Below are 72,089 nucleotides of genomic sequence, written 5' to 3'. Positions count from 1 at the left end.
TAACAAGCAACTCAGAAGACAATTGGTACCTAATAAAAAATTGCAATCATTTGCAAATCAATATTCAAATTAGCTATTAATATTTATACTGCTAAATTTTAACCAAAATTTTTTCTTTATCTCAGTTCATAACAATGTCTTGTGTTCAACATACACATCTTATCTATTTAAGTATATTCTGTTTCAGATTTCAATAAGATGGTCGAAACTCCATTTTTCTTGAGTCTTATTCTGGCTTTTTTCCTTTGCCAAATTGTCTTCCATGTCCTTGTTTTGGGGTCATCAAACCAATCTCCTTGTAATATCAAGTATATTAATTGATATTGGCAAAACCATCCAATCACCATTTTTTGAGAGGACTTATAGGTCTAGTGGGTTGTCTCTTTATTCTTCCATATTGACGTAGTTGCTCTGAATTGTTTGTCTTCTCATCCAACTGTTATTTTTCTAGCTCCTCTAGTTCCTTCTGAGTTGTATAAGAAACCTTTTCCTTTTCCCAAGTTGTCAATGTCTTTCCTGGATTTTCAAATATCAATATTTGTTTAGTAGTAGAATCTTCTGTCATTGTACTTAAATGTTTCATTTTTTCTATTGTATTTTGTATAGATGATTCTTTAGTTGTGGTCAAAGTTTGGGCTTTCATATCTGGGCTGTCTTCTTGTTCCTTCACATAGCCTCTTAGTATTTCATTGATTGTGGTAAGAATTTGGATTAGTGTTTTCGACATAGCAAGAATTTGTTGATCTTCATCTATAAATAAATTTTGTTCCTGGTCTTCTTCCATATTGGTATTTTAAGCTAAAGGCTTTACACTTAGAAAATCCAAAAGAGAGAGTTTTTTTCTAGGTAGGGATCACAAATCCTTTCATAGTTGTTGTTTCAAAGTTCTCAAGTTTATGTATCTTATCTATTTCCCTGGGCAGTTAGCCAAGCCCCTTTCAAAGTTTCCCTTTGAGTCCCAAAGTTGTCTTAATCTTTTCAGTTTTTCTTTTTCTTTTTCATAAGAAAGAATCCAGATTTCCAACAGAAGTAGACAATACAAAATAGGAAATAAAAAATCTTTCAATCCACATGTTTTGAGAAATAAAGTTCCAATTGGGATTCAGTTACTTTTTCAATGTTTAAAACACCCCTGAGTATTTAGTTGCCACTCTTTCTGGAGGAACGGCAAAAGTCCCCCTTCCCTCACCGCAGGGGGGAGAATGCTTAGCAGCTTAAGGAGGTACAGAAAGTAATTAGGGTGTAAAAGAGGTAGATCTCACCCAGTCTCTTCTGTGCTGCTTTAAGAGTTGCCTGGTGGAAAATGTGACTTTGGCTGTTCACAGCCTAGGGACAAGCCATAATGGCCGGTCCTTTCGTCCGCCGGTTTGGAAGGATCACCAGGTCTAAGAGGAGAGTTGCAGCTCTTCCGCGATCCAGCGAGCACCCCTCCTTGCTGGTCACCTCTTCAGGGTGACTTTTGGCCCTTTTCAGGGCCCCCCAGCAATGCAAAACTGGACAGAGAAGAGAGAGCAAGTCTCCCAGCCGTCCATAGTGGCTGCGTGACAAACCGGAAGTCCTTCTAAAGGCAATTCTATTCACTCGTTGCTGCTGCTTTTCCCAGCTAATATTTCATTGTCTTCCTGCAGTTTTCTTGGCAACATTTCAGAAGTGACTTGCCACTGCTTTCTTCCTAGGGCTAATAAAGAGCGACTGACTCAAGATAACCGAGGTGGCTTTGGGCTAGGACTAGAACTAAAAGATCTTCATTACTAGCCTACTGCCTTAATTACTACACAAAACTGTCTATATTCCATTATGTCTGTTGTTTTCATTTATAGTTTTATTTGTGAGAACAAGCACTATTCACACATTTGCTCATTATCAGTGCTCCAATGATGTCTGCTCACATGCTGGAAACTCCAAGACTACAAGTCAAACTCAACTTGAGGGAGTTTTTACCTTTCAAAAAAGTTACTATGCAAATTATTAGACATAATTTTTCAACAAATACTTCCAGCCTGTTTCACCTCAGCAGTCCTTTTTCATAATTTCTAATACATTTTTCTCACTTCATATCCAATTCTTTTTCAAAGATGTACATGTTCAACTCCCATCTAAATTGTGTACAGATCAAGCAACTTTATTGTCTCATAAACTTATCTTTTCAATTACATCTGCAATGCAAATAACATTTATAGAATATTTTAAAAAGTCAAGGGTTCAAAAAAATCCAAATTTACTACCAATTATAGAAAAAAATGCCTAGATAGAACAACTGAAAAGGAAGATTAAATATTAAAAAGGGAGATTAAAAATAGCAACAGAAACACACTGGTACTAATAAAATCTCTAAATGTTAGAAGTAGATTCACAGAACACCTAATATATTTCTGAAAATTTAAATGGCAAGCCACTAGTTAAAAATGTTTAATTTATGAAATTTGTTCTTATATGTCTGTCAAAGGAACATCACAACAAATGCAACATTTCAAAACTAACACTGATTCTGTGGGTGCAAAGTTTAAACCAAGAGCATTATCTCCAACAACTTAAGTACAAAAGGAGGGGCTAAGTAGGGAAAAAGACCCAGAAATACTTGTTTTTGTCATTCTCAATTTTTTTCACTGCCAGCAGATAATTCAGTTGAAAATATGAATCAGAATATTCTTAATAATTTAGTACTGATATTATATTGGCATATTGATACAAGTGTTGTATAAATGTGATGTTTTATGATCACAGGTTTCAACCTGTTTCTTGATATCTAGTAAATAACACAAATATCCCTTTCCGCTGATCCAAATGAGAACAAACAATACAATGAGGAACATCCCTGAAGACACTGCAAGGAATTACAAACCACTGGATAAGAAGATCTAGATAGGAGCACAAGTGGTATTGAGGGACAGGCCTAAGAAGAGAGAGAAAAATCCTGGCATAAATTACTAGCAGTGCTAATAGTGTCAATATGATCAGGCTCAAGTCTTACATTCTACTTGAGATGGAAAACTCCAGAGAAAGATTTGATTGATTGATTGATTTTACATAATTCAATTCCCCTCCCAAAAGCAAAAGGACTTTTCACTGTGGCTTACATATAGTAGTAGTAGCAGTAGTAGTAGTAATAATAATAATAATATTAATAATAATAATATCAATATCAAACCCTTCATGGATTACTGCCTTGTCGTGGCGAAGGGGCTTGCGTAATTCAATGAAGCCATGAGCTATGCCGTGCAGGGCCACCCAAGATGGACAGGTCATAGCAGAGAGTTCTGACAAAACATGATACACTGGTGAAGGAAATGGCAAACCACTCCAGTATCTTTGCCATGAAAACCCTATGGACAGTACCAAAAGGCAAAACAATATGATGCTGGAAGATGAGCCCCTCAGGTCGGAAGGCGTCCAATATGCTACTGGGGAAGAGCAGAGGGCTGCTACTAGTAGCGCCAGAAAGAATGAAGCGACTGGGCCAAAGCCAAAAGGACGCTCAGCTGTGGATGTGTCTGGTGGTGAAAGGAAAGTCCGATGCTGTAAAGATTTTTTCTCCATAGGAACCTGGAATGTAAGATCCATGAATCAAGGAAAGCTGGACGTGGTCAAACAAGAGATGACAAGACTGAACATCGACATCTTAGGAATCAGCGAACTAAAATGGACAGGAATGGGTGAATTTAATTCAGATGACCATCAGGTATACTACTGCGGGCAAGAATCCCTCAGAAGAAATGGAGTAGCCTTCATAGTCAATAAAAGAGTAGGAAAAGCAATACTGGAATACAATCCTCAAAATGACAGAATGATCTCAGTTTGAATCCAAGGCAAACTATTCAATATCACAGTAGTCCAAGTTTATGCCCCAACCACCGGTGCTGAAGAGGATGAAATTGACCAGTTCTATGAAGCCCTACAGCACCTTACAGAACTAACACCAAAAAATGATGTCCTTATCATCACGGGGGATTGGAATGCTAAAGTAGGAAGCCAAAAAGATAACCGGAATAACAGGCAAGTTTGGTCTTGGAGTACAAAATGAAGCAGGGCACAGGCTGATAGAATTTTGTCAAGAGAATACGATGGTCATAGCAAACACTCTTTTCCAACAACCCAAGAGACGGCTCTACACATGGACATCACCAGATGGTCAACACAGAAATCAGATTGACTATATGCTCTGCAGCCAAAGATGGAGACGCTCTATACAGTCTCTAAAAACAAGACCAGGGGCTGACTGTGGCTCAGACCATGAGCTTCTCCTTGCAAAGTTTAGGCTTAAACTGAAGAAAGTAGGGAAAAGCACTAGGCCACTCAGGTATGAATTAAATCATATCCCTGTTGAATATACAGTAGAGGTGACAAATAGATTTAAGGAATTAGATCTGATAGACAGAGTGCCTGAAGAACTATGGACAGAGGTTCGCAACATTGTACAACAGGTAGCAACCAAAACCATCCCAAAGAAAAAGAAATGCAAGAAAACAAAATGGCTGTCTGAGGAAGCTTTGCAAATAGCTGAGGAAAGGAGGGAAGCGAAAGGCAAGGGAGAAAAAGAAAGATATGCCCAATTAAATGCAGAATTCCAGAGAATAGCTAGAAGAGATAAGAATGCCTTCTTAAATGAACAGTGCAAAGAAATAGAAGAAAACAATAGAATAGGGAGGACCAGAGATCTTTTCAAGAAAATTGGAGAGATGAAGGGAACGTTTCATGCAAAAATAGGCATGATAAAGGACCAAAATGGCAGGGACCTAACAGAGGCTGCAGATTAAGAAGAGGTGGCAAAATTACACAGAAGAACTATACAAGAATGAGCTTAATGTCCCTGATAACCACGATGAGATGGTCACTGACCTAGAGCCAGACATCCTAGAATGTGAAGTGAAGTGGGCCTTAGAAAAGCTGAGCAACAACAAAGCTAGTGGAGGTGACAGTATTCCAGCTGAGCTATTTAAAATCTTAAAAGACGATGCAGTAAAAGTGCTACACTCAAATTGCCAGCAAATTTGGAAAACTCAACAGTGGCCACAGGATTGGAAAAGATCAGTTTACATTCCAATTCTAAAGAAAGGCAGTGCCAAAGAATGTTCAAACTATCGCACCATTGCACTCATTTCACACGCTAGTAAAGTTATGCTTAAAACCCTACAAGCCAGACTCCAGCAGTATGTGGATCGAGAACTACCAGAAGTACAGGCAGGATTTCGAAGAGGCAGAGGAACTAGAGATCAAATTGCCAACATACGCTGGATCATGGAGAAAGCTAGAGAGTTCCAGAAAAACATCTACTTCTGCTTCATTGACTATACTACAGCCTTTGATTGTGTGGATCATAACAAACTGTGGCAAGTCCTTAAAGAGATGGGCATACCAGACCATCTTATTTGTCTCTTGAGAAACCTATATGCGGGCCAAGAAGCAACAGTGAGAACTGGACACGGAACCACTGATTGGTTCAAAATTGGGAAAGGAGTCCGGCAAGGCTGTATACTGTCGCCTTGCCTATTTAACTTATATGCAGAGCACATCATGAGAAAGGCAAGGCTACATGAATCAAAAGTTGGAATTAAGATTGCCAGAAGAAATATCAACAACCTAAGATATGCAGGTGATACCACTCTAATGGCAGAAAGTGAAGAGGAACTAAAGAGCCTCTTGTTGCGAGTGAAGAAGGAGAGTGCAAAACCTGGGTTGAAACTAAACATTAAGAAAACCAAGATAATGGCATCCGGCCCTCTCAATTCCTGGCAAATAGATGGGGAAGAAATGGAGGTAGTGACAGATTTTATTTTCCTGAGCTCCAAGATCACTGCAGATGGGGACTGTAGCCAAGAAATTAAAAGACACTTGCTCCTGGGGAGGAAAGCCATGGCAAATCTAGACAGCACACTAAAAAGCAGAGACATCACCCTGTCAACAAAAGTGCATATAGTCAAGGCTATGGTCTTCCCAGTTGCAATGTATGGCTATGAAATTTGGACCATAAGAAAGGCTGAGCGCCAAAGAATTGAGGCCTTTGAACTCTGGTGCTGGAGAAGACTCCTGCGAGTCCCTTGGACTGCAAGGCGATCAAACCAGTTAGTCCTAGAGGAGATCAACCCTGACTGCTCTTTAGAAGGCCAGATCCTGAAGCTAAAACTCAAATACTTTGGCTACCTAATGAGAAGGAGGGACTCACTGGAGAAGAGCCTAATGCTGGGAAAGGTTGAGGGCAATAGAAGAAGGGGACGACAGAGAATGAGGTGGCTGGATGGAGTCACTGAAGCAGTAGGCGTGAGCTTAAATGGACTCCAGAAGATGGTAGAGGACAGGAAGGCCTGGAGGAACGTTGTCCATAGGGTCGCGATGGGTCGGACATGACTTCGAAACTAACAACAACAAAATCAATATCAAACTGAATGCTGGAAACATAATTAAAGCCCTTAATACATGGGGAGTCCCAGTGATACGCTACCCAGCTAGAATTATCAACTGGACTTCAGCTGAACTGGAAAACCTAGATTGGAAAATGCGTAAACTTTTGAATATGCACCACGCTCTACATCCACGAAGTGACATCGACAGGTTGTACCTGCCAAGAAAAATAGGAGGCAGAGGGCTATTGCAAATCCACCAAACTGTAGAAAAAGAAAAATGAAGTTTAAATGACTATGTGAATCAAAGTACAGAAAATTGCTGCAGGCTGTGAAAACAGAGAGTGTTATAAAAATAACAGAAACAAAGGCAGAACATAAGGAAAAACGGCTGGATGACAGATTAAATAGATGGAAAACCAAAGCTCTGCATGGACAGCATTTGAAAAACACTGAAGGAAAATGTGATAACTTGACGTGGGCACGGCTTAAGATGGGAACCATCAAGAAAGAAACGGAAGGCTTAATACTGGCTGCTCAAGAACAAGCACTACAAACTAAAGCCATGAAAGCGAAGATACAAAAATCCACTGACAATCCAAATTGCCGACTTTGCAATGACAAAGTTGAAACAGTTTCACATCTAATATGTGAGTGCAGCAAAATCGCGCAAACTGATTACAAAGCTAGACATGACCGAGTTGCTAAATTAATCCACTGGGCATTGTGTCAAAAATATGACTTGCCTGTGTCTGAAAAGTTATGGGAACATAGGGTGGAAAAAGTTGTTGAGAATGAGAGGGTGAAGATCTAGTGGGACTTTCGAATACAGACATTGCCATTTGGAACACAACACGCCAGATATCACAGTTGTAGAGAACCGAAGCATATAGCTGATTGATATCGCTGTACCAGGAGATGCCAGAGTCAAAGAAAAAGAACTGGAAAAAATTACGAAATATCATGACCTGGCCATCGAAACTATGCAAGTATGGATGAAATGTGCAACAGTGATACCCATTGTCATAGGGACACTGGGAACTATATTCAAAAACTTTGCAAAATACATCAAGAAACTGCAGCTTCCTGCAACAACTCCAGCAATCATACAAAAACTGCGCTACTCAAAACATCTTACATTTTAAGGAGGTACCTGCTTGATACCTAGTCCTAGGATATTGGCAGCAACCCATGTCAACCATCAGTGCCAGTCAATTTGAATGTTCAGTTGACTGAGGTTCATGTTTAATGAATAAAAGATAATAACAACGATAACAACAACAACAACAACAACTCTTCTATTCCCTATGAGTACTATCTTTTCCTCAATTTCAGGTCCTCATCAGAGACCTGGAAGTTTGAGAGTTCTGTGCAGTACCTTAGCACTGCACTCTTCCAAACAGAGAGCTCTAATATTGTTCCTGTAGGAGTCACAGCCCTGAGGGCTCCTATAACCATTGGGCTCACTTTGGCCTTTAATTTCCACAAGTCCTCTGATTCCTTTTCAGGTCCCTGTACTTCTACAGCTTCTCATACTCCTTCTTCCTGATGTTGCTGTCACCTGGCAATGCTACATCTATCACCACTGCTGTTTTTTTATCTTTGTTTACTCCCACGATGTATGGTTCACTGCCCAGTACCTCCCTGTCAGTCTGGATCTGGCAGTCCCACAAGATCTGTTATTCTCCGTGATTATCTATGGTATCTCCCATATGGACTTGGAAAGGTCTACATGGGAAATTCCACAGACGGTCTAGCCCAGGGGTAGGCAACCTTGGCTCTTTTATGACTTGTGGACTTCAACTCCCAGAATTCCTGAGCCAGCCATGGCAGTCCCATCCAGCACAAAGGAGGCAAAGCAGCTGGCTAGCAAGCTCAAGTAGAGGTGGTAGAGCACACCCACACCCAGCAAACCAAAGACCACCCAGGCCCAGCAGAGAGGGGGGGAGGCACGGAAACCTAGCTGGGACCAGGGGGCCATGGTGCTGATGGGTATCTGGCTTTCCCCGCTCAGGATGGCCTTTGGCTTGCTGGGCGGGGCTGTGCTCTGGGCGGCGGTGGCGGCCTAATGGACCTGCGCAAGCTTCTGGCAGCGGCGGTGGCCCGAGGCGGGGGCAAAGTGCATTGGGTGTGTGAAGAGAACAGGCTCCACGTGCAGGCCAAGGGCAAGATCTGTGAGAGGGCCAAGATGACCAGCAGCGACCTGCTCTCCAACCGACATCAAAAACAGATGGAACGGAGTACGCACGCCTGGCGGTCTGCATCATGTGCCTCCCCCCTCCCCTACTCCGCCTGCTGCTGGAGGGCTGGCCCGGTATTGCCAGCAGGCTGCAGAGCCCCAGAGTGCGCCGATTGAGGGGCCGGCAGGCTGTGGCTGCTGATGGACACCATCGGCCCCCATGCGCTCGCTGGCCTCTGTGTGGGGGGGCGATGGTGTCAGGCAGCAGCTGCCCCAGCCCCTGCCTCACCTTGCCTTGCCCCACAGCAATGGTAACTCCACCCTGCCCCCTGCCTCACCTCATAGGATGAGACTCCTGCCCACCGCCCAACCCGCCAGAGACCCCCTGGATCTCCCCCAACCCTGCCCGGCCCCCACAGGCGTCCCCCCACGAGCAACATTACCACCACAGCCATGCCCACCCCAGCCATGCCCACCCAGTGGACCACGCCCCCCCCCTGCGGGCACCACTACGATAAATAAGTGGGTTTTGGGTTGCGGTTTGGGCACTCGGTCTCTAAAAGGTTCGCCATCACTGGTCTAGTACAGTGCAAAAATTACTGGAGGTCACAACCACAGCCTGTTGGCAACTGTGATATCTAACCTTAATAAAGATTTCATTCATCCACAATACACTAGTTGAGGAATGCATGGATCCTGTTGCATTGCAGAGACCTAACTTGGCAAGCACAAAGATATAGCCCTGTCTAGGTTTTGCCCATCATGTTTCTGTCCTTGATATTTTGATTAGATAACAAGTGTAGCAATGGTACTATATATCATTGCAAGGGACCAGAAGCACTGCTTTGGTAGAGGTTAGGTATGAGTGCGTGTGTGTTACAGTAGTAACAAGTTAGGACTGCTGCTGGTCTAGCAATCACCCCAGCTACCCATCAGTGTCCCTCCTTGAATGCCTGGATCAAGACTCCAAACTCCATTACCTGGGGCAGATTTTAAATAGATTCAAGAATTGATGGCCTCCATGAAATTATGGGTTTGCCCCAGGAAAGGTTGAGCCTGATTCACGCAGCTGATCATATGCTAGACCTCTTTTCTTTTCCACAAAGGAGCAAGGGACCAGAAGCACTGCTTTGGTAGAGGTTAGGTATGAGTGCCTGTGTGTTACAGTAGTAACAAGTTAGGACTGCTGCTGGTCTAGCAATCACTCCAGCTACCCATCAGTGTCCCTCCTTGAATGCCTGGATCAAGACTCCAATCTCCATTCCCTGGGGCAGATTTTAAATAGATTCAAGAATTGATGGCCTCCATGCAATTATGGGTTTGCCCCAGGAAAGGTTGAGCCTGATTCACGCAGCTGATCATATGCTAGATCTCTTTTCTTTTCCACAAAGGAGCTGCAACATGTTTTGAATATGGAGAATATTACAATCAGTTTTTTACTGTGGTCAGAAAACTTTCTAGTTTTATGTTCTTCATTGTTCTTCATTCACCAAAACCTCTGCAAGGGCACTGAACCAGTTAAGATTTACTTCAAATACTAAATTGATCTTTCTGGTTTTTGGAGACTTTCCAAGCATCCTGTAGGAAGCTACTACTGAGCAGCTTTTCCTTCCACACAGATCCCAGCAAGCTCCTTGGTTTATTGAGAAGCTGCAAGAAATGAAGAGACAGTAATAGTAAAGAATAACCAAGAATGAACCTAAGCAATCATGACTGCATTCCTACATTCAGCAGCATATCTGGTGATGAAGACAACCAAGCACTTTTCCACCCAAGCTTACAGTATCAATATATTTTGACAGAGCTATTCAAGGTTATATTCCTTTCAGGGAAAGAGGAGAGTAAAGATTATCCAGTAGGCCACTATGACATGTCTGTGGCTTTCTTGCTTACATTCCTCCTAGACTTGACTACATTTGGATAGGGTCTGACAAGATGACCAGAGCAACATCCTTTGGAATGATGTCACATCAGTTTGAGCTTGTTTAGACCTATGAGGAAAGTCACTGTGATATAAGCTCTTCCTCCTATTAGCTCAATCTATGACCTATCTAGGACATCTGTGCAGGGTGGTATTAATCCTTCATCGAGGAAAGAAGTAGTGCCAAACATCTTGAAGAAGGTAATGAAGCCATCCCTTTTAAAAATCATCTTTTGACTCAGCCACATTGGATAATTATCAACCAATTTCCAATCTTCTCTTCTTAGGGAAGATTCTTATAGTAGTGTGGAATTCAGCTACAGAGATTTTTAAACATTTTCTGAACCCTCTGGATTCAGGCTTGAGCATAAGACAGAAACAGCACTGTTTGCCTTGATGCAGGGCTTTTCTTGGGACCTGGAGGGAATGCACCTCTCCTGATCCTTTAATACCTCTTGGGAGTCTTCAATACCATGGATTATGCTATCCTTATTATTTACCAGCGTAGCTCATTAAGTAGATGTGTTACATGGGCTTGCTAAGATATGCTCATCATTACCCATGTTGTTATATTCTGGACCAGCTGAAGCTTCCAAGTGGCCCTCAAGGGCAGCACCATGTAAAGCATATTGCAGTGGTCATGAGGTGATGAATGGCTGTCTGAAGGACTCCCCTAGTCTAAGAAAGGATGCAACTAGTACACCAGATGAAGCTATATGCAAAGGCCTTCCTAGCCAAAACTATCACCTGTTCATCAAGCAAGAGCTTGACTTCAGGTAAAGCCCTAGACTGTGTTCTATTGTTGAACAGGAAAGTGCAATGTCATCCAAGGTCAGAGATGGACTGGCTACATTCATCTATGTTTCACAATACTTCTGCTTTATCCTAAGTAGACAGTTCCAGCTAGTATGCATGAGGAACAGAGAAGGCATTAGTGGCTAATCCAATGTAAGTTTCTACAGGGTTTGTTCCTGTCATCCATGCAATTTAATTTCTATGTATAGCTGCTAAGCAGCTTATCCGGCCATATAGAATGCAGTATCCTTGATATATATCACTAGTGATACTATATATACTTGTGATGCCCTTGACGTTCTGGCCTGGTGCCTGGATGCAGTGAGGGCTTTGATAAATCAAAGCTAGGTTAAATCTCTGCAACATGGAGGTAGTTTGCTGATAATAAAACTTGCTTAATTCTAGGTCCAATCTTGGCTCTGAATTGTGTCACATTTCCCCTTAAGCAGCAGGTTTCCAATTCAGGTACCCTCCCGAGTTATTGATTTATGCTGGAGTGACAGGTGAAAACTGTGGTCATGGGGACTTTTACCCAACTCTAGTTAGTGTGTCCATTGTGGCCCTTTTGGGACTGAGATGCCTTGGCAAAAGCACCCGCATGACCCTGCAGTTAAAATTACTGTAATAGGTTTCACATGGGGCTGCATTTACAGACATTTGATGCTTCTGCTAGTCTAAAATTCCTATCAATAATGTTCCTGAAAAACTGCTCAGAAGTATGGGAAGGGAAGTTCATGGAGGGACAGGAAAGATATATGTGCATCTGCAATGAAGTTGGAGCCTTCATTCCAGCCTTCTGGAATTCTGTAAATGGGTTTTGGCCTAACAGCAAAACCATTCACAAAGCTATTCAGGAGGGAAAATAAAGCTACTGAAGTTAGAAAGATAGCCTATAAATAATGAATGGCATTAATCAACATAGGCTATATAATATCCATCCCTACTAGGCATTAAGGGACGTGGTGGCTCAGTGGGTTAGGACGCTGAGCTTGTCGATCAGAAGGTCGGCAGTTTGGCGGGTCGAATCCCAAGTGCCGCATAACAGAGTGCCTGTTACTCGTCCCAGCTTCTGCCAACCTAGCAGTTCGAAAGCACGTAAAAATGCAAGTAGAAAAATAGGGACCACTACGGTAGGAAGGTAACAACGTTCCATGCGCCTTTGGCATCTAGTCATGCCGACCACGTGACCATGGAGACGTCCTCGGACAAGCACTGGCTCTTTGGCTTTGAAACGGAGATGAGCACCGGCCCCTAGAGTCAGAAACGACTAGCACACATGTGCGGGGGAACCTTTACCTTTACCTTACTAGGCATTAAACAGTCTTTTCCAACTGAGTATTCACCAAAAATATTTTACCATCTGAAGTTATGCTTGAATTTTTTTTCTCCTTACCTCACTTTCCCTTCCCTATCTTTTCCGCTATTTACTTTTGTATTTTCATTGTATCGTATATTATAAACTAATAAAACTTTTGAAATTGAATCAAGTTTTGCTTGAATGTTTATGGTACACATAATTTCACTATGTATTTGAGAAGTATACATTCCTATCCTAGACTCTTTAACACTCAGTTAACTATTACTATTTTTTTATCTTTTAACTCTTAAGAAATACCTTTTATTTTGATATTTTTCTATTTCTGTGACAAGGCTGTTCTACTCCCTCCTCCAATATTTTTTTTGGTTAAACCTTGCATTTAAAGTTATTTATGTTGCCCATCTCAGAGCAATCACTTGAACAATCACTAGAAAAGCCTAAGATACGGTAATCCTATCTCTCCATGCATTTTGCACCAGTATGCAAAAGAGATCATACAAATACCTGACACTGTCATCCTTAAACTTTGTAAAAATTATGAATACAGCTTCGATTTGCAGGCAGATATTTTTGTTGGGATCCAAAATTTGAATATATTTAATGATACTTTTATAGTTTGTCCTTAACAGTAAAAATGTCCAAGATTATGGTATTTTATACAAAAATGATAATCTGCAGCATTTCTGGACTGCCAACCATATGTAATACCATTATAAATAAAACATGAGAAGGATGCATTTAAGAGAGATTATATTCCTATTTGAATGGATAGCAAGTGTTTCTGTCTAACAAATAAGAATGTTCAAGCATATCTCATTACTACAGCAAACCAATAAAATGTAGAACTAAAATATTTAGTACTAAGTGTGAAATAACAACTTGCCTTCCCTGACTTTGACAGAAGGAAAATACAGGTAAATCAATTACTGTACAGCCTTAATTAAATATGTCTGAAGTATTTCTTAAGCAAACCAATTAATGTTACAACAATGGCAAAAATGAGTGAAGACCTTGCCAAAAATGGGTGTTCTGAAATATCTTAGATGAACCAATATTATAGCAGAGCAGTGTTACTCAATCTCAGCAACTTTAAGATATGTGGACTTCAACACCTATGCTGGCTGAGGAATTCAGGGAGCTGGATATCCACACACCTTAAAATTGCTGAGGTTGAGAAAAACTTCCTTAGAGCAAACTGACATTTATAGCGTACAATAAAAATACTTTTCTCTACATTATGAGTACAGTAATTTCTCAACTGCCATTGCCTTAGACTGGATGATGTCACAGAAATGAATGTGTTAGGAATAGATAATATACGGTACATTGTGGACTTCGGTGCTATTTTTGCACATATAAAAGACTACATTTAAAAAAACTCAAATACAAAACAACTGCTTTAATAAAAAGCTGAAGCTTTTTCTCTAAGCTGAATTAGTAAAACCTTCATACCATTCTACATCTCTTCAGAAGGTAAAAACTCCCACCAAATGCATCTAAACTGGATGACCTTGGCAACAGACAGGCTGAAGTAGCCAGCTGATCTGGGGTCATTAGCCATGTGCTGGTAGTTGCAGTTCACTAGTTTAGTATTTACGCTACTGTTTGTAGCTGGCAGGCTGCAAATTAGGACCTTGTCAAATCACTGTGTGAGTGCCAGGTCACGCACAGTAGACATGGCATGGTTCATAGCACTGCATTCTCCAGTGTCAATGGCTAGTTTTATGAGCTCAATTATTGGAACTAGAGAAGCCTAAAAATAAAAAATAAAATATCAAGATGTGAGCCAGGAATCAAAACATTAGCTAACAATACCCCTGTAGTATTGTTATTAACTTAAACGTTAATGAACCAAACATTTCAAAGTCTCAATTTAAGCTTACATTACACAATCCCTTCAATAATTCTAGTCTAATAGAAGAACCTCATTCCAGATAAGAAACTGCAATTTAATTCCATGTGATTACACTATGATGCTAATATTCTTTATTAAATATTTAGCCTGCAATCTTTTGTATATACTCAGCTTTACCATATATTTAAAGTTCTGACAATGCAAGCCATTCTTCATTCCTGTCCTTAGTCATTCTGTGACTGTGTAGGGTTATATGTTTATATTAGAAGAGAAATTGATGTTTGAATATTAAAAAAACCTTTATGTTCAGAACTCACCATTATATTCAGCAGATATAGCTAGCCAAATTCTTATTTCCTTTTATCCTCATAATAGACTAGAGATAACTTAAGACTGAAACATAGTAATTTAATCAAAACCAGCCAAGAGGAAAAAGAACGAATCTGAGCATGTGAACTTATAAAACTCAAAATGTTGCTGAACTGTAATTTAGAATACAATTCATGATTTCATACCACAGCTAGAATATTAGTTCAGCCAAATCTAGAAAAGTACAAACATCTCCACCACCATCAACCCAACTCCATGTCTGCAGATAGTGCGCATTAGTTCAGTAGGAGAAAAAGTGTTGACCTTTTCTTTAATCTACACTTAGCTTATTCTTAAAATATCCTCTACATAATATTAGACTTCAAATGTCGTTCAAAATGTTATCCTATTGTCTCTTCTGACTGTTTAAAACTGCTTCTCTGGCTATCAATACATTCATTAAAGACCTCAGGTAGCCCTCGACTTACAACAGTTCGTTTAATGACTGTTTGAAGTTGTAACTGCACTGACTTATGACTGTTTTTCACACTTATGATCATTGTAACTCCATGGTCAAATGATCAAAATTCAGATGCTTGGCAACTGATTCATATTTATGACAGTTGCAGTGTCCCAGTGTCATGTGTTCCAGTGTCATGTGATTAGATTTTGCAACCTTCTGACAAGCAAAGCCAATAGGAAAGCTAGATTCACTTAACAACCGTGTTACTCACTTAACAACTGTAGTAATTCACATAACCATTGTGGCAAGAAGTCATAAAATGACTTTTAAAATTCATTTAACTTAGCAACACTTAAGTGTCTCACTTAGCAACAGAAATTTTGGGGTCAATTGTAGTCATAAGTCAAGGATTCCCTGTATTTTCTCAGTTCAAAAAAAGCTAAAATCTGATTCTAAGGCCTAGTATTATTTAACTATAATGATATAAAAATAAGCACTCCCTTGAATCAAGCTCAACTTGTGATGATTTATCCATATTATATCCATATTATATGCATATTATTTTCTTACCAAAGATACAGAATTAGTTTGCTACCACTGTCTTCTTACTTTTTTATTTTAGCTTTCCAGTTTAGCCTACATTTCCAAAATTTTGGTGTGGTCACTCATCCAACTATTAATTAGGTCTACGTTTGCTTGCTTTTTCTGGGATCAGTCAATCAGCTTAGGTGCTACCATCTGACACTGTCATGCTTTACCAGCAAAACTGCATTTGTCAGATATTCAGTTCAAGAATGGTTTGACTTATGCTTGTTCTCAGCTGAAAGTTTCACATATGGAACTTGCCCTAGTTAGATAAGCACATTTGTATACTAGGAAGAAGCCACTAACAGTTAATTGCTGTCTGTCAAGTTAACCTGTTTTCTTATACTCACTATGGTTTAAGTCCAGTGTTTCCTTTTCAAATCCTTCCCCTTGAAAGAACATTTGTGCCCGATCCTTCTCAGCCTTGAAGCTAGTGGCTGTTAGCTTTTGACATAAGTGACATCTCTACCCTGAAAAATTCTGGCTTTCAACTTAATTTCCCCAATCACCATGCATTATATTATATTCACTGAATTCATGTTGATACTAAATTCCTGTTCAGCATTCATTACCAAATGAAACAGCATGGGTATTATTAAGCAATAATAGGTTTGTTGATAAATCTTTGTTAAGTCAAACATAAACAATATGATGGTTTACTATTAACTATAAACCAGGCCAGATTTTTCATTGTTATACAGCTAATTTTATCTAGTATCTTCATATGTTCATAGAAGAATTGAGAGTCAGTTTGGTGTAATGGTTAAAGCATCAGGCTAGAGACTGGGAGACCATGATTTCAAGTCCCACCTTACGCAGCTGGGTGAACTTGAGGAAGGAGGCAATGGCAAATTGCTACTGAAAAACCTTGCCAAGAAAACTGTAGGAACTTGTCCAGGTAGTCACTAAGAATAGGACACAAATGGAAGAAAAAAAGAAAGAAAAATTATTCTGGCTCTTAATCGTCTTTATCTGTAGGACAGATGGGCAACATGGCCAAATAGCATATGATTAAAAGCTATACAATTTCAAGAACTGGTTAACATACATTCTTGTCAATGAAACAGATATAGAATTAGCACTAGTACTTAGACTTATATACTGCTGTATAGTGCTTTACAACATTCTCTGAGCAATTTACAGTGTCAGACATATTGCCCGAACAATCTGGGTCCTCATTTTACCGATCTCAGAATACAGACAGACAGATATAAAAGCTTGTTCAGTCATTAGCTGATTTATTGAGCTGGGAAGAGAAAAGGATAGAGGAAGAGCTTGTGCAGGTGTGTCATATGAATGCAGGTTTTGCTGCAATGAGGCAAACGCCAAATGATATTTGGTACATTTTATGAGAAAAAGCATACCTCATTTTGTCAGTAGTAGTAGTATTAGGGTTAATTTCAGCCAATCATACATCCCTTCCAGGATACTATAAGGTCAAGCAGAGCATTCCATTGTTCACTGCACCAGGGCTTTTCAACCAGTGGTACGGGTACCACCTGTGGTACATTGGCACCTGGCAGGTGGCACACGACCATCCTAGAAAAGTGGTAGTGGGGGAGGGGAATGAGCTGAACCGGTGGCAGCACAAGCCTGAGCGAGAGATGGCTGGAGCTGCAGGGCTGTCAGGACTCAGTGGAACTGCCAGGATCAGCGCTTCTTCGGGGCTGTCAGCGCTTAGTGGAAGTGCCAGGATCAGCACCAGGCTCCAGCTGGAGTTCGGCGCTGATCCTGGTGCTTCTGAACCCAGAAGAAGTGCCAATCAGCTGGAATGTTGCAGCATCTCCAGGGACTTGTGATTTACATTCAGATGCTTGGCAACTGATTCATATTTAGGACAGTCACAGTGCCCCAGGGTCATATGAAGTGACCAAAACTTGCTGCAACCAGCCAGCAGACAAGGGAAATAAAAACCAAACACCCCCCCACCCCCATTGCCAATCCTCAACAGAAATGCTCACAATGAAAACCTCGGACAGGAGGAAGAGCACCGCCAGGCGGACAGGCAGGTATCTTGCTCGGCTGTGGTTTGGGAGGCACTTTTTCCAGTGCCACTGTAACTTCAAACAGTCACTAAGTGAACTGTTGTAAATCGAGGACTACCTGTACTTCATCACTTTTTTCCTTTTTATGGTTATCAAGTTTTTGACACCTTGCTAGGCAACCGGTGGTACTCAGATGTTGCCATATCCTAAAAGTGGTACAATGGGTGAAAAGGTTGAAAAGCCCTGTACACTGAACACTGAAGCAATATAATATACTTTTTTGCAAAAGAAGTTATTAATCCAAACTCAGCAAACCTGTAGTGTAATATAGTAGCAAACAAAAAGATAAAAAAAGAACAAGAAGCAAATCTCAGTCTCTAGGTCTACAATTACAACAGATAACGAAGAACTCAGTGTTGTAAAAGGCTCTGGGAAAGTTTCTATACAGAGTGGTCTGCACTATGTGTACCCGCTTTACAGTTTTAAATACAAGGCTTTTCAAGCAAAATTTCTGTGGTAAGCTAAGAAATAGAAGGCTTGGGATTTAGAATCATACATGCTGAGAACAGCCAGTTAAAAAAAAAGACAAGAAAAAATGCCAATGGTTTTAGTGAAAACTCAAGCAAAAACAGGATCATTAAAATCACTTGTCCACTGAAAGGAAGGCAAATGAAAAATTACCCACAAGTTTATTTTCAAGTCAGGTTTTTAAACTCACTTGCCACTGATTTTAGGGCAAATTACACACTCGAGTTTGTGTGTGTGTGTGTGTGTGTGTGTGTGTGTGTGTGTGTGAGAGAGAGAGAGAGAGAGAGAGAGAGAGAGAGAGAGAGAGAGATTATATTTTTACACTATAATTGGAGTGGAGTTATCCTGTGGCAGCATCCTATATAGTATAACTCGGGGTTTTCCAGTCTGTGATCCACAGAACCATATGCATGAGGACCTGATGGGCTTCTGTGAGACTAAAGACAAAAAAAAAGTTAATTTGAATGCAGTGAATGTTGCATTGCTTAGAGTTTTCAGTTTTAATCAAGGGTATCAAAGTTCCAAGTTACACAATTGGAATATCCCAGTACAGATGCTGACAACTGAACAATACAATACCATAGTTACTTCAAAGGACTATTTTCCCATCCATTAAAATGAAGCTGCCTTATATTCATTAAAAATATGGATAACATTTTCCTTTAATGTCCCATTTTCCTTTAATGAGAGGGGCTGCCTAAAATCTGGGGCAGTTCTTTACAATACTAATAGTTCTTGCTCTTTCAGCAAAAAGTCACAAAGTAAAAAATCAAAACTGGCTTAGTTGTATTTTCATCAGAATAAAGACTATATTTTGCATCTGTACTATAATACCATAGAAATTGGTAGCTTTTTCACCTTCTGATACTCCAAACCTTACACAGAAAAATCCCCCAAATTTCAGAGCCCTGGATGCAAATTGAAGCAAACATATTAACACTCCCTTTACATTATTTCATTTTTCATAAAAAAATGTAGAGTGAGGAGAGAAACAGAAAGTACTTGTTTACATTCACCATAATATGATACTTAATGAAACATTTTATCAATGCAGGAAGTACTTATTGGAACTAGTAATGGTCGCCTAATAACTCAGGATAAGTATACACAAAAGAATCCAGTAGTATATTTATTATAGAAATCACATTCATATCCTAATTCATATTAAACTTTAATCACATTCATATCAGATATTTCTACTTTAACCTACATCATGTCTCTCAACAACACACATCCACTCCTACCATTAGATGACAACTAGAACGGGACTGACCCAAATTCTGTTCATAAAACCAAATATTAGGATTCAAAAAAAAGCACTGCATTTACTTCTTAGCATATTATATAGATTCACTTATTGTGATTTAATAAAACATGTTTAAACAGTGACACAGCATAATGGGAGAATCCAGAGTGTATTTCTATTATTGGAAATAATAAGAAAATGCCTGGCATTATTATTATTTTTTTATTTTAATTCCATATATATCCCGCCCTTCTCCGAAGACTCAGGGCGGCTTACAAGCTTAGCAGTAGCCTTCATTCTATGTATATGCCTGCTTATTAGGGCTTTCACACACCCCCAAGCGGCATTATTACAAAGTCAGCTTAATTGCCCCCAACAATTATGCGCAATGCAGGACTCTGTTGATTAATTTATAAGCTGCTGGTGTCTTACCTTCAGATATCTTGCAACTTACAAAAAGGGACTTCAGGCCACACATTCAAAACCACTGATATTGGGGGGTAAAGGTAAAGGTAAAGGTTCCCCCGCACATGCATGCTAGTCATTTCCGACTCTAGGGGCTGGTGCTCATCTCTGTTTCAAAGCCGAAGAGCCAGCGTTTATCCGAGGACTTCTCCGTGGTCATGTGGCCGGCATGACTAGATGCCAAAGGCGCACGGAACGCTGTTACCTTCCCACCGTAGTGGTCCCTATTTTTCTACTTGCATTTTTTACGTGCTTTCGAACTGCTAGGTTGGCAGAAGCTGGGACGAGTAACAGGCGCTCACTCTGTTATGCGGCACTCGGGATTCGACCCGCCAAACTGCCGACCATCTGATCGACAAGCTCAGTGTCCTAACCCACTGAGCCACCGCGTCCCTTACGATATTGGGGGGAGGAAGTGTCAAAGCATTGAACTAATTATATTAAGATTAATTAGTAGGACTGCTCTGGTGTCCTGCTTCTCTATGGGGGTGGGGGTAAGTGAGGAAAATATAGAGGTCAACTTGTTTTTTCTACAAGTGTTAATACAGTATTTTGGTAAATGGGAACTTGCAAAGATTTGCTAGAACAAAAGGCGCAAGAAATTGTTATAAAATAAAGACAGCAAGAGATATGTTAATGCACAACACAATTTGAATATTAATCTAGAAGCAATTTTTCCATTTAAGGAAAGTAACTTTTCTATTTCAAAATAATATTATTTTAATTCATCCCACACAATACAATAGTTTACTAAATTTAGGGATCTCTCATTTTGAAAATAAATCCATCTCTACCAGCAGCTTTTTAGAATATATTAGTATCTGAAAAAAGAATATTATATATTATGTGTTAATATAGAAGGGCAATATATTTTTTAAAAAATACAAATAATGAATTTGACATATCCAAGCAGAATCGTATAAATTAATTTTTAGATAAACTTGTTATTGCCCAGAAGGGAAATTCTGTAGCCAGAGTATCTTCATTTTAATCACAATGTATTTCACTAATACCACTGAGCAACCTAGGTATATTGACTGAGAAATAATCTTTCTACGCTTAATAATAATCTTAACCCCCCAACAAATGGATTACATACAGCTTAAGGGAATGAGTAGGACTGAAAAACAAGTGTTATTTTACATGTATTTGTTACCTTTGTAAGTAAATCTACCCTGCCCTCTCATTCTAGCTTCTATAATGTGTGTGTGTGTATTTTACATACATAAACTAATCTATTTAATTAATATAAATTAAAACTGTCCAAAGTCACTTCTTTTGTGAGATGGGTGCCTATATAAATTTGACAATTAAATAAATAAAACCAAAATATTAAACTGTAAATATGGTTACATATTCAACAGGACTGGTTTAGTAGTATTCTAGAAAGTTAAATTATTACTAAAATGGGAAAATAATGCTATATATAGTTTCATGATTAGATTACAATACAATCTCATTAATTCACTTTTCATAAATTATAAAGGCCAATAAACAATCCTGGTTCTTATACTAGAAAATACCTATTGGCTGTAGGAGATCTATAATAGATTACCAAAACATTTCATTTGAAAAATGAAAAGAAAAGAAAAACAAAACCAGAGGGTATAGAAAACTGAAAGATGGGTTAACTTGTAAATGGAAAAAGCTAAAGATAAGTGTTTCAGACTGGCACAATTTGAAACCTAACTAGCAGTTTACTGCCTACAAATCACCAACTGAGTGCAAAAGTTCAGCTACAGAGTAAGTACCACTTTGAGAAAAGGTGAGCTCCAGCAGTAACCTGTTTATCCAAGTATTGAACAAATGCTAATCTCAAATTGACGTTGAATCCAACTATCTTCAAATATATTTTTCCTGCAAGAATTTGCTCATAATTATTAGATTGATAGCCTACTCTAAACATTCAGAGTGCTTGACACACATAAACACCCAGAAACTAAACAACAGTATACCTTTCACTATGGCTTCCCAACTTAATTGATCACAAAGTCCAGCCAAACAAGCAGATTTTAGAACGATTCTAAATGATTGTCAGTACCGGCAGTTTGCAGCTGAAAAGAAATTCGTAACAGGAGAACCACTACAATGTGTTCTTGCTCACCAAGATGGAGAAAAAGATAGTATCATTCAGAAGATACCATCCATGATTTCTAGTTAACATAACGAGATACAAGAAAATATGTGATAAAATTCATATAAAACACACAGACGAAACTAATTTTTAACAATGTTCATGATTGCAGAGCAGACCAGCTTCCTCTCCCAAAAATCTACTGCACTGTGACAACCAGATTCAGATACCTAAGCAACCATCTCTCTCTCTACAGCTAGTTAGAGACAATCAGGTCAGTACAGTGGTGATGCGCTAGGCTAGCAGTGGAAAATACTAACCATGTTTTAAACAGAACTTTGGGATGTTAAAAACAAACTCAGTGACATTTTTAGACATTTAAAAACAAACTCACAAAATTTTTAGAAAAAATCTACCTAAAATATTAACATAGTATAAAACTTATTGTATTGGATGAGTTTAGTTTTAACTTTCATGTACAGTATAGATACATTGAGGATCCATAACAATTCCCAATCATGTATATGTGCACAATGAGAAAAAAGCCAACATTAACCAACATTATTGACCTAAAATAATAAACTCAATCTGTATATAAGCATTTACCATGTAAGATCTCTGCATCACAAATCTACCAAAGTTTTTACTATATAAAACAGAGGCTGTTTGAAAATAGCGAATAGTTAACAAATAGTTGTTAAAGGAAACAAATGTTGTTATTCAAGGAAAGATAACCTGAGATGTAAAACTAGTTGCCAATAATAATACATTCAAGTCTAAGATAAACATCAGATAAGTAAAAGTTCGTACATGGCATGATACACATACCAGGCATACATTTCTATTGAAAAAGAATACCTATTTATTATTTTAACCTATACATTTGGATACAATCTGGGCTATAAATTCCTCATTTCTTGACATATTAGCAGTCATAGGTGCACGTATATTTAGCACATAAGACAGATGATGAGTCCAAGTTGGAGTCACAATTCAAGATAATATCTGAATACATACTGGACAGCGAAAAACCTAAACTGATCGTTAAAGTACATTCAGCAACATACATATAAACAGAAATTATGGGAGCTATAGATTAAGGTTTATGAATACAAAGAAAATATGTGAAGGCAAAAGAATCAGTTTACTATTCTGAACTATGTCATATAAACACCAAATGTTAAGCTCAGAATTTAATATCCCCAGAACTTCATCTTTCATTGTAATAATCAAGTACCTTCCATACTTCTGAAGCTCTTTTTCACATTTTCCTTCCCCACTCCCTTCACCATCCACCATCATCCCACCTTTTTTGAATTCCTCAAGCATGGCATCAAGCTTGGTGTCATTGAAGACAAAGTGCAGTGGGTGGTTATAGAAACGTGTGATCGTCTTGAGTGGAGTGCAATCATCAGGATCCACAAAAGCTAAGTCTTTGACAAAAAGAAGGTCCACAATATTAGAGCGGTCTCCTTCAAAAACCGGGATACGTGTATATCCACTCTCCATGATTTCAGACATAGTGTTGAAATCAAGTACAGCTTCAGCAGTAATCATGAAGCAATCCCGGAGAGGAGTCATTACATCCTCCACAGTTTTGGTGCGCAATTCCAGCGCTCCTTGAATTATATTCAATTCTTCTTTGACCAAATCATTGTAAGGATCAGTGACTCTTAACATTTCAAGTAGCTTCTCACGGTTATAGACAGTACCAATCTCTTGCCCTAAAACACAGTCCAGCAGTTTGCTGACTGGATAAGAGGCTGGAAACGTCATCATCATAAAGAACTTTGTAAGGAAGATGGTGTTGGCACCCACAGCCAGACCATGCCGGGAACAAATAGCCTGTGGCACAATCTCACCAAAAATGACAATACCAATGGTGGATACTACCACTGCCACCAGTCCAGAACCTGCAATGTCATCGAGCAGTATGGTAAGGGTAGTATTGACCAATACATTACCCAAGAGCAAAGAACAGAGCAAGTAGTTGCCCTGGCGGCGCACAGGCTCAATGCGCTTAGCATAGTTTTTTTCTTTTTCTGTCCCACAATTCTGCACAATACGCAACTCCATAGGATCAAGAGCCATGAGTCCCAGGTTGAGTCCACTGAACATGCCAGAAAGACCCAACAGGAGGGAGATGAAGATCACCTGAAGCCAGAAGGGTAACAAGAATTTCTTCTCCTCACCTACAATCATCTTGGTGTCCTCACCATCATGATAGATCCAGGTTGTCTCAGTCCAGGGCCCTCCATCAGGACCAATAATGCCACCTCCACCACCAGGGCTCCCAGCCACACTCCCCGCCCCTCCTAGGATAGCAGCAGGGGAAGACACAGAGGTACACAAGTAGTAGGACTTGCTTTTTTCGGTTTTGCGCAAGGGCTTGATATCGATCTCGATAATCCCCGAGGTACGGCGGTTGAGGGTGATATGCGGTTGGATGATGATATCCGATGTCCGGATGCCGCAACGCTGCGGGGCCGACGACATGGAACCCAGGGGGACCGGGCCATCTTCTTGCTCAGCTGGCGGCCGCCTGCCTTCCCCTTCCCTCCGTTCATGCTCAGTGAATGCGATGCGGGACCAGGTCTCGTTATTGATATTCTGCCCGTAGACCCGCAGTTTGACACTAGTTCTCTCGCTCACCCGGAGCACTCCCTTTTCCATAAAGGACACATCGTCCGTGTCCTCCAGCCGTAACCCGATTATCACCGTTTCCTCAGAATCAGACGCCCCGGGCAACAAGGAGGAAGAGGAAGAGGAGGAGGAGGAAGAGGCGGCGGCGGCGGCGGCGCGAGCGGGCTGCTCTCCCAGGCACCGGCTGAGGAGAATCCCTAGCAGCAGCGGCAGCAGCAGCGGCGACCGCGGTAGCATCCGCGTCTCCCTTTCGCCGCCTCCCCCCGGCCCTGCCATGAGCCTGGGAGCAACCGCGGGGAGCGGCGCGGCCATATTCCAGGAGAAAAAGGGTCAGTGGTAACCCGGCCACATGAAACTGAGCCACCTCATTGTGCCAGCGCTTAACGAAGACAGAAAGCAGCGAAGTCCTCGACGGGTGACAAGCGACTGCCAGGCCTGGGCCAGGAGCTGCTCCAACCCCTACCCCGAAGGGGACGGGGAGGGAGGGGGGAAAAGAGACCCGCGCGTGCGCATCAACCAATGAGGTGAATACAAGCGAGGCAGCGGAGGGTGCAGATAAAGAGCAATCGTCCAATCAGGTCGCTCATGAATACAGGGGTGGGGACGAGGGCTAGCCGGCCGGTAGGTCGGCCTTCCACTTTTTTTCGTGGTTGGGGGCGGGTGAGGTGAGAAGTGCCTGAGCTACACATCGAAGCCGGGGGAGATTTATTTATTTATTTATTTATTTATTTATTTTGGTCCAGCGAGACCGGCAAGGAGAGTCGGTTTATCCTGGGCTTCTTCCCAGAATCCACGAGTTTTCTCGAACCGAGGTTATCTCTGCCTGTGTTGTTGATCATTACCCCGCAATATAGCTCGAAGGGGAGGGGCATCTCTCTCGGCCTTCTTTCCTGTTAAGAGAGCGCGTGATACATGTGTGTATATCTCAGCTTTAACAGGAGTCAACAAAACGCCAATCGGAAGGGAGGACGACGGAGATTGGTGAGAAGATCAGCCAATGGGACGGAGAGTTTTCTTCCGGAACCGGGCCTCCTGGCGCTCTTAAACCGCGAAGCGAACTCCGCTTGAAGATGAACCGCGCTTTGGGCGCTTGGTTTCTCGCCGCGAGGCGACGTTTGTGCGTGAAACCTTCCCCTCTCCTTCGTTTTCCATCCGAATTTTCCTGGCGGCGTTTTACTCGCGAGAAATACTTTCTTACGGCTCTCCTTTTTTTTTCAGTAGAAAAGTTGTGCTGCCCGACAACCAAAAACCTAATACGCCTGAGTTGGGAAGGTTTGCTAATTGACCTGTCTTTTACCTTTAATTGTAAAGGTAAAGGTAAAGGTTCCCCCGCACATGCGTGCTAGTCATTTCCGACTCTAGGGGCCGGTGCTCATCTCCGTTTCAAAGCCGAAGAGCCAGCGCTTGTCCGAGGACGTCTCCGTGGTCATGTGGCCACCATGACTAGACGCCAAAGGCGCACGGAACGCTGTTACCTTCCCACCGTAGTGGTCCCTATTTTTCTACTTGCATTTTTACGTGCTTTCGAACTGCTAGGTTGGCAGAAGCTGGGACGAGTAACAGGCGCTCAATCTGTTATGCGGCACTCAGGATTCAACCCGCCAAAGTGCCGACCTTCTGATCGACAAGCTCAGCGTCCTAACCCACTGAGCCACCACGTCCCTTACCTTTAATTGTAAGGCAGTTCAAAGGCAGCGACTGATAAGATTCCTGGGGTTTCACTTCGTTTACTGTCCAGCTGCAAGCTCCACGCCAGGAGACTAGAGCTATTTTTGTCCCCAAAGAGCCAAATCCATCGGGCAGAGGACGAGTGGAAGGAAGAAGCGTGTTTGGCCCATTGAGTGTCCCTGTCTGGTTATTCGCAGTCCCATCTCCTGCCACGCTACCCTGTCAAGCAAGGCGTTGTTGGATAGAGTTTACTAGAATTCAGGGCCTTGGTAGACCCATGTTAGCAATGGCTATTCAAATGACTTGAGTTCTAGTGACACTTCTTGGGCAAGGTGGAGGGATTATGAGGAGCACTGGAGGGTGGGGGGAGCTTTCTCGAGCCTTATTCTGCACTCCTGGACTGAGCTGTGATCTTATCACCTAGGCTAGATGGAAAAACTGGCAGAACTCAAGTCAATTTTACCCCATCTTCCCAATTTTGAAAATAATTGCTACAAAAGAATGGAAATTGGTGTCTGGTTCTTCTGCAATATCCAGATACATTTCATTGAATACACAAAATGACACTGTTCTAACTGCCCCAAAGTAATAAAACCAGAAAGTATTCCCATGTGCAGAAGCATTAAAAACATACAATGCCCTTATTTTGGACATAACCAGAAAAGTACAGCTGATAAAACATGACTGTTATTGCTAGTTTAAACCAGGATTTATGCAAACAGCACTAATTAAAAAAAACTGTTTCAAAATGCATTGAAAAGGATGTGTCCACTGCAGCTGAAAGTGGCCAATGATATAAGAGCAGATGCTAGCCCTTACTCTGTTATTGCCAACATAGTGAAACACTGTAGAACATATGTTCTGCAAAAAAAATGCATTGGAAGAGGAAAGATACTATTTTAAACCTAGAACTCTCTCCAAATGAGAAGGCCTTTTTCATGAAGATATGTCCTTCAAAACAATTTGTCTTTACGTCTCAGGACAGCAGGATGAGCTCTTTGACTGAGTTTACATTAAGCTGAATATGGTATAAACTAAAGCACAAATTATAGTTTATAAATCAAATAGCATTCATAAAACACCCTAAGAGAAAACCAAACTACACATCATTACTTGTTACTGCATGATAAATTTGTATTTTGAAATATGGACTTCAATGGATTTCATTGGGAGCCGCAGATTACAACAAGGTCAGCTGTGTAGTCCTGCTGAGACCCAAGTCACTGTCTGGAATAGGAGGATAACAGGTTTTATGCCCAAGCCACCTCTCCTGACCTATGGATCTTGTTATGCCTCATCATATATTGAGGAACTGAGAGAGATTAAATATATCTACGGTAGAGCAATGGCCCCCAACATTTTGGACACCAGGGACCAGTTCCGTGAAGAGATGTTTTTCCATGGACTGGAGGGGGCATGGTTACGCATGTTGCCTGCATCCCATGGATGAGGTTTCACTTGTTTGCATGGCCCAGTTTCTGGCATGCTGCTGCCAGATGCCGGTCTACAGACTGGGGTCTGGGGACCCCTTATCTAGAGCTCTACTGGCAGGAGATGGAGAACAAACCTGACTGAATGTGGGTAAGAGCTACTATCAAGGCCCACCTCATAATTATTCATGTGGAAAATTGGAATTACTTTGCAGAAATTTCATCTGTGAATTACTTAGCAACCCTCTGTAAGATGACCTGGTTCCTTCTGAGTAAGGAGGACTCAAATGTCTATCTGCAGTGGCACACTGAGGAACTGCTGATTTTCTAGAAAATAAAGCCACTCAGATTCATTTCCTGTTGGACACTAGTGTGGACACTGGTCCAGGGAGATGCCCAAGTCCTTGTCCAGGTATCTGGCAATGGTTTCACCTGTTGCTCCTAAGGAAGGGGGCAGGATTTTAGGGAATGTGAGCTCAGCCATCTGTTTTAGACCCACATCTCCCAGGCTGGTAAAAATCTCCTGGCAGGTGATGTTTGGGTAGTCAATGCATCTTTAGATGAGTGGATGTGTGATGCCCCAGTCCTTTAAGGAAGCTGTGCTTCAGCCCTTCTTAATAAGGCATTGCTAGATCCCATCCTAATGGACAATTTTTGTCCTGTCTCCAATCTTTCCTTTTTGGGAAAGGTTGTTGAGAAGGTGGTCATGCTGAAGCTCCAGAGGATCCTGGGTGAAATAGATTATCTGGATTCTTTTCAGACAGAGTTTAGGCCTGGTTATAGGACAAAAATTGTATTGGTTATGCTTTTTGTAGATGTAGATAGTGTGTCCACCCTTGTTCTACTTGACTTCTCCATGGCCTTTGATATCACTGACTGTGGTACCCTGGAATGATCCCAGGATTGGGAGTTGGGGGCACTGTGTTGTCCTGGTTCATTTTCTTCTTCCAAGGCCATTTATTTAGCCAACTCTCAAAATATGCCTTTGCCTCTTCTTTTGCTTCTTTGTGTGCAAGCCCACCACAAACATGCCCAGTAACAAGTTTTTATGGCATTACCATTTTGCATGTCTAATCAGCTTAAAAACCACAACACAATCTCCCTTGTAAATGATTTGACGTGTGGCAAATGTGTGGTTTTAAAAAGATCCCAGTTCAAAACTGCTTTTATTTGCCAAAGCATTTTAAGTGGTGCAGTTTGGGTTGCTCTGTTCTGATATTTCTTTATCTTGGCGCTGTTACATAAGGTTTTTATTTATTACTTTATTGGATTTGTCTTATGTAAGTTTTATTCTGGACATATTTACTTTACACTGCTCTACTATCCACATGGATAAACACTATTAAAACATATTTAAGACTAGGATATATATATTCAGGGATTTTAAAAATATTTCCTTGTGAAATTCATTTGATAAAATTTATGTGTTTTTCGAACACTCAGATTATTTTGTAGTCTGTACAAGCAGCCTGTTCTAATTTATGAAAAGCCATAATGAGTTTTGTTTCTTTTTAGCTTATAATATTATATAAACCTTGCCATGGAATTTTACAAACTGTGGCTCATAGTTTAGTACCAGTGTGAATAGTCATTTGTGGTTTATATAAAAAACTATATTTAAACAATGCATGTTTTTGCATACACGTGAAGTAGATCTGAACATGGAACGCCTTGTTTACAAAAAAATTCTTCAAATAGAATATTCTTACAGTGCACAATTCAAGCATGAATCTCATAATGGCAGCCAACATTCCAGCATGGATAAAATCAAATCAAACATACATTGAAAATGAAATTCTGGAAGTTATCCCATACGTTTTGAGTGAATTTTGTGGGGATTTCCACTAAGAACATTGAACTTGTGTGCTACAGATATTCTTTTAAACTGCACATGTAACCTATTAGACTCATGGTCTCCCAATTTCTGCCTTACCCACTACACCAAACTAGCTTTCAAAAGGTATATAAATATTTTATCATATCTTAATTATTGTTGTATACCATCCAGTGGTGCTTTCTGTGAGGTTGGCAGCTGTACAAATTTGGTTGGATGAATGAATGAATGAATGTCTATTCTGGATGATTTGATAACATTTTTCAGCATTTGCTTCACAAATATGACAGAAATGTACTTTTTTTTAGATCCTAAAGTTCTGTTCTCTTTGCTATTTGGGCTGGTTGTTTCCTTTCTCCAATTTGATTATTATGGCAGCATGTCTCCCTCTGCTGTCAATATTAAAAAACAATAGCACTAACACAGGAAGATTATGCAGAAGTAAATATTTAGTCCAGTAAAGTTTAGGGCCGCAGTTTAAATCATCATTGATTTAAACCTGCAAGCGCCAGGTTTTTCTGCAAGGAAATTTTCAAGATTCTTCTACCTCTCTTGCCTCAGTTTTAAAGTCCTGGAAGTTTTACTTTATAATGGCAGTCAAAACCTCAATACAAAGCAGAAAAAAATTGACCACGCATCATGCCTAGGTATGCTGTGTATAGAAGGAAAGGGGGGGGTATAAATGCCAAATTTTTGCAATCCTATCATTATCATCCACCATATGCAGAGGGAGAATGTGTGCAGTAGAGAACCTCTATGGGATTCAAAATTCTAGAAATCAAGATATGACCATCCTTTTTACCGCACACCCAGTTTTGGGAATAAAACCCACAGCTTGTCATTCAAATACCAAACATGCCTTACCTTTTTAGCCTTCTGGCTGTGACAACCTGGTTCTTCCCCCCCCCCAAGCACTAGGATAGACACAGAATGAGGTAGGAAAGTGGTCCTTGCCTGGAGGGAAGGGTACCTCTGTTTTTTATTTCAACAATGGCCTTGAATTTTAAGGGGCCCAGAAAGCAGAATGTTAGGAGCTAGCATTACAAACATGTTTGAAATCAGTACATCCGTACTGGCATTGTTTCAGAAAGTCGTAACAGCCTTCAACGTGGTGCCCTTTGGACATTCTTTCCTGAAATTGTTTACAGCTTTTCTGGCTTGAATTATAGACAGGACAAATCCAGAAACAGATATAAACACTTAAGAATGTGGTTTTCATGGATAGCAGTTTCTAGAGAACACTCAAAGGACTTTTATTAGCTACTTGCATACAGTTATGTATGAGACTGAGGCCACTCAGGTTCAAGTCCATCCTTATCCATGGAAACTCTTTCTAATCCCATCCTGAGAGTACCAAAGCTGTAATGGGGATAAACGTTTAGAGAGATCCCATGTAAACTGCCTTGAGCTCCTGGAACAAAAGAGAAGAAAAACCTAACAAATAAATATACCAATAAAGTTTGGCAACGGTTCTCAGTCTAGTGAAGGAAATAGGCAGCAGAGAGAGGATTATCTTTGCAAGGAGAAAGTTGTTGGGAACAACCTGTTCTTCCCAAGTTGCTCAAAACAGGTGGAGCAACATTAGCCTTAGCCACCCTTTTCCATTACATTATAAAAAAAACAAAATAGTTGGAATTTTTTGCTTGCTGTAGGACAATGCTCACATATACAAATCTATATGAGGGCATGGCAATTAAGGTCTTCAGCTTTATTCATCCATTTTCCATGAGTGCTTTTAAAACTTTAAATTGTACTCTTTTGGTTAAGCAGATCTCAAACTGAAAAAAAAATTAAAATTAAAACCACAATTTTCTAGTAGGTTAAATGAGTGCTATGAAGATAAAGACTTGTTTGCAATCAGGCTGCTTTTTAAGAAGTGAAAATATGCAGCAGTGTTGTTGCATTCTTATCAGTGATTTTATGAGGTTCTGCAATAAAGTAATTAAAAATTAACCCTAACAGGCTTCAGGCACAATGCTTCCTGCTTTTTATATGACCCCCTGCTTCTCATTTGACATTTCTTTATTGCACTCTCTTCCTGGGGATTAGACATTTAATATTGATAAAGTGACATAATATAAAAATAGCTTCACAGCATATAATTCAGGATTTTCATGAGATCAAAACATTAAATGTCAAATAATACCATAAATGAGATGTTTTGTTTTATTGTCCAATAAAAACCCTTTGAAATGTTAATTTTGTTTTTTAAAGGTAGAAGTAGTGCACTAATTATATTTGCAAGGCATTCATACTTCTGGTCTGGCCACTAAAATACCCATGTAAAATATGAATGGATTTGCCATATGTACATGTCAGAATTGCCATATGTATATTTAATTCAAGAGCAATATTAATTCCAAATTCAAGAGCAATATTAATTCCTTTGAAAAGCAAAGGGGGGGGGGTTTCTGTGCAAGACCCCCTGATGATCCACTTAGAATTGCCAAGGTTGAGCTTATGACTGTCGTTCTCCTTCCAGGACCATGCTGCCTCCAGATGCAGCAAAATATGTTGATAGCATCACTTGGCTGGTGCAGGGTGGAGAGCTTTAACTGATTATTACCAGCATAGTGATTATATCTAACCATGTGCTGATGTCCATCCTCTTTAGTTAGTCTCAGGCAGACATCTTTCTCTGTTTTTCCTTGCTTTTTCACTGCTATTACAAGCTCTGACATGGCATCCTTGTGAATCCTGACTCCATTACATCATCAGCAATTTATCCAGTCAACTGTTTAATTTTAAAGTGTAATTTGAGAATTTTACTCCTAAGATGGGCTTCAATCATGTTGGTTCTTTCTATAAAAGGAGAAAAAAACAGGATTGTTCCCTGTCTCCTTTCTATTTCTATAATTTGACTCCTGAGCATCAAGACGAAATGGTAAGTAAATTCCAACCCAGCTGTTTTCCATGTACCACAAATCCCACATTATTTCTTCATGTGACATATAGTAAGTGAAGCATCCTGAAAATAGCTTCATGCTTATTAGCTTATACTATTACTACAGTAATTTCTATGCAGTTAATTTTTACTGTTGTATCTGCAAGTGGCTGTGTGTCACCTATATTGTATCTCAGTAAATATTCACAAGGCTAGGGAACAGCTCTGCTTGTCTGACCGTTGCCTTGATAGCAGCTCTTCTTCCTGTCCTCCAAGACCATTCCCAATGCCTTCTATACAAACAGACCAATGAGAAATAAGTATCTATGATCCGCTTCTTTTTTTGTTGGAAAATAGAACTTTCCAGTAGTGCAATGCAGGGCTTTTCAACCTTTTCACCCATTGTACCACTTTTAGGATATGGCAACATCTGAGTACCACCAGTTGCCTAGCAAGGTGTCAAAAACTTGATGACCATAAAAAGGAAAAAAGTGATGAAGTACAGGTAGTCCTCGATTTACAACAGTTCACTTAGTGACTGTTCGAAGTTACAGTGGCACTGGAAAAAGTGCCTCCCAAACCACAGCCGAGCAAGATACCTGCCTGTCCGCCTGGCGGTGCTCTTCCTCCTGTCCGAGGTTTTCATTGTTGTGAGCATTTCTGTTGAGGATTGGCAATGGGGGTGGGGGGTGTTTGGTTTTTATTTCCCCTGTCTGCTGGCTGGTTGCAGCAAGTTTTGGTCACTTCATATGACCCTGGGGCACTGTGACTGTCCTAAATATGAATCAGTTGCCAAGCATCTGAATGTAAATCACAAGTCCCTGGAGATGCTGCAACATTCCAGCTGATCGGCACTTCTTCTGGGCTCAAAAGCACCAGGATCAGCGCCGAACTCCAGCTGGAGCCTGGTGCTGATCCTGGCACTTCCACTAAGCGCTGACAGCCCTGAAGAAGCGCTGATCCTGGCAGTTCCACTGAGTCCTGACAGCCCTGCAGCTCCAGCCATCTCTCGCTCAGGCTTGTGCGGTGCTGCCACCGGTTCAGCTCATTCCCCTCCCCCACTACCACTTTTCTAGGATGGTCGTGTGCCACCTGCCAGGTGCCAATGTACCACAGGTGGTACCCGTACCACTGGTTGAAAAGCCCTGGTGCAGTGAACAATGGAATGCTCTGCTTGACCTTATAGTATCCTGGAAGGGATGTATGATTGGCTGAAATTAACCCCAATACTACTACTACTGACAAAATGAGGTATGCTTTTTCTCATAAAATGTACCAAATATCATTTGGCGTTTGCCTCATTGCAGCAAAACATGAATTCATATGACACACCTGCACAAGCTCTTCCTCTATCCTTTTCCCGCTCAATAAATCAGCTAATGACTGAACAAGCTTTTATATCTGTCTGTCTGTCTGTCTGTCTCTGTGTGTGTGTGTGTGTGTGTGTGTGTGTGTGTGTGTGTGTGTGTGTGTAAAGGTTCCCCCGCACATGCGTGCTAGTCATTTCCAACTCTAGGGGGCAGTGCTCATCTCCGTTTCAAAGCCGAAGAGCCAGCGCTTGTCTGAGGACGTCTCCGTGGCCGGCATGACTAGACGCCAAAGGCGCACGGAATGCTGTTACCTTCCCACTGTAGTGGTCCCTATTTTTCTACTTGCATTTTTACGTGCTTTCAAACTGCTAGGTTGGCAGAAGCTGGGACGAGTAACAGGCGCTCACTCTGTTATGCAGCACTCGGGATTCGACCCGCCAAACTGCCAACCTTCTGATCAACAAGCTCAGCGTCCTAACCCACTGAGCCACTGTGTCCCTATATCTATCTATCTATCTATCTATCTATCTATCTATCTATCTATCTATCTATCTATCTATCTCTATCTCTATATCATCTATATCTATATATCTATATCTATATCTATATCTATATCTATATATCTATTCTCTGGAATAGCCCTAAACTGTAAATAAAATTCCTTCTCTCTAAGCATAGTCAAATTACTCAACCTTTTCTCTAGCTCCAAGTCCCTTGTTTCGGACTTTTTCTCTAAACGTCCATCCTATCACTGACTTGTCCAACTTCCCATGAAATTTTAGCCAGTCTTTTGTCCAAACTTTTTTTCCAGAGTTTCAAACTTAGCTTCTAGAGATTGTGACAGTCTTCTACCCAAGTCATCAAGATTATTTTTGTCAGGTTCAATGGGAAAAATGATCATAGATGAGCTTTTATATATTACAGACAAAATGGACAAATTCTCCACTTGAAGTCTGCCAATTCTGGTTCTTTTTTATTATGAAAATTCTATTTTTTTAAATAAGTATAATATACAGCATGCATTTTTAAAATCTATCATAAAATGAATTTTTAATTCTCTATTTAGGAATTAATTTTAAATATCTTAAACTTTGGAACTGAGGAACAAAGTGATGTTATATAACACAAATTGTTGATTATATACCACACTAGGCTTAATTTCTGTGAAAGTCTAAAGAGCAAAATATTGCTCACCTGTTCAGATGCTTGGAGATATGATAATGCTTTAGACTGGGCAGAAGTATAATCTGTTTATTATTCCTTTTTTCCTCTTGCAGTCTTTTGCTGTTTTGTGCTAGTCAGAAAAATGTAATTACTGTTGCAGAGCAGGTATCACAAACCTACGCACAATACAATCCTAACTAAAGTTACAAGATTGATTCTTACTGTCTAGTAATATTGTCTCAATTTACCAAGGCTATCTTAAAATTTTCCAAGAGGTATGCCTAATTCATATGTGCATATATATTGCCAGTTCTTTAAACTGTATGTTATGGCTATCAGATATGAGCTGTAAAATTCTGGACAGCTACAAAGAGATACCTAAAATGTAAGTTTTTTGCTACCATCTGAATCATTGTAGGCCTATCTGGATTATTGTAGGCCTTTCTGGTAGCCCTGCTCTGTATTTGATTCCTATGGGATGATCCATTAATTAACATAGTAAAATGCAAAATCTGCAATTATATCAGTAATATAAACAATATTACATCAGTCACAGAACAGATTTATTAGCCAGTAATTACTAAGTCACATAGTTTGATTTCAGCAATTTATTTAAAAAGCTACACATTTTGAATTTGCTGTGCATCCAGTAAACCATGATTTACAAACCACAAGAGTACACACAATATGGACTGAAAACCAGATAAATTACCTTATGACTTAGCTTGATGGTAACCTAGGCCAACTATGCATAGTTTTGCCTGAAGAGGCTGCACCACATTCCGTATACTGTACTGTGTAAACCACAACTTTAAAACTAGTAAAAAAAAAGTATTTACCCCCTATTACAGTCAAAAATGCAAAAGAAAAGCTGGGGAGAAACACTCTATCCCTTTGAGGATATAAAAGACTACAATGTCTGTTTTCCTGATTTAGGTAACTAAGGTTTAACCACAAAGTCAGGAAAGGTGAAGGAAGTTTTTTTTTTTAAAAAAATAATAAATTCTTGGCTTTCATTGACTTTCTAACACAGTAAATAATCTGGCATTTAGGAATGGCCTTTTTACCAATACAGGCTTAAAGGAAATACGGATAAAACTCTCCAGGAATCTCAACAGGAATTTGAAGACCTGCAGTAAGGTTTTATGTCTTTTTAATGAAGTTGGTTTTTACAGGCATCAGCGCTTTCTTTCTTACTCTAAAGAACATCTTTGATGCCAAAAGTAATTAGATGGAATATTCCAGCTAGAATATTTTCAGAAATATTTTTGAATACTAGTGAATGGAAGAAAGAACAGAAGACAAAGCCTATTTAGAGATTTACTTTATCTTTTTTCTGGTTCCGATATCAAGCAGGTCTGTATTCTGTCCTTTCCTGTATTATTAATTATTTATGCACTTTTGGGGGAGAAAAAAGCCTGAACTTTCAAAAATATACCAGCGTTGATACCATCAGCTTGATTGCTCTTATTTCTCCATTCAGCTGAGACATGGTACAAAACTGAATGAGGACAAGGAATGGAGATATAAATCTGGGTATCATCAGCATATTGATGATAGCTCACCCCAAATCCTTGGATCACCTCACCCAATGGGTCTAGGACCTTGGCCGCACCCACTTTACCCCCAGCCACCTCCTCAACCCATGTACAGCTAGATTTCGTCCTCCATCGGCCCTCCCCAGCGATTCTCAATGGCCAATGGCCATGTTCATAAATTGGCTGGTGGCTTCTTGTCCCATGGAATAAAATGTCTGGGACAAACAATGCCTGGGAGAAAGGACCAGGCCAAAGGGCTGGGGGCAGAGGGCCAGGGGGCCATTAGCCATGGAGAATTGCTGGGGGAGGGCCAGCAGAGGAGGAAAGCTAGTTGCGAATGGGCAGAGGTAGGTGGCTGGGGGCAAAGTGGGCATGGACAATGGTGGGCACCTAAATTTCCCATTCCGCTCCCAGTTGCCTCATCTAAATTTTGAAATAGGAGAGATAACTGAGCCCTGGGGCACATTACAAAGTGGGGGCCACAGGCTGGATCTCTCTCCCCATATTAACCCTAATTGGAATTGACCCCAGAGGAAAGAGTGGCACCCAGGAAATTTGAAATACAAAAAGGAACACCACAAGGATGACTTCTATCCCCATTACTATTTATATTGACGCTAGAGGTCCTAACGGGGATAATTAGAAATGAATCACAAATAAAAGGATTAGAAATTAAAAAAGAAACATTTAAACTTCAAGCATTCGCGGACAATTTGGTTTTTATTATGGAGGAAGCACAACAATCGGGACCGAAACTGTTGGAAGTATTAGATAAATATGGAGAAGCTGCTGGGCTAAAAAATAAATAAGGATAAAACTAAAATGATTGTTAAAAACATGACGAATAAACAGAAAGAAAACTTGGCTAGGATTATGGACATACAAATAGTTAAGAAGATAAAATACCTAGGAATTACTATTACGGCCAGATGCACCTCAATTAAAGAAGACAATTACAACAAAATAGTGAAACAAATAAAAGAAGACCTGGAAAGATGGGGAAACTTGAGCCTTTCATTGTTAGGGAGAATCGCTGTCACAAAAATGAATGTACTACCTAAAATTCTATTCCTGTTCCAAAATATTCCTATATAACTAGATCAAAAAATTTTCGGGAACCTGAACAAACTGACACTAAATTTTATATGGCAAGGGAAAAAAACGAGAATTAAAATGAAACTCTTGCAGGATGCTAAAGAAAATGGGGGGTTTGGACTTCCAGACTGGGAAACATATTACTACGCAGCGGCACTAACCTGGATTAGAGAGTGGATAATTTTAAGGAATAAAAGACTATTAATATTAGAAGGTCATGATTTGCAATTAGGCTGGCACGCATTCCTATGGAATGATAAACAAGGGCCATATCAACCTTTCCAAAGCCATCGAATTACTCAAAATTTGGAATAAAATTAGAAAACAAAATTATATTAAAGTACCAGTCTGGTTGTCCACCCTGGAGGCGATAGTTTACCCAAATTTGTTTAATCTGGAGAATAGCACTACGTATAAGGATATTATGAATGATGTGGGAGAATTGAAATCAAGATAGGAACTAGAGCAACAAGGAATAAAATTGGAATGGTGGGCCTATTTACAGATACAAACACGGTATGGGAAAGATAAGAAAGAGTGGGGGATAAAATTCAAGAAACTTCATTGGATAAAATCTTATTGGGGGCAGACAAGAAGCAAATAAGGAAACTGTGGGGTATAAAGTGATTAAAGAACAAGTCAAAGAAACGATGTTGATATGGGCTAAGAATATAGGACATGGTATTGATCTTGATGTGTGGCAAACATTATGGGATAGAAATAAGCTTACAAAGAAAATCTATACAAAATGTTTTACCGGTGGCATCTCCCTCCAACACGGTTAGCTAAAATGTATAAAACAATATCTCCTAATTGCTGGAAATGCTTCCAAGAATTAGGCACCTATTTTCATACATGGTGGACCTGTAAAAAGACACAAGGGTTTTGGCAAATGATACAGACATGGTTAGAGGAAATATTAGAACAGAGAATAGAATATAAGCCAGAATTTTTCCTGTTAGGTATAACAAAAGAGAAATATAGTAAAGAAGAGATATACTTAATGATACATATTATTACAGCAGCGAGAATGACGTTAGCTCAGAAATGGAAGGATAGCAAAGTACCTGATGAGAGTGAGGTGATAAACAAAATATGGGCATGCACAGAAATGAATAATTTAACTTTGGAATTAAAAAATAAAGAACAGTCAGAATATTATAAAATCTGGAATAGATTTTACCTATGGTGGGAACAGAAAGGAAGATCTTAATAGAGGTATACAGGATTATGTACTTAAGCAATATTAGTATAAGGTGGACGATAAGATTGAAGAAAATTATTGGCATAAATGTATAAATATGTTTAATGTGCACAATTGTATATAAATGATATGTTTATATGTATATAAAATGTATATAACACACAAAAAATGATGTAAGACAAGAAGGTATGTTAGACCGATAACACCATGTCCAAAGTTTCTAAATATTTTAAATAATAAAATTTAAATTTCAAAAAAAAAAGTGGCACCCAGTCCCAACTCCCAAAATCAGTCAAAATCAGTCCAGAAGGATACTATGATCGATGGTATCAAAGGCCACTGAAAGGTCAAAAAGAATGAGGATGGTCACACTGCTGTCATCTCAGTCCTAAAACTGGCCTGAAAAGGTCCAGATAATTTGCTTCATCCAGGATCCTCTACATCTGCCATGAAAATATCATCTCCACAATATTTCCCAAGGCTGGGCAAAAGGTATCTAAGCTGGTTGGATCAAGCAATGGCCCCTTCTGCAGAGGGTGCACCAATGCTTTCTTGAGAGCCAATAGAAGCACACCCTCTCTCAAGGAATGATTAACCAAAACCCAGACCAGAGCAGATGTCTCCTCCCAGGCAGCTTTAACCAGCCAAAAGAGACAGAGATGGCCAAAGTAGTAGCAGCAAGAGCCCTGTCCATTTTCTCAGGTAGTCCCTTATAACACATTTTCATTTGCACCCAATTACAAAATATTCATCAATTAAACAAGACATCTAAAGGCCATGATTTATTATTGTATATTTTATTCTATTTCAAACCATGCTGTTTTTTCTTATGTATTTTTTGTGTGTGAATTACAGGCTGAATATTCTATCTTTATTTCAAAATTACATTGTAAGACTAAGTAGCGTCCACTGCAACTTCAGTTGCCTTTTTTCATTCAATTAGTTTAACTGGATCTTCAGATTCAAAGATGAGATTAATGGCATAATTTCAGTTAGAAAGGCAGGTGTACAGCATGTATAACTATGCCCAAAAAGGCTATTTGCTATTTTAAAAAATAAAATAAAATTTGAAGAAAAGATTTTTGTCCCTTGGGCGCTACATATGTTACCTTCCTCAGAGACAGCTCATGGCTTCAAATTGCTGATCTTTATAAGTCCCCTCTGAAGTAAACTAAGCACTATATCATTAATGAAAAGTCACTTCAAAAGAATCATAACTGAACAGGGATTTTCAATGTGAAGATTTAGTTCCTTTATTCAGTGCAAGGATGTATCTCCCGCTCATTTAGAGCTCCATAAATGATGTTTTTAATTTTCTGCCCATCAAAATCATTCCCAAATTGTAATACTAGAGTGCATTTTTGCTTCCTATTATCCTCTCTCTCTTTACTACTCTTTGTAAATCAATCATTTTTTTAAAAAAATCCTAATTTTTCTTATTACCCAAACAGTAATAAGCAATTTGGGCAGCCATGTCCATCAACTAAAAAAAAGTAATAAAAATGTAAAAACAAGAAGCATCTTTCTGCTTTGCTTAATTTCTACATGAGAAGAGTTATATATTAATTGTATCAATATATTACTATAAAATATAATATAATGTACATTAATATATTAATTAAGCTATTAAAATTAAGCATGTTATCCAAAAAACACCACAAGATAAAATTAAAAAGTTTTATATATCTAAACACTATGTGATAAAACTTCTAATGATAATTGATCTGCTTATCCTTTTTAGAAAGGATTTATTTTTAGAAAATAAATTAGTTTTAGTTCACATGCTTAGTGATTACATTTGAGTCAATTATTAACACCTCCAAAAATCATCAGGAATTAAATAACAAAGCAGCAATAGGCAAAAGTAATGACTGTACAGCAGATGGGGCTGTTGTATATTTTAGAACTTGCATTATGGAACAGAGGTATACATTTGCAATACCAAATCAAACTAAGGGCTCTCACCCATTTATTTTTTTGGCAGAATAGGAAGCATATGTAGAGCAGTACACACAGAAATGTTATATTTAAATTTTCTTTGATGTTAGCTATGTTAGCTGTCATAGACATTTCAAAGGATTGCCGAAATATTTTTAGTTATATCTGATAGAGGAGAGTCAACAATTGTAAAATGGCAATAAATGGCAAAAAAACAGCAAGTACATAAATTGCGGAAATTCATGGAGAAAGTGTGTTGAAATTTTAAAAAGCAGCTAAGTATTAGGCTGTGCTTCTGTTCAGTTTTAATATGAAAGTAAAAAAGTGTTTCATGAGAAACGAAACAGATTGAATGCAAGATGTACTTATTTACAAAATGTAAATGGAAAAACAAGAAAAAATAGGGTTGAATGATTGTGGTTTCAATATAAAAAGAAGTAACCAAAATTTCCTTGGAGCACCTTGGAGTAATATTGGACTGGACTTTCTCCTATAAGATATATCTAGAAAATATGGCAGCAAAAATCAATGCTAGGAACAACTTACTCCAGAAATTATGTGGAACTAAATGGGGAGCTTCAGCTGCCACCTTCAGGTCATCAGCAGTAGGGCTAGTCCATTCCGCAGCGGAATAGTGTGCCCCTGAATGACTTGAAAGCTGCCATACTATAAGCTAGATATCAGAGTCAACAACACCATGAGGATTATATGTGGATTAAAACCACTCTGACTTGCTGGCTTCCTTTCTGAGCCATATAGCACTGCCAGCTTTACGAAGATAAGATGCACTAGTGAGAGAATACAGAACAGTTCAGTCCTAGCAGCATTTATCAGTCATAAGGTTCAAATCCAGGAAGCCCCCACTGGCACTTGCACAACATTTGCTCAACAACTTTAAGTTTGATTCCCAATAGAAAGCCAAGTGTGTTGCTGAATGTCTAAACATAGGAAGACATACAAATGACTACATAAAAAAAGGTGTCAGCAATGGTCAATCCTGAATAGGATTTGCACCTCAGGCACAGTTTTTCTTGATTTTGCTCTTGAATTTCCATTTGTAAAGTTATAAATATATATTTTTTTATTCTTATGAATCTCTTTTAGCTATGCCCTTCTTCAGGTTGCTCCTTTTTCCCCCCCAAAAAATGTCACTGTATTCATGACAGAGGATAAAAAATAATTCTAGCTATTCTGTCTCCTCTATTCAGTTTTACAAAGCAATCTTGTTTCCGTTCTCTCTTTTGTTTCTAAAATTAAGGAACAACATTGCCTATCATAAGTTAAATTTTACTTCTGCAAGACTTAACATGTAGGCCTGGATGGGTGGAAAGTAGAATGTAATAACATCTGTTTTAGCCCTTACTCAACATTTTTAAAATTAATCAACAGCCAATTTTGCATTTTTTTCTGATAGCAAAACCTGAATTAATCTATATATCTAAGGTAGTGTCTATGTCTACAATTGCTCTACCTATATCTGTACCTATACATGCACACAAGCACATGCACACACAGAGTATCAGTTGCCTCAAAGTGCAACCTTTGTGCACCTTCATTCTCCAATGAAGAGAATGTATTTTGCTTAAATACTAACCTCACCTATTTGCTTCATTTCATGCCCTTTCTCTCATATATACAACCCAATTAGAGTTTATTAAATTGTATTTTATGATTCCATAAAGCACTTTCAAACATGGGGAGATACTATACTGTCCTTGGCATTTAATTAAAATCCTGCTGTACTCTCAGTCAATTTGAAAGCTAAATGCAAGGTTAGATGCTATGCTGGAGGTGAAATCACAAGGCTAATGTTACAACCCAAGGAGAGTATATCTGCAAAAGGAGGAAAAATGGCTGAAGCTACAGATAATGTCTGTTGAGACCCTAACTTTAAATGAACAGCTGTGAGAAACTCCCTTGGATTGCTTAACTGAATGGGAGTAAATACTCATCTCCTAGGACACAGATATTGCAAAGGACACTGCAAGAGTTTACTGATATGACCACATCAGAGTTTGGAATAAATCTATACCAGCCCCCCATCTTCCCTTCTGACACCTTCCCTTCTCTCAATTCTTAACATTTTCTTTTCTTTCCTCTTCTGCATTCAGAAAGCTAGAGGGGAGGATGGGTCAATTTCCTTATCTGACATATAAATTGATCACTTGCAAAGATCTAGTTAAGTAATGCAACGGCAGGGCTGCAAGCTGTCCACTCTTTCTCTAGATTTCTACAGTAATTACAAGAGAATTATCCTTAAATTATATTTCTCAAAGTAGACATTAAGTAGACATTGAATGAAAATGCTTGTTTTTTCCTCCACATATATACTGTGCATAGTAGAAACTACAAAAATTAAACTTGGGCACTCCAGGGGATGGGATTTTAACTTGCATCATGTTACAGGGATAAAGTAACTGGTTTGCACTAGGCTTTTTGAGAAAGAGTTAAGTGTTTAGCAAATCTCTAAATAGATTCCATTTCTTATCTAAGAAATGCCTCCGAGGCCTTCAACATCTTCCTTTCCTAACATAAATCAATAGGCACAACGTTATCTTTCTAGGCCACACAGCTGTTTGCCTTTCTTGGGAGAGAACAAAAATCTTATATAGACCATCTGCAAAATCAGGCTGAAGGATAAAGGTCAAGAGCCAGTTCAGTACACTGGATGACCTGAAAAGGTCCTGGGGAATGCAAAAGCATGGGTGCATTTTCAAAATATACTACTATGGATCACACAACATTCTTTTTTTTCAGAGAGTTTCAGCTTCATTTATGCTCATCAATTTCTTCCAAATATAAATTTATACATTCTAAATAGGTTTACATATCAAAATAAGTGATAGATAGCCAGATCTATCCTAATTTCCTCACTATATGTGTTTTCATAGCAAGGGGGAGAAAAAGTCTGTCACTATGAGGAGACCCTATTAGGCCATTCTTCATCAGTTTTAAAAGCAGGTTGACATGAAGGGAATGCACCCTTGAGTTTAGCAGAGATGGAGGACAGAAATGGAAAAAGTTCTTCCCAGTGGGAAATCACCATGAGAATACAGCAATGAAATGCCAGCAATGGATTGACACAAACCAAATGCAGTGAAGATCTAAATAACTTTGGAGAGTATCTGTGGAATTCAGTAGACATATTGCGAGCTGGAAAATATTTTTGTTTTTGTTCTTCAGTTTTCTTGGCCAGGTTCTTCTTCATGCAATTTAATATACTTCTTCAAACTTTGGCCTTTGTCATAATTGTATAAAACAAACACATGGCAAGGTATAACTCCCCTCCGCCCTGTGCGTTCCCACAGAGAGGGCCTCCTCAGGGTGCCTCCGGTCAGAGAATGCCGGCTGGTGGCCCCCAGGGGGAGGGCCTTCTCTGTGGGCGCCCCGGCTCTGTGGAATCAACTGCCGGTTGAGCTCCGGATGGCACCGGATCTCCGCTCCTTCCGGCGCGGGTTAAAGACCCACCTATTCGAACAAGCTGGCCTGGCCTGATGGGGAGTTAATTTAGGGTTTTAAATATTTGTATATTTTATTGTTTTATTTTGGGCATTAATTTAATTCTATTTTAACTTTTGTATTTTTGTATTTTTATTATATGCCCTGTTCACCGCCCTGAGTCCTTCGGGAGAAGGGCGGTATAAAAATTTAATAATAAAAATAATAATAATAAATATAACAGCTGGCAATATGTTCCTGCTGTGTCCCATCTGTTTTAAAAGGTACTATAAGATAATTAGGGAGAATTTTGGTTATGATCAATCTATGGTATTTGCTTCCTGATTCATTTGCTAATATGATTTGAATATCTTATTTTGTGACTTTCCTTGGAATCTTCAATCACAAAACAGCACTCCTTTGCCAAGTAAGGAATAAAGATATATAGAAGATGATGAGACTGAAATTCTTGGGCTGGTAAACTTTGAATCTATATTCCTCTGTGGCAGCGACTGGTGGGGTACATTTCTTTAGAAGGAATTATTTAGTAGCACATGTGTTAAAAAGTGTCTGTGTGGGGGTGTTTCCTGAATCTCCCTGAAGTTAGTTGGATTCTGTTATATGGTAAAAGGAAGAGAAAAATTGCTCTGTTCCTATTTTCTGTATCATGAACTATTTTAGACATCTGTATTATGTCCCTCAGGAGATATAGCACCTTGCTGTCTTGACTGTTTTTGGAAGCTATTCATGGTCAGCCCTAATTAATATTTGAAGAAAGTATGGGTTAGGAATTCCAATGCTGTTGTCTAGTTTGGGAAATGTAAAACTTTTCCAGAATGCAATTGCAAACCCTAAGAATTCTGACATTCTCAGTGAGAATGTCAGAATTTATGTTTATCTTCTCTTGCACTATAATAACCTGAGCAGAGCAGGAGAACACTCAGACACACATTCTTAGTAGCTCTCCCTAATTAGGACAAGTTTAAAAAATTCTGTACATTTTCCAATATGAAAGCCTTTGTCTCATATTATCTCTGCTCCTCTCTAGAATTTCATATACACTATATCTTCCTTTCAGAGGTTCTGTGTCCTTAGTGTACAACAGCAACTGTCCCATGGTTTTACCATTTTTTGTCTGTCTGTCTGTCTGTCTGTCTGTCTGTCTGTCTATCTATCTATCTATCTATCTATCTATCTATCTATCCATCCATCCAATTGCTCTCCTTAACCTAGAAGGAGGCTTCAGGAGGACCTAAATTTTGACAAATGGCTCGATACGAATTGGTCAAAAGTCACTCCTAATTTTTTTTACATTATACATAGGTACTTTGAAAATAAGCCTAGCCAATAACTGACAAGAAGAATGAGGACTCTATAGTGAAACAAAAGATTAGAAAACCCTACCTTTATACCAGAACAGATAAGGACAAGTTAAAACTGCTTAATACATGGCTTGGGGATGAGATGACAGATTGGGAATAAGATAAAGGCAATGAAGATATGGCAGGATCCTGCTGCATGATTGTCCTATGGCTATAGGACATGCACAAGTTAATTCTCTACCAGCACTGTATAGGACAGGATACATCAGTTGAAAATATTTTGCTCATGAGTTGGTAGTAGTATGCCCTGAGTGTTATCCCCTCAACAGAATGACTAAGGACCCACATAGGTTTTAACTAGCTTATTGAATTATCCACAAGGGATAGTTGCCAAAACCATCATGACCAGTATAAATCCAGCCAAGGAATTATAGGAAAAGTACACATATAAAACAGAGACTCCATGGTATCAATGCACCTATTTTTTCTGTTTTGTTTTGTTTGCTTAGTAGACTTATAAAATTTGGGAGGGGAGGGGAAATCTGCTCCATCCAGGAATTACTTTTTGCCACCAGTTGGTATCATTATTTGTACATGGGCTAGATACACAAAACACTAAACCAAAATCAAGCAAAGAAACTGATGGATTTGTGCAATTTTTAAACCAAAAACTGTTATGCAAATAGTTCAAACTTCACCTTTAACCCACTCCGCAAAAGATGCCCCAGCCAAGTCACTTTGGTTTAATAAGACAGACATTAATCACACAGCAGAGGTAACAGGAGATTAATGCTCACTTAGTTTAACAAACGGGTGCAAAAGCAAATTTCATCTTAAACAGAACAAACAGTTTTGGAGTAAGACAATAGTTACATTGGATCCTTTCCCCTCCCCTGAGCAGAATGGGGGTGTGGGTGTCCAGCTAGTTCTCACTCCTTAAGCTCTCTTGCAGTAGACTAGAACTGGACATATGGGTGAAAGGAAACCAAACTAAAAGCAAGATATTGTAAAGTCAGCAAGTTTAAATATGTTTCAAATTGCAGGCAAAGAAGCCTTCCTTTTTCTCCAATGGAAATCAATTGTTAGTCTCCTGCAGACCAGCACTAAAATATATAAGCACGGATGTCATGAATATGCCTGTTCTGAAAGTTATTGCAAGGGATGGAAGAAAAGAAGTCGTTTGCATAAAAATATATCACAAGTGCTTGTATTTACATAATATCTATCTCCTATCTGGAATGTATGCCTATTCCGGTTATATATTTTTCTTCTTCTATCAGCTTACTGATTATATAGCAGTCATCATTCCCACTGTTTAAATCAAACACTCAGCATCTTCTACCTATTCTAATAAAACTCATTAAATCAATATCAAACAATAAAATTGCATATTAATAGCAATATTAAAACTAAACAAACAAGCATCCAATGTGAACTTCCTCCCCCTTACACAAATATTCCTTACTGATTAACTTAGCTTTTTCACAATCAGCCAAAGTTTATTCCACATGCTGTGATAAATAGAGCTTCCTATTCAATCCTACATACATTTTACACATTCTAAATCTTTTCCATTTACTTTAATGAAGTATCATGTAGATGCTTGTATGGATGTGTTTTGTATAATTACACTTTATGTTGAATATTTTATTTGAACTTTAATTTACTACAATATCTACCAAAAATTAAATATGCATAGAATATTAAAAATAGCATGTCAGTTATTCTAGTTATTACTGTTTATGAAAACCAGCATTACCAAGAAGATAATAATCAAATAATTGTAATATTATAATGAAACCATTGGGGCCAGAACTTCTGTCATAAGTGGTTGTGGTCATAAATTCAGTCAGACTCAGTTTTACAACAATTTTTATGGTGGTCATTAAGCAAATCACACAATTGTTAAGCAAATCCAGCTTTCCCAATGGGCAATTTTTGTCAAAAATCAACAAAAAAAGGTTGCAAATCATGATCATGCAGAATTCTGCTAATGATTGTATATACAAGCCAGCTGCCAAATGCCAGCATTGCAACTGTGACCAAGAGGTGGTGTGATGGTTGTAAGTGCAAGTACAGTCCCAAGTAATTTTTCCCAAGGCCATTGTAGTTTTGGATTGTTATTAAACAAACAATTATAAGTTGAGGACTATCTATATGTTTTTTTACGATTAGCGATCTATACTATGAAAAGCATTTGCACTATAAATTTATGAGTTTTCAAAGTCTGAAAGGAGGAAAAATTAATCTCTTGAAGTATTCAAAACCAGAACAAGATGTATTTAATTATTTTGAATGATATGAATTCTTAAAGAAATCAGTGCTGCTAAAGAGAAACTGGCATCAACATACAGAAACTGTAATTTAATACACTGATGCACCTACCCTCTTATAAAGGTAGCATTTGTAATTTAAAAATTGTCCACATTTCCAGATCAGATGTGACATTACATCTGGGAGGTGGCTTCTGACTCAGTCTTACAGTGCATCTGTAGAACAGGGAAAGGTATTCTGTAAACCCCCACTGTGTATTTTCTTCCACTATTTTCCAGCTGTTTGTTACCTCTTACAAACTCTTCTCTTTATTTTAGCAGATGGCTCAGCTGATCACGCAAATTTGAAGACTGTTCAACGCTGTGGGAGAGTTTAACAAGTGGATATGGATATTTAGATATAATTGCTGAAAAAAAGACTTCCACAACGTAAAGAATGCATCTAGCTGCTTCAGAATAAAATAAGGAGGAACGTGCTGTTTTTATCCGTTGAACTCCTGTTCCCAAATTATGTAATAGAATGGTGAATAGAATGGGACATAATTTATTTTTATGTGTAACAAATATTACTGTTTCAATATTTAATATAGAATTGATTTAAGGTAAAAAGCTTACAATTTACTTATAGCAAGAAATGTCACCTTGTGGGCATATGAGCGGCAAACAAATTTAATAAATGTGAATGAATACAAATATTAGCTATAATATCTAAACTATTAGATTTACATACTACATATAGAAACTTTTGAGTACATATAATTTGCAGCTCATATTTTTTCTAATAGAAAGGGAGGGGGGGAAAGGAAACTAAGATGAAGTACAATTAAAAGTCATAAAAAGATGCTTATTGGCAGAATGAATTTGATAGATTAAGCCTAGTCCTTATATGAAGTACCTTTCCAATACAATCGTATGCATATTTACTCAGAGGTAAATGCTATTGTGTCCAATAGAGCTTTGTCACTACTATACCTATTCCAGAATGCAAGCTTCAGTAATAAAGAATCTCTCATAAAAATGAGGACCAAAAAAAATGGCAGAAGATGGGAAAAGGCAGAGCAATTCCAGATCTGATTTACTTTCTTCTCACCATAAAAATCACCTGAGCTTTCACTGATGGTTTTTCCCCCACATTTTAATATGTTTTAAAAAGCAAGGTATTTAATGTAGCATTAAATCATTGCAGTGTTTAATAATATTGTACACTGAATATTAACATTTAGTATTTAATAATACAAAGTGCAAATTGAGTAAGCTCTGTGAAGAGGCAGCATAATCCTAACTCTACTGAATTTGCAATTTAAAAAACATCTACACAAACAAAATGGATGCAAGCAAATTTTGAAAAAGCAGTAATAAAGATTTCTAGAGTAGATAATCCCCCAATCAAATAGAAATGGCATACTTACTTTTTTTGAATAGCTTCTTGCCTAAAGGGGAAACAAACACAATGTGAGTTGAAATGAATTTTGAGTTGATAAAAGGAGTGCTGATTTATTGCTGAGGATCCATGGAAATCAAACAGACTTCTGACTTTACTGATATATCTAGAAATAACTGACATATTTAGGTTTATTTTTAATGATGCAAATAAATCTGTGTTGTGGGAAGAGGACACCTGAAGGCAGTAATATCTGTTTTATATTGCCCATGAGAGCTCCTTACTTATTTTCTATCCTTTGGGTTGGTATCCAAGAATGCTTGTACCTTGGGCAAAGTGATCCAGTGTTAGGGAACTTAATATAGCCCCAAAGCTGCTTTGGATTGCCCTACCCTACAAAACAGGACAAAAGTAAGTAGTGGGGCCTTGGAAAGGGAGACATTCACTGCATTCCAAACCTCTGGCCTTTGAACCAAATGCTGCCCTTTTTTCTGTTGGTAAACAAGCAAAGGCAATTCCTCTTACATACAGAGGAATGCTATGCTTTACATGCAGAAGTGATTTTTTTTCATTACCTGGAAAAAGAGGCGTCCTATGCAAATCAGCTATGAGGGAAAAGACTTGCTTCGGGCTGTCATGTTTCTGATGGATGGGCCTTATTCATTTATTTGAATTTATTTTTCTGAGAAACAATTCATAGAGCCGCCCATCTTACCAAGATTAGAACTGGACGCTGGAGTTTCCAGGCACATCCCAGATAAACATTACTAGGTAAGTCATTGGATACATACGGGCCCCAATATGTGTTTGTAATGAGGGAAGAGTTCCTTGGACTGCAAGGCGATCAAACCAGTCAGTCCTAGAGGAGATCAACCCTGACTGCTCTTTAGAAGGCCAGATCCTGAAGCTAAAACTCAAATACTTTGGCCACCTAATGTGAAGGAAGGACTCACTGGAGAAGAGCCTAATGCTGGGAAAGATTGAGGGCAATAGAAGAAGGGGACGACAGAGAATGAGGTGGCTGGATGGAGTCACTGAAGCAGTAGGTGTGAGCTTAGATGGACTCCAGAAGATGGTAGAGGACAGGAAGGCCTGGAGGAACATTGTCCATAGGGTCGCGATGGGTCGGACACGACTTCGCAACTAACAACAACAACAAATGAGGGAAGATGAAAAATTCATTTTTTTTTCAGTTTGGGAGGGTAAAGGACAAAACAGGAATATCCTTAAAAACACAATTTCCCAAAAATCAGGGCAAAAATTTTCTATTCTGGTAGGTTTTAAGAATCATTCACTTCTGTAATGCTTCACTTCTTCCCTGAAATGATACAATAACACTGACATTAAAAATGTAAAATGCTGATTTCTAACCACCACCACCACCCTGCAAAACCTAGTCTATACCATTCTCAGTTATATTTTTAGCTGTAGGAGGAGAGCTGTTACTCTGCTGTAATCAATAATGAGGAGTCTATTAGAAACTTTTCATACTAACAATGTATCTGAAAGAAATTAGAAAATCTTCATGAAGATTTTCAATAAAATCTTTAAATTTGAAAATATGCTACCAGTTTTTTTATATATTTATTTGCATTTTCAGGGAGACTATCCCATCAAATACAGTACGTGAGGTGTGTATACTTACTGGTACTGTAGGTGGGTAGTTATAATAGCCATTTTTCTTAAACTCTGCAAAGAGACAGATATGAAGTAAATGTCTTTTTCCTCAATGAAGTTAACAATGCAATCATCATTTGGCATTACATGATAATGAGAAATAATCACATACTAAATTCTCCCTAGTTGTCCTAGTATTTGAAGAAAACATGTCCTTTTGATAAATCTCTAATTTTCAAATAACAGCTTTCGTAGCCTTTCACTTTTTTCATATGAGTAGAGATGATGATGATGACAATTAAACTCTTACACAAATTATTTTCTCCCAATAGCCGCATTAGTAAAGTTGACAACAATCCATCTGGGTAACTAACACCATATTTGTACACTACAATTCAACACTAGAAAAATAAATAATATATTCATAGAGATTTTGGTTAACGATAAACACTTTCCTTGGAAAAATAGAGAAAAGCTAAATAAACTGACTGAAAAATGTAAAGTTAGGCATCATTCCAAACTAGTCTTCCAGAGTTTGATGCCCTTCTAGTATGCTAAACTACAACCCCCCATATTCCTAAGGCAAAGGTCACAATAGTAGGGAATTATGAGAGTTAAGAATCCAAACCGATCAGAAGGCCTCAAATTGGGAAAGGCCTCATTAGGCTGAAGCCTGAAAATGTGGTCTGGGACTGCAACATGTTATCCATGAGTACCAGCATGTCCACAAATACTTATTCCAACATTCCCTAATTTTCCAGTCCATGCTGATAATTTTCCAAAACAGATCTTTTAATTTCAAAAGTAAGTCTCAGGCACAATATTTGTAACAATGCCTCTGAGCCTACATAAATCTCGTAAAATGACATGTTGCTGAAATCCAGTACATTTTTTTTATGTACGTCCTGCAGTCCAGAAAAAAACAAGCACAAAGCAAAGTTAGGTGTAGATGGCAGAGAGATTTAATACACTAGGATTCTAATTTTGTGTGTGTCTGTGTGTCTGCCATAGACCCATTTTAGACTCTGGAGAAACCTCCAGACCTTTTCAGAAAAATATATTTAAATTCATACAATTTAATACATGGATATAGACTGTATTACAAAGAAAACTGATTAGTTATCAAAAGTATTTTAAAAAATAAGAAACAATAACAAAAACAGTAATATATATGAAAACAATTTTTTTCCCATCCAAATTCCCAAGGCCTCTGAAATCTACCCATGGACCTCAGGTTAAGAATTTCTGCATAAGACAAAGCAGCAGAAAGTTGCACCACTACTTTACTTTCTGGCAAGTGAGTGTTTATGCCTGGCAATATTCATTTTTACCCTCCAGTTTTGTGATATTTAGACCTCTATTCTGGCTCAGGAATAATTTCATTCAAATTCTTCCTTAGCAAAAGCTACATTCCTCCTGATCTATTTCCATATGTATAGAAATGCATGTTTTGTGTTACAATGATTTCTCCCAACTTTATTAAAATGACTGACTGGTATTATGCACAAAATAAAAATCTTTTCATTTTCAACCCTGAACTTGACATTTCCTTGTCTACAAGTCTTGCAACTCACACAGAGGTATGTATTTAATATTAGCAGGCAAGTATTCTATTCCATACTTACATCTTCAGAATGCAGAATGGCACCCTCTTGCATCACCATATTTCTGGCAGCCTGTCCTAGGAACTAAAAGACATGAAAGCCATAGGAACAGATATGAACTTTATATTCTTCAAGTAGTGGTCTTCCACTGTTATTCAAGGTTGACAATGCGCTAATAGTGAGTTTCAGGAGATAGTAAGATTTGGTAATTATATCCTTATGAACTCGTATTTAATCCAGAAGCAATAACTTATTGGACTAACATTCTAAAACAAAAAGGATTTTCTGAAATTATGTATAAGAAGCTTCATAATATATGATAATTAAGGATAGTTGAAACTTTTTGGTGCAATACAAAATTTATGGTAATTATTAATTATACTAATATATACTGTGATTTATAGAAGCCTGTTTTAAACTGATGGTCTTAAATTTCTTGATCACCAATTGCGCTGGTTCAGCAGATATATCCTGAAGGTAAGCAATTTGTAATTACTTGTTTGTGAATCAAGGATTGAAGTTTAGGACTGGTGGAAAACATACCAAGCCAGTTGGATTTGATATCTTTCAGATGTATTACCATGCAATTCCCACAAATACAGCCACCATTGTCACATAAACAGAATGATGGGAGATGTATACCTCAGGAAAGCATAAGGATATGCTTACAGTCAAATCTTGCCATGATTCCTTGCAACACATATCCAGCACCATTCAATATTAATTTCTACTACAGGATTTCCGTGCGATTTACCACTCTTTCGTCTAGTTTGTTAAAAAAAACAAGTGTGATAATATTTGATACATACTTGGGTCTTTGGGGTAGAAACAAATAGGCTTTTAACCTTAGGAAAGCAACACCAATGATACTCAAGAATAAAAGTCTCCGTTCTTTCTTATTGGCTTGCTTGGCTAAATCAGCAGCAGAACACTTCCACTATAACAAGGGTAAGCAACCTATGACTCATGGACTTCAACTCCCAGAATTCCTGAGTCAGCATAGCTGATTCAGGAATTCTGGGAGTTGAAGTCCATGAGTCATAAAAGAGCCGAGGTCGCCTACCCCTGCACTATACGTACATGAACTTTGTTATTATAGGCAAAAGGTCTGAACTATTTCAGTTTTAAAAATAGAGGTGCTAAGTATAATATCGGATGACTGTGACTGAGCATCTAAACGTGTTAAAATCATCGGTTCCATCCCCTGACATTTAAGAAGAATCAACTGACCATCTTTATCCCATGAAATTAACCGGCTCTAGGTCACCCCTAGGTTTTCTAGCACTATTTCCCTTAGAAACGCCGCCAGCAGAAGCGTTCAAAGAGACTACAAATCCCACCATACATTGCAAACCTCTTGTGCTGACTGAAACCGAGTTCCGGAGTACTATTTGGGGCGACCGCGTAAGCTCACTTACCTCGGCGCTCCGGGAGCCCTTAAGCACCTGTTTAGTGAGAGCGATTATATCCGTACCGCAGTTGGCCACCTTCTCGGTCAGCAGCCCTTTCACCGAATGCCCAAATCGTGCCTGAACATCCACCGCCATCCCTGCAGGAGTTACCGCCATGTTGCTATCAATAATCACAGAGGAAGCGAGAGAACCGCACCTACGGATAGAAAATGGGGTCAGAAAAAAAAACGGGTTTTGGCAAATAAGGAATTGATTCCTCAGCTTGTTCAATCTCAGTGTAGTTCTTATTAGCTTTTCTGATGCAGGAAAGAAAGCCGCTTGCTTTTTATATTACCTGCACAATACAGAAAATACTTTGTATATTTTAAAAAACTTAAAATATTTGTATTAACCGTTAGCCCCAGTATTACTTACTCCAAAGTTAAAGACGAAAGACTGAGTTAATCGGTTCTCTACTCCGCAGAAAAAGGAACTGTTTTGCTAAGTATACATCTCAACAGCAAGTTTGATTCGTTTTGATTCAGCGTTTGGGTCTGCACAATACACTGTATTAAATAGTTGCCTAGTCTATAATTTATAGTGTTTGACTTCAGCTACCGGCGTTAGTTCAGTAGGATGCCTAACCATCATGTTTGATGTATAATTCTAATTCAATAATCATTGTTAAGTAAGTCATTACCCAGGAGAGGTGACTTCCTCAACCCTCTACCCATAGCATTATTGTAATTGTCATTTACTACATAGAAAATGGGAAATTCTGCAGTCAAAGCTGAAAGTAATTCTGTATTTGCAGATGCATCATTGGATTGTATAAATTGGACAAAGGGTACTTTAGTTTTTGGGAGCATTTTAAGCACTTAACTTTCTACAACTGTGTATGTTGAGAGGACTTATATACACAGGGGACCACCACGGATTTTTGAAAAGCATCTGTTTCACAAAAATGTACATATATTTGTTTAACAAACTAAGCGAACACTGGGATGGAATAAGAAAAACTAAAAAAAATCTTTTAACAATAAAAACTGTTTTAGTTATTCCATCCCAGTGTTCGCTTAGTTTGTTAATTTTAATATGCCTGGGATTTGCATTTTTAATCTTACCAAGGAATATATTTGTTTTTACATTCTACAATTTTTTACTTTATGTATTCATTGTCCATTGCAGAAGACAAGCAACTGATTTTCAATGAGGTTTCAGTTTGGACTCTTGTTTGGTCATAACTGGAACACTAAGATTTTAGTGTTTAGGGGGGATAGAAACACTTAAGCAGTTTTTAAATTTAAATTAATATGTTTATTTTATAATAAATATTAAATAATAAAGAGAAAATAATGAGTTTTCAATAAAGATATACCAACAAGTCGATTGGTCATTCTTTCAGTTTACCTATGTAGGTAATGACAATGAAATATTATATAAGATAACGATTTGACTAATTTTGAAAGGGAAATACTATTCTACTTATGAATAGAGCTTAACTGGAGCATATAAGTATGTAACACTGGAAGATATAGAAATAGAAGAGTGATAATTAATCTAATTGGCTTCAATAACTCCTAAAGCTGGTTCACCACACTCCTGCACTCCAGATGGCAAATACCCTCTGGCCTCTCTTAGAAGTATTGTCTATGTATCTCTTAATAATTTCTATCTGGCGAATTGTATATAGGGAGTGCAGCATGCCCACCCCTGAGAGTGTTTTTAATTCACACTTTCTGCACTCACCATAACTTTGAAGGCATGAACGAACCCCATTGACCAGGGTCATAGACCAGCATAAAGAAGGTGGGGAACAATTAGTAATTTTAAAAACCTAAAAAACAAAACTACATAAAAGATACATTGAAATTTTATTTTAAAGAAGCTAAAAGATATAAAAAGTATAAAACAATAGATATAAAAATAAGTCACAGTATAGAACACTCTTGAACAATGAACCAAATGCTCAGTTTATGGCACTGGTCATCATCTGATGGATTTTAAGTGCTGCTGGGCAGAACCTGGTAACATATGTTGTAGCTGGGTTAGTATCTGCAAACTGCAGGGAGGTGCAGAATTGTCCTGTAGATCTTGGGTATCTATGCAGTAATGGTGAAATGAGGCTAATACAAACATTTCTATAATACAGGCAGAATCTAGTAGTTAGATACTTGTAGATTAGTTAAGTATGCCATTGGGATGTCAGAATACCTGTTGGATTCATTGACAATAAAGGTTGAGGGCTTGGCTACATTCAGTTAGCACTTTGTGTCTGCTACAAGCAGTTTAATCTGTATTTTGGCTAAATCTGTGCTATGCTGAGTAGAAGACCTGAAGAGAAGCCCAAAGACAAGATTTTAATTACCACTGCCTTTTCCCATGTAAAATGAAAATAATTCCTCATAGTTAATAGGGCAAGGCCCAAAGTGGGGGGGGAGAGTAATTTGAGCCAATAGTTTAGTATGATCACCCACATTCTGCCCTTCATTTTCATGAGGCCTGTTTCTGGCCACTGTTCTCACAGACATCTTCAATCTCTCGTTGCATCAGGCTGTGGTTCCATCATGTTTTAAGACTGCAATCATTATATCAGTGCCCAAAAAAGCTATAATCACATGCTTTAATGATTACCGTCCAGTAATCATTGGATCCATAACACTTCCATTATGACGAAGTGCTTTGAGAAATTGGTATATATGGGTTCATGACTTCCCCCTACATTTGACTCATTACAGTTTACCTATCAGAAGAACCACTCTGTAGAAGATGCACTTTCCTGTGTGCTTCATCTTAGCTTGGTGCACCTGGAGGGGAAGAATACTTATGTGAGAATGCTGTTTGTTGATTTTAGTTCAGCATTCAATGCAAACATTCCTCAGCATCTGGTGAACAAACTCGGCCTATTAGGTTTTAATACTCCTGTATGTACCTGGATACTTGATTTCCTTATTGATAGGCCCCAGTTTGTGCAAGTTGGAAAGAAAGTTTCCATTTCCATCTCTTTTGAGTACGGGTTATCCACAGGGCTGTGTCCTGAATCCACTACTGATGACCCATGTCTGCTGTGCTCAATCTGCTACTAATCATATTGTGAAGTATGCAGACAACACAGCAGTGGTGGGTCTTATCTGGGATGACAATGAAAATGCTTATAGGGAAGAGGTGAAGGCTCTGGTGGACTGGTGCAATAAAAATAACCTGGTTCTAAATGTTGATAAGGCAAAGGAGATCATTATAGATTTCAGAAAGAGCCGACATAGTCATACTCCACTCAGTATCAAGGATGCAGCTGTAGAGGTGGTCAACAGTATTAAGTATCTTGGGGTGCAGATAACTAAAATCTGAATTGGTCTCTCCACACATCATTCTTAGTGAAGCGTGCAAACCAGCGTCTGCATTTCCTTTATCAGATGAGGAGAGCACATCTTTCTCTCCTGGCCACTTTTTATAGAGGTACAATTGAGAACATTTTAACAAACTGCATCACTGTCTGGTTTGGTGGCAGCAGTGCCTCAGATAAAAAGTCCATAAAGAGAGTGGTAAGGGCAACTGAGAAGATCATTAGGAATCTCACTTCCTGATATTCAGGATGCTACTTATAAGTGCTATGTGCTTTGTTCCTGTGCCATCTATCTATCTGCACATGTATACATAATCCGAACTAGACCGTGCTGTTTCTCTGTGTCATATAATATATGTGGACATAGGAATAATTTTGTATTTATTTATTTTTGTCATATTTATGTAGTGTATATTGGAGGTGATGACCCTTTGAGAGCTTTATGCAACGAAATTTCATTTTAATGTATGTCGATTAGTGTACATTCAAAGTGACAATAAAGTTATTCTAGTCTAGTCTAGTCTAGTCTAGTCTCAGAATGGCATTAGAGACACATTTTGGGACTCGAAGGACCAATCTTAAAACTTTGGATTGAAGAAGTTCTAATGGTGCAAAATTGGAGAAAGGGATCAATTGGGTACGGTAAAAAAAATACTATTGGCTTGGCCTCGATCAGCTTGCTTCAGATCTCCTAGGGCTAAAATCCTATAACTTCCTAGGATGGGTTTTTTGGGTGAAATGATCCCTAATCCCTACAAACCATGACTACCTGGGCCAATTCAAGACAGTTGACAGATATGGGTCTGCATGACCTTGGATGAGGTTGTTGACCATAAATATATTCCTATAAATTGTAGCCTTTATTATCAATGTTTTCTGCTTAGGAATAGATAGTGGTCAGAGGAATCTGGGAGGAGATACATTGACGCAAACAGATTAATGGCAGGAAGAAAAATAAGTTTGTGTTTGGGCTTAGTAATTAAGCATGAAATATAATTGTTGCTGAAACAGAATTGCTCCTGAAGTTGCAGTAAATCTACTGGGAAATCACCAGTTTTGGAAATCACCAGAAAATTACCATACTTCATTTTTTATGGTATACTGATAGGGGGTCACTAGTTAAGAGCCTTAAAGTTTAGTGAAACAATGACAAAATGAAACTGAAAATTTTGTTGACTGTGAGGTATGCATGCATTTCGGTTATATCTTTAAGCATTATGTTTGGATTAGCATTATATCCCATAGTTTACAGTTGAGAAAGCCTTATCTGATTGCAAGAGAAGCCATGTACTAACTACGTAGTAGGCATTGTGAAATATTGGCATGCTTTAGACAAGGAACTATGCATCAAGATCAGAATTTCCACTGAGCAGAAACTCCTGCTATTATATTTCCTGGTATGATTTTTTTTCTTTTTTTTAACTGGCCGTATAGCTTTCCAGTTTGGTTAATGCAGCTATCTGCTTTTCAGGTAGCTGAAGACTCTCTCTGTTTTATTTATTTCATTTATTTATTAGATTTATATACCACTTTTATTACTTTATAATTAAGGCAGCGAACATATATAATACTCCTTCCTTCAACTATTTTTCCCACAACAACAACCCTGTGAGGTGGAGTGGGTTGAGAGAGTCTGACTGGCCCAAAGATTCCCTTCTGGCTTTCATGCCTAAGGCTGGACTAGCACTCAGTCTCCTGGTTTCTAGGCCAGCACCTTAACCGCTAGACCAAACTCCCTCTCTTTTGGCTTTCTGAAGAAAGCAGCATCACAGCATTGCACCACAAATCCCATACTTTTCAATATTTATATTACTGCAACAGAGCTTATATTACCCTTATCTCCACTGCCTCCTGCCTCCCTCCCAGTGGACATTATTGCTGTTTCAGGAATATTTCAGCCAAATTAGAAGAGCCAATTTTATGTCCAGTCAGCTCAATCAATATGTAAACATGATGGGCAGCTTAGAAATTAGATAGATAGATAGATGATAGATAGATAGATAGATAGATAGATAGATAGATAGATAGATAGATAGATAGATAGATGATAGATAGATAGATGATAGATAGATAGATAGATAGATAGATAGATAGATAGATAGATAGATAGATGATAGATAGAATAAAATAAAACGATATAGGTAATCCTCAACATAAGATTACAGCCAAGTAGTGGGAGGAGCACGGCCTAAAAAAGATAGTCCTGTTTAAGCAGTGCTCCAAGAGCTTTGGGATGATATGCATGGCAACTAAATTTTTAACTTGGAACGTTAATGGACTAAATTCACCACAGAAGAGGAAGAAAGTTTTTTAATATTTAAAACAATTCAAGATAGATGTTATATGGTTGCAAGAAACGCATATTAGGGTTGTGGACCAAAAGTATTTATCGAACTCAAGGTTGGGCACGCAATTTTGCTTCTGCAATGAATAAGAAAAATGGAGTGGTTGTTTATCTTAAAAGTGCTTTAACAGCGGACTTAATTGAAGCAGATAAACATGGAAGATATGTTATGATAGAGTTGCTGCTAGTAGGTAAAAAGATGCTTTTAGTTGGATTATATGCTCCTAATTAACAACAAGTTGACTTTTTTAGTTTATTTCATACAAAGCTTACCCAGTTGGATTATAAAATTTTTATTTTTATGGGGGGTTGGAATGGTGTTTTGGATGTTCAGATGGACAAGGCTGGAGCTTTTAAGCGCGTCCCAAGTCATGCTAGACTGCCTAAATCCTTTTTTGAAATGAAGGATGACTTGGAACTGCGAGATATTTGGTGTGAAAGACATTCGTATGAAAAGGATTACCGGTATACCTTTTTTTTTTTTTTCTGACAGACATCAATCTTTTTTTCAGGATCGATTTCATTTTGTGGACTAATGACTTTTTTTTAAGGATTAAGAAGGTGAAGATATGTGCAAGAACTATTTCTGATCATAGCCCAGTTTGGCTAGAGATTTATAAGGAGAATAAGGATAAAAATTTTTTTGTTTTTTTTTATATATTCTATATTAATAGTGTTTGTAGTTATCCTATGTGAGCTAGAGAGTGATAGATTTTAGAGTCTATGGTTGTTAGCATATGGTTGTTTATGATTCTTTTTTTCTTTTTTATACCTTGTACTTAGCTCTGGGAAGTCGGGGTGGGGGGGTGGGGAGGGGGGGAGGGGTAAGGAGGGAGGGATAGGGGAGGGGTAGGGGGGACTGTCAAAGATAAAATGTATGATAAAACTTTTCAATAAAAAAAAAGATTAATTTGGTGACTGTTTGAAATTACAACAGCACAAAAAAAGTGATGTATGACCATTTTTCAGACTTAGGACCATTGCAGCATCCCTATGGTCACATGATCAAAATTCAAAAACTTGGCATCTGGCATGTATTTATGATGGTTACAGTATCCCAGAGTAATCAACCTTCTGACTAGCAAAGTCAATGGGGAGGCCAGATTCACTTAACAGCTGTGTTACTAAATTAACAACTGCAGTGATTCACTTAACAAGAAAGGTTGTAAAATGGGACAAAACTCACTTGACAGCTGTCTTGCTTAGGAACAAAAATTTTGGGCTCAATTATGGTCATAAGTCAGGGACTACTTGTAAATAAAACCCCAGTCTTCCATCCAGTGTAGGCATGTCAAACTACTGGCCCGTGGACCAGATATGTCAAACCGAAACTGTACCCACCCCATTGCCGGCAATGGGGAAAAAGTCACAATACGTCACGCAAAATCATGTGATGTCACAAGTTTGACATGCCTGATCTAATGTCTACCACAACCACACTTCGGCTGACTGGAAATCAAACAGCTTTGAATGTTAAATGAAGTTTGACATTTCTGGCCATCATAGTCGATGTCTTTAACCAAAATCAGCTCTTTATGATTACTGAGGGGGTTTTTGCCCCTACCTTTTGTCCATTTTTCTGAACAGAAACCAGATGTGTGAAGCTGCCTCTTCCTAAAGAAGAGAAGTTGGGCAAAGGAGTTGGAAAAGAGTCTCTTTTACTTCCTTCTACATAAATGAAGATGATGAACAGGAGATGGGCAATGGTCCATCCTGGGAAAGATATAAATGGTGATCACGTGACCCCAGGACTCTACAACCATCGTAAATATATGCCAGTTACCAACACCTGAATTTTTATCATGTAACCATGGGAAGTTACATGAGTTACTTTTTCCAAAGTGCTATAACTTATAACAGTCATTAAAGAAATGATCATAAATTAAGGATACCTGTATTATTATGCAGTTTATATTACTAGTTGCCTGTGTATTATTGTATCTTATCTGCTTCACTCTGTTTTTCTTCTTTTAAATTCTGCTGTTTATTGACCAAATAAATATTGTTATTACTGTTATTGTTGTTATTCTGAGGAGCTCTAGGTATACTGACTCTGAGGGTCTTTTAACAATATAGAGTATAAATGTTAATATTGTATAAGCAAAGTAAAAAAAACCGTTTTGTTTTTTTGCAAGGACACACTTTTTTATGATTTATTTAGTTCAGGTCAGTTCAAATGAGATGCAGCTTGCTCTTGATTTCTTGGCAGGAAGCAAGGCTAATTTCTGTGCTCCAGATTATATTATCTGCTAAAGATTAGCCAGCATCAAGGCAAGGTGATATTGCTAGGACCCCTTATAAAAGTCCACATGTAGGCTAATACAGAGAGACTCCTTCCCTTGGCTTCATTTTTTTTCTGGATAGCAGGCCAATTCTCCAAGCAACTGAGAGACAATGATGATTCTCTTGGTTATCTTGTTCCTGATGCTGGCTGCCCTTTTCTTCTGGAGAGTAGAAAGAGGGAAAGTGGACTCCAAGCTCAAGAGTCCCAGGAGCCTTCCCTCCCTGCCAGTTATTGGTAGCCTCTTGCATTTAGGTGGCTCCAAGCAGCCCCATCTCTTATTCTTCAGTCTGCAGCAAAAGTATGGTAGCATCTTCTCCCTATACATGGGTTCCCATTACACAGTGGTGATCAATGATTACCTTCATGCCAAGGAAGTGCTGCTTAAGAAAGGGAAGATCTTTGCTGGAAGACCTCGAATGGTAAGTAACCTATCCAGGTTAGTATCTAATCTAGGCTTGGAGTTGGTTTCTGGCTCTTGATACAGTTTCAGTCAACGTCAGGGCCTAGAAAACAGGAGACTATGAGTTACAATCCTTCCTTAGGCATGAAAGGTGGCTAAGTGAGTTTGAGCCAATCAGTCTCTTTCAACCCAATCCATTTTTCAGGGTGGTTGTTATGGGGAAAGTACAAGGAGGAAGAAGTATTAGGTATGGTTGCCATCTTGAATTACAGCTACAAAATCAAATAAACAAATTTCAATTGATTTAAATTTCTTAGATAAGGTTGTGTGGATAATTTATTAGGAAACTTTAGAAATGAATGTTCACCTGATGAAAGTCCCAGAATGAACTGGGAACAAAATAATAAATTAATGCAAGTATCATTTTATTATGAGATTATTCTCTGAAAGTATTCTTCAGGTCTCTTTGCCATTGACTTGTATCATCTTAGAATATTTTAAGAAATTGTTTTTATAAAATACATTACATGACTGCATAATTTATTTCAAGAAATTAATTCTGACTGAGAAATTATAACAACAGTAGAATATGGATACAGCTATTAAGACATATTGTTCTTTTGGCTATGTGATTTAGAATTCTTTTTATGAGCCATTCAAACTCCACCAGGGAAGATATTGCTCTTATTACTTCAGTGCTAGCTCCAGTTCTCATAGAGGTAATATATTTGCATCTGAGTTTATAAATTTGGACTGCAGAGGTTATATGGTTTTCCGTAACCCCCATAAAGTTAAGAACATAAGAGGCATCAGACATGTGACTTTTCAATTCATGTTCTATCCTTTGCTCTTATCTTGAAAATACCACATTAATTTTTCTAATTGTCTTTTAAATCCATCTTATTTTATGGTCACCAACAAAGGGGACAAAGTCCTGTAATTACTTACACATTATTTGAAGAAGTGCTTCATTCTGTGTAATCTCACTGAATGCATTATAAGGTGTTTTGACGAAAAATCAGTTATTTCTCCTCTTCATCTGCATCCTCCCAGATTACTACAGACTTGTTGACCCGGAATGGAAAAGACATTGCCTTTGCTACTTATAGCCGAATGTGGAAATTTCAGCGCAAGATGGTACATTCTGCACTTTCCCTGTTTGGAGAAGGATCTCAGGCTCTGGAGAAAATCAGTGAGTTGCCCACAAATAGTAGTGAAGGAGCCCCAAACCAGGGAAACACTAGTAATGTACTTGCAAACAAAGATTAGTTGAACCTACTCTTCTTGGGTGAAGAAACATATTATCTAAATAAAGGACACCTGCAGGTTGGATCAAAATTCAAGACGGTGGCTGGGACCATGCAATTATGGCCACTATCTTGACTTTTTTTAAACCTATCCTTTGGACACCTCTGATTTAAGTGTTATTATACAGGCTCACACATCAGTTTCCTGCCCATTGAGTATTTTGTTTTAAAGCCAATGTTCCCATCCTGGAAATTTTATACATCATTATCATAAGTGCATGTACCTTAAAGACTGTTTATTTATATTGTTTGGTTAAAGACAACCTAAACTACATAAGAAGATGCATCAAGGACAGATATTTAAGTGTAAAAGATAAGTAGACAAAAAAATTGAAAAATTGAAAAACTAAAAAATATAGTATCTAACAAATGTTTAGTCATATAAACTTATAGTCATCTAAAAAAAATCTAATAATTAATAAACTGAAACATGGCCAAGGACAGTAACTACATTTACCTTAAAACTGCCTGCATCCTATAACCTTGGCAGTTAGTTTATTCTGTGATAACAGTTGTTCTTGAACAGAGAGTGGGTATCATAGTTTTAATCCATACTTTTACTTACTTCACGTAAGAATTATGACATTGATATGATCAGTTTGCTGATATGAATTTTCTTGGTTAAAATAAAAAAAGGAAATAATTTACTTTGCTTTCACTGGTCTTTTTATATACTGAGATTACCTGAGAAAATATTTATCTGCAGGTTGATGCTGCAAAAGAGGAGGTAAAACAATAAAACATACATCATATTTTCAAACAATGAGTAGAAAAAACCATGGTTGCTGGAGCAAAGGGCTGTAGAGTTATTCAGATGCATTTGTCTTTCTTAGGTATGCATTAGTGTGATATATTTATGTTGTAGAACTTTAAACACCCTAAATTGTGTTTGTCAAACATCCAATAACCAATCTTTCAGTATAAGCATCACCTTGTACTCATTTGAAATTGGTGGCATCAAAATGGAATAAATAAATAAATAATTTTTTGACAATAGGCCATAGAGTTGCAATTATTAAGTCAGGATGTAGCCAAGATATTGATTATTAAAGCACTTTACAAGTTTTTCTTTGATCCTTCCATCAATCCTGAAAAGTAATTTTATGCAAAGGTTTAGGAATCTTTTAAGTTATTTTCTTATACCCCTGCTATATTGTGTAAGGCAGAATGCAGTTCAATGGAACTTAATACCCATTAGCTGTTCCAGGCTACATTTACATGACACATTTACGTTTTGTAACTTAATAATGGTTTATTTGATTCAATTTGGGGTGTTCATATGACACATAAAGTTAGAGCAGCATGGTGCCCTAGAAGTGAAGATGCTCACCTCTCACTTGGAAAGTTGAGAGTTCAATCCTAGGCAGCGGCATATGTTTCTCTGTCAGGGTGCAAAGAGAACTCCGTGTAGGCATCAGGAAGGGCATAGGGCCAGTAAACAGTCAGCTCCATTCAGTCGCCACGACTCACCATGAAGCAAAGGGATTAAAGGGTCATAAAAAGAAAAACAAATGACACATAAAGCTCATTTGTTGTGTTCAGTATGATATGTAAAAATAGCCTTACTATACTTCGCTTTTATTGCATCTGGGACATTAAGTTCGGAAGTGATTGATTTATCCAAGGTGAAAAATTAATCAGGTGAAAGATATCTCCTGGATAATCGAAGTGTTATCTGGGGAACCTATCTACAGGTATATTTCTATCCTGGGTTAAAATATTTCTGTTTCTCTCTAATTCCTGTGTCCATTCTCCCGGTTCCTAAAATAATTATTTCTTTTTGCATAGATTTGTTCTCTCATGCTTTTCTTCCAGTCTCTCAACAAGCAACTTTTCTGTGTGCAACTTTGAGTGCTACAGAGAATTCAACTTTGGACATGGCTCCTGAACTAACACGTGCTGTTACAAATGTAGTGTGCTCCCTTTGTTTTAATTCATCCTACCAGCGTGGAGATCCTGAGTTTGAGTCCATGCTTCAATATAGCCAAGGCATTGTGGACACTGTGGCTAAGCAGAGCATGTTGGATATCTTTTCATGGCTTCAGGTGAGAGATTTGAAGAATGTGAGAAACAAAATTCATTTTTCCCTAAAGCCAAAGTTTCAAAGATAGCAAAGACAGTTTTGTTACCAGCGTCCAACTTCTGAAGGGTGGAAAGTTCAAGAATGTCAGATTTATCTGACATAAATCAGATAAATAACATAAATTAATTAATTTTCTTCAAATTCTTTTTCTTATGATGGCATTGTTGGCTCCTGTTTTTCTGAGGAGAGATTTATTGATTATGGCTATTTCTCTGCCCACCACAGTATTTCCCAAATAAAGATTTGGCCTTGCTGAAAAAATGTGTTGAAATGAGGGACCAGCTCTTACACCAGAAGTTTGAAAAACATAAAGTAAGTGTCTACAATCAGAAGTTTTATAGATTAATTATACTATCCCTTATAATGATGAATCATCACAACAGATTTTAGTAGTAGTGTTATGTATTAAGCTTTATTGCAACACCTAAAGCTGTGTATAAGAGTCACCACCAGGAGGCGTTGAACTGTAACTGTTTTGGCGGGAAGCATTTCGGCAGGAAACAGAGGTTCAAACCGTTTGGTTGGTTGAGTACCTGGCCAGGTACAGGCCAGGTATCTATAAGAATGCAGGTAGCCCCTATTCCCCAGTACAGTCCCTTCCACCAATAAAGAGCTGCTATGCTGTACTGTCTCAGCGTCCTTCCTGCTCTTCAGAACCCACACAACACAACAAGTAGCATCAAAGTTAACATGTGGTCTTAGCTTTGTTCCCATAAAAATCCCTAGTAATGCCGAAGAGACATGTTAAATAGTTTATTTATTTGAACCATTTATGCTCTACCTTTTTCATTCAATATCAGCTATATGTTCTTCATAGAATTAAAACAGTGGCTGTTTTCTAAATATAAAGAAATTATGCTCACGGTATAAATTTTGCCAATCAGTCTCTTTCTCAGTCTCATCTTTTAAGCAGTTTTAATATACTATGAGCTTTTTAGCTTTATAAAATGGCAGAGATTGTGGAAATTAAATCATTTATAGAAATAGTAGATAGAGTTACGCAAATAAGCAGACCTAATGCTGGGTTGGGTTGAAGTCTCTTTTCTCTCCTCCGAGTAACCACACTGCTCAAGAGTTTCTCTGGGACAAAGAAAGGAAAAAGCCAATGCTGGCTGAGGTGGAGGTGAGGCAAGAGAAGTCACTGCTTTGCCCCACAAATAATGTGCTATGTATGCTGTCTTGAGCTCTTGGAAGAAAAGTGTGATAAAAAATCAACATACAAATACATATTGGAAATGCTCCAATTTCCGTTTGTTGCTCTACTATGGCAGGCAAATCCACTAAGTAATCTTCCTGGTGGTGTCCTTCAATCATCACCACTATCAATTCTCATTTTTTCCTTCCAGGAAGCGTTCAGAAGTGATTCTGTTAATGATCTAATGGATGCACTTCTGAGGGCCAAATTGAACATGGAGAACAACAATAAACATTTATTTTGTGAAGAAGAACTAACAGATGACTACCTACTCATGACAGTGGCTGATATCTTTGGAGCTGGTGTGGAGACTACAACCACTGTGTTGAAATGGATTGTGCTCTATCTCCTACATTACCCAGAGGTAGTGGCTTCTCCTGTCCTGCCTATGATCTCTTGAAGAATTGTATTGACTATGAGTTATGTGAACAAAGGAAACAGATATCTACACTACGAGTTCCTCAACTGAGATCCTTAATTAAGAGAAACTGATTCTTTCCATCATGTTTAGACATTGTCATTGGCAGAGATCATTAATTGCATTCTTTTATTTTTAGCCATATTTTTATAGCAATAGCACTTATATACCACTCTATATTGCTTTACAATACTCTCTGGAATGTTTACAATGTAGAATCATATTGCCCCCAATTATCTGGGTCCTCATTTTACTAACCTCAGAAAGAAGGCTGAGTCAATCTTAACTCCTGTCAGGATTGAACTCCAGGCTGTGGGCAATTTGCCTGCAATATGGCATTCTAACCACTGCACCACCAGAGTTCAGTCATATTTTTATAAAAAATCCAAGCACACATGCATCTAAGCACTTCACAATTTAAACGGAAATCACAATAACTAAAACACTGATACTAAAATATAGTTAATATTAAACACTACCCTAAATTAAAAAAAAAGTCTTGCAATGATCAAATCTCAGAACCTACTTAACCTGCATGATCTCACTGGTGACATAGAAGAGCATCTTCCTCATGCATTTGAGTTTGCAGGGAAAGGAAATGGTTATAAGGTCATAATAAGGTCTGGTGGGTACCCCACCATAAAGGATTTTATGTAGGGTTAGTGAAACCTTGAAACTGATCCTAAAGATCACAGAAAGTCAATGGAATTCCTGCAATGCAGGTTGATAAAACAGCACTTTGGGAGGCCTGAGAACACCCGTTCTGCTACATTTTGCACTGCCTGGATTTGCTTCAGGGGAGACTCCATCTAAAGTGAATTAAATAGCTCAGTGTGGAGATATTGTCTTGAGGCATGCTGAGCAAGATTCTCTTTGGTCCTGACCAAAAACAAGGTTTTGGAATTAAATAGTATTTTCTGTTTCCAGAGTTTTATGATGTTCATTATCATTAAAAATACTCAAACTGATTTCTTCCCATTGTTGAACCACTGTCTAGATCACAAGGCAATTCCTCCACAGCTGTCATGATATTTGCTTGATTCCTTCCTGCTTGATTCCTTCCTCATTTCTCCAGGTACAACAGAAGATCCAGGAGGAACTGGATCACAAAGTTGGTTTTAATAGACATCCTGTACTTGCTGATCGACAGCATTTGAATTACCTGGATGCTACCATTAGTGAAATTCTACGTATCCGGCCAGTTGCCCCACTTCTTATCCCTCACGAGGCACTGACAGATACAAGGTGAGGAGGATCATTTCTAATAGTGGGATTTGATGGGGAAGAGGACTTAAATAAAATGTTATTTTTTCCCCTGTAGCATTGGGGAATATCATATCCCTAAGGGAACTGAAGTTGTAATCAACCTGTGGTCCATTCACCATGATGAGAAAGAGTGGGATGAACCAGGGAAATTTAACCCAGGTGGGTGTACTGCCATTCTTGTGTGTGTGTATAAGGATGAGTAGGACTTTCCATTAAAATTCTTTTATTGTCAAGAAGGGCTGGTTTTTTAACATATAATTTGTATTACTTTTCTACCCACTGCCCTACTCCTCACACCCAATAGCCAACCAAAGAACTTCTCTTCAGATTCCTGCTTATCAGTATTTTTTCCTCCAATATGACCCTTCCTTGCTACAATTACAACTACTACAGTATATATATAAATTTCTTTTCCCTAGACTGCCACCATACGAGTGATAAGGTAATATTTTGGATGGGTAGAGAATCCTTTTTCAATGATAAATTTGGGGATGATCTATACGGATATTCTAGCCAACTTCTTCTGTTCTTCATTATTGAATATGTGATGGTTTCTAGGAAATGCTTGTGCTCTTACCCCACAGATCGTTTCCTAGATGAGGATGGGAACCGGATCTACTCTCCCTCACCCAGTTTCCTCCCCTTTGGGGCTGGTATCCGTGTTTGCCTGGGAGAAACCCTGGCCAAGATGGAGCTGTTTCTCTTTATAGCGTGGATCTTGCAAAAATTCTCACTCAGTGTTCCTGAGGGAGATACACTGCCTGAACCAGAGGGTAAATTTGGAGTTGTGCTTCAGGTACCAACATACAGAGTAAAAGCTACTTTGCGAGAACCTTGGAAAGAAAAAGTAATAGAACAATAATACTTTTTGAGTCTCAAATAATCTAACAGAAGACAAATAATTACTTTAGCTGAATCCGTAAAGATTAGGAGGTACAACAATAGGCTCCACTACTACAGTAGGTTCAAAACAGAAAAGACATTAGAACTCTAAACAATTTTCCCCCAATAAACTGCAATTCCTTTCTATATATTATCCCTATGGAAAATAAAAGAATTGGTACGATGGAATTTTTTGGCACTGGGAATGATATAATACCAACAACTCTAAGTAAATAGAATACCGTACTTATATATTCAGAAGCAATGATATCTAGACTGTTGTACATGATCCTTAGATTTTGAAATAAAAAGTACAAACATGATTTTCAGTGGAAAAAAATGCTGTCTTCAAGACAGAATGTCACCACCTCTTTTTATAAAGGTGCTATGTGAGAAAAGCAACACAGAGTGCCATAAAAATGACAGATACCATTTTTCTATTGTCTGCATTCCCTTAAGAAGATCATGGTAGATATGCCTAGACATACTTGTTTGGATACATTATTTTCTCTACTTCTCTTTTCTGATATGCTGTACAGAACTCTCCACAGATGAAATAACAATTAACAATTTAGAACTTTTCAAATACCGCTATAACTTCCACTTTGCCAAATGATAGTTACATATCTGCCTTCTATTATACGTTCCTTATATTTTACTCACCCATACATATTCCTTGAGGAACATTTGGGTTGGATTGGAAAGAAGACTATTTTCAACTATGTAATAGGCCTGTTTACCAACAGGACATGTATAATATTTTTCTGATTTGAAATAAAATTAAAATGAAAGACAAACATTTTTATTTTCTAAATGTGACTTTACAAACATAGTTTCACAAATCGCCATAAAAATATTTCATCTGAGGTAAGCTGAGGCAAGTAATATTTCTGTTTAAGCAATTTGCTAGGTTCCTTTGAAGGTCAGTTTTTATCTATATAACAAAAGAAAGTGATAAACACTTTTTCCACTGGCCTATATCTGAACTATATGCATATCGCTAGAGTATAATATAAGGAACATATAATAGGAGGCTACATGCGAACCAATGTTGTACAGTTAGTATAGTGTATTGGATAGCATCTTGGAAGATTAAATTGCCATCTATCTTTAAGCATAGAAACTCACTGGTTATTTGATCCACTCAGCCACTTTCAGCCTAGTCATCAAACAAATATGTACAAATGGTGGGGTCCTTAATTTTATTGTGCTGTAGCAGCTATGTGACAGTGGGATAATCTTGCTTGATAGAAATAATCACATACACAGTTAACCTACTATCAATACAGAATCAAATATCCCTAACTCTTCTCAGGAAAGAGGGAGTTATAACATGGGAACAGTTGTTTTCTCAGATATATCAAATTTCTTAATCAATTGTGGAATGAAAGTAGAGAACAGAAGCAGGTCAGGAAGTGGAGTATACTAGAGTCTAGTTCTATGATGATCATGTATATTAAACGCATGCATATTTGGTAGATATACGTAGATGATAGATACAGTAGAATGTATTTATATTAATAAAGTTGCTCATCCAAAGTGTAATAAAATACCCATACTTTTAACACATTTCAACTTTGCATACTAGTATAATTTGTGAAGGATTAAACTCTAGTATGTTTGAAGCTTGATATTTTTAAAAGATTGGAGTCTTTGACTAGCAAAGCGGCACTTAAATAATGTTGAAAAATGTCTCCTCTTTTAGTCATTCATTGGGAAAACACATTTAAGAAAAAAGCCATTAATTAAGAGTCACAGAGGTGTTGTAATTATGTTTATAAATATGGTTTGAGAGTATATATAAATCTCAGCTAAGTGTTGGACTTATTGTCAGTGAATGTAACTAAGTTTTCTATTTACATCTGTAAACATGATTTCAAAAAAATATTATGCTATTGGAAATTGAGTTAGCAAATACTTAAAAATAATTAACAGTACTATGTGAAGAATTTTGTTATTGTTATAGTGGCCTTAAACCACTGTAACAGTATATTGAAAGTCTATGCAATATACTGTTTATTCTAAATCCTATTAATTTTACTTTGTATTGTAACATAACAATATAATTTTATAATCTTGTTTTTAACTGTGCTTTTAGTCATGTTTTGTATTGATTTATTATGTTGTTTGTAAACTACCCAGAGTCACTTAGATGAGGTGGGTGGTATAGAAATTTAATAATAGAAAGACAATATCTAATGTTCTAATTAACATCTACATCTGATTTATAAAATACATTGTTTATTTAGGTGAAGGTTAATAAAGAGTAAACCCCTTCAAGCTTAATGTATTTTAATTCACACATTAGTTTTGTCTACTATTTCTACCAAGGAATATAAACAAGGGGAAAACTGAAATATGAAACCAAAAATATTGTCTAATGATGTGATCCCAGTTGCCTTTTCAAAATTACTGGATTTCTCCTAAATTACATTCCACTATTGCCTTCAATTGGTTCTTCTTCATTTTTTTCAATTACAGATGTATAAGCCAGTGCTGTAGGTAGCTAACAAAATAAATTCAGACAATTCAGCAAAGTTAATATGGAGCATCTGCCTGGGTTACAACACAATATAATGTGTGTTAGCCTCAAAGAAAATGCCATGGTGCAATTACTGAATTATAGCTTCTATAGCGGGCCTCCTGTTGGGTTTGGCTTGCATTTCCCAGAATTCTCATGTACCACAGACCAGAAACTCATTTGAGTGGCATTGGCTTATGGACTGCAGTTCTTACCACTTTTTAAATCTGCTGATTCTGAGATTACTATTTTGA

General features: G+C 38.2%; 3 protein-coding genes across 5 annotated transcripts in view; 1 reads left to right on the top strand and 2 right to left on the bottom strand.

The window, feature by feature from the left end:
• The window catches only part of CNNM2 (cyclin and CBS domain divalent metal cation transport mediator 2), a 118,996-nt gene extending 93,958 nt beyond the window's left edge, over positions 1-25,038 (bottom strand). Inside the window, 1 exon segment of the mRNA XM_081328179.1 lies at positions 23,366-25,038. Coding sequence (XP_081184305.1) covers positions 23,366-25,013 — 1,648 coding nt within the window. The 5' untranslated portion in view covers positions 25,014-25,038.
• A 5,885-nt stretch (positions 25,039-30,923) lies between these two features.
• Positions 30,924-56,586, bottom strand: BORCS7 (BLOC-1 related complex subunit 7). 3 transcript variants are annotated; one of them, XR_014026497.1, is made up of 9 exons: positions 56,536-56,586; positions 55,542-55,642; positions 53,820-54,009; positions 52,423-52,485; positions 50,826-50,869; positions 49,209-49,229; positions 47,912-48,160; positions 35,022-35,121; positions 30,924-31,044 (listed from the first exon to the last, which is right to left on the bottom strand). XR_014026497.1 is itself a non-coding variant. In XM_081328177.1 (7 exons), the coding sequence occupies exons 2-7, from the start codon at positions 55,592-55,594 to the stop codon at positions 47,916-47,918; spliced, it is 471 nt and encodes a 156-aa protein (XP_081184303.1). In that variant the 5' UTR covers positions 55,595-55,642; positions 56,536-56,586; the 3' UTR covers positions 46,976-47,915. The 3 variants fall into 3 exon arrangements, 2 of the variants coding, with proteins under 2 accessions (XP_081184303.1, XP_081184304.1); XM_081328177.1 differs by lacking the exons at positions 30,924-31,044; positions 35,022-35,121 and having other exon boundaries at positions 46,976-48,015; XM_081328178.1 differs by lacking the exons at positions 30,924-31,044; positions 35,022-35,121 and having other exon boundaries at positions 46,980-48,160.
• Positions 56,587-61,799: 5,213 nt separating this feature from the next.
• CYP17A1 (cytochrome P450 family 17 subfamily A member 1) lies at positions 61,800-71,886 on the top strand. The gene is made up of 8 exons (XM_081328174.1): positions 61,800-62,182; positions 63,217-63,355; positions 65,286-65,515; positions 65,779-65,865; positions 66,900-67,112; positions 68,242-68,411; positions 68,488-68,591; positions 69,017-71,886. Exons 1-8 carry the CDS (start codon positions 61,874-61,876, stop codon positions 69,292-69,294), a joined length of 1,530 nt encoding a protein of 509 aa, XP_081184300.1. The 5' UTR covers positions 61,800-61,873; the 3' UTR covers positions 69,295-71,886.
• The last annotated feature ends 203 nt before the right edge of the window (positions 71,887-72,089 follow it).

The sequence above is a fragment of the Vipera berus genome (assembly GCF_964194415.1).
Source record: "Vipera berus genome assembly, chromosome: 5".
NCBI lineage: Eukaryota > Metazoa > Chordata > Lepidosauria > Squamata > Viperidae > Vipera > Vipera berus.
Note: the sequence above shows the minus strand (reverse complement) of the source record. Positions and strands in the feature narration are given on the sequence as shown.

Coding starts and splice junctions, on each gene's coding strand:
- BORCS7 (XM_081328177.1), bottom strand. CDS start 55,594: ATGCTGGTCTATGACCCTGGTCAATGGGGTTCGTTCATGCCTTCAAAG. Junction 54,010..55,541: donor TTCATGCCTTCAAAGTTATG/GTGAGTGCAGAA, acceptor TTCTATCCGTAG/GTGCGGTTCTCTCGCTTCCT. Junction 48,016..49,208: donor CAAGAAGCTATTCAAAAAAA/GTAAGTATGCCA, acceptor CCTGTTCTACAG/ATGCACTGTAAGACTGAGTC.
- CYP17A1 (XM_081328174.1), top strand. CDS start 61,874: ATGATGATTCTCTTGGTTATCTTGTTCCTGATGCTGGCTGCCCTTTTC. Junction 63,356..65,285: donor TCAGGCTCTGGAGAAAATCA/GTGAGTTGCCCA, acceptor CTTTTCTTCCAG/TCTCTCAACAAGCAACTTTT. Junction 68,592..69,016: donor ACCAGGGAAATTTAACCCAG/GTGGGTGTACTG, acceptor CTTACCCCACAG/ATCGTTTCCTAGATGAGGAT.